Consider the following 63,404-nt stretch of genomic DNA (forward strand, 5'->3'; position numbering starts at 1 on the left):
GAGACTGGATGGAATAATGCTTACATCGGATGGCAGCTGCGCATTTGGCAGTCCCGTGATCAACGTTATGAGGGATTAGTAAACATCCTGTTTGCAGGTTGGTCTGCGAAACGCATCACATTCTCATGGAACCTAGTAAACAGTGTGTGTCATATAGGCGTATAGGTTAAAGTGGCAATGACATCGATTCGAGACCATCTTGAATAGCACCGCGCTGCGCGCTGCAGCCAAGTGGATTGACGCGTAACAGGGATCAAGGAACGACCCATGTGCCCGTCTAAAAGGTGTTTTGTAATTTGAGATGTCCTTAACATAATAATCAGCGCGACTGCTTAACAAGGCCTGCTATCCATGCTGGCAAAGTGCGTCATCGCATGTGAGTGTTGCAGGTAGGCAGCACGCTCTCCTCCTATTGTGGGAGGGGATGTTGATCGTCTTCTCTGAAGAATGTCACCGGTGAGTGTCTAAGCATTTACGGGGGATGGATTCGGGAGAGGACTCGGGTTCAGATCCACCACTGGGATCCACATTTTCATCGGTACCTAATAGTCTAGAGCTCAAAGCGAGCGCATGCAGGCCTATCTATGAGAACGGGGCAGATCATAACATTATGATAGAAAATGCAACCCTACGAGGAGCCAGCGATCCCAGCGCCGGACCCTTCGCCTCGGGTGATTACCAAGGGATGGTCCGGCGACGGTTTATCCGCCGAAGTTTGTGGTTTTCGGACGCGGATGACCAACCTATGGACAGCCCAGAGTGCGTCAACGATAATAACAGTAGCCCCACCGTGGTCAGCATTCACCTGCGCACGATCGTGGATCGAACCCGGTCCCGGGCTCTCGGGGATGTCTTTCGGGAGAACTCGAGCACGGACAGCGAAGCGGGGCTGAATCTGAAAGAGAAAGACAGCGCCACGGAGAGCGTGAGCGCGGATGAGGAGAAAGACAGGTGCACAGAAACAGAGCACAAGACGGATGGACCGTCGTCTGATGTCACCGGGAAGGCTGGAAGTGATGAGAACGAGGAGGAGGCAGGGATGAAGGCGGTGTCCACCTCCCCTGATGGTCGCTTTCTCAAGTTTGACATTGAGCTCGGAAGAGGGTCTTTTAAAACTGTCTATAAAGGTCTTGACACCGACACGTGGGTCGAAGTAGCATGGTGTGAACTGCAGGTGGGTTAAATGCAAATAAACTAATACAAAGTCCATCAGGATGCCGATATGTATGCATACAACCCTCATACATACACCCAGTGCCAGTAGCCTTGATGCACAAAGGCCTATAGCCTATACACACTATGAAGACAGAGGGGAGATGCTATATGTTGATAAGGACACTGTCCAGTTGTCACAGTCACAGAGTCACAGACTCTATAGCCTACATGTCTACTTTTTGTTGGCATGTCTTTCAGACTGTGCAGCCAAATAAAATAAGCCATATAATACACAACACAAGTACACAACTGAACTAGCGGCCCTAGCCTATATCTCTGAAGTTTCAGAGTAGGTCTATCTATGCTGGTCCACGTATTATCAGTACACTTGCCCTCTTTGCAGTGGGGGGTTAGTGTTACCACAACACTAAACAAAACAAAACACATTTTTCCTGTGGGAGAGTGAGAATACAGAAGGTTATGGAAACTGAAGGGAAGGAGTGAACTGTTAGTTTGTATCTATCCAAATCTTATAGCGTTCCCCCTCATAATCCACTGAATGTTATATCCACTGCATTTTACAAATTTGCTTGTTTGCTAAAATGCGTTTATAGACAGTATGGGGATGAAACAGTTTCCTATAACTTGTCTACTTGAATTGCTAGTTGAATTGCTTTAAAGGTAAATGCGTGCATTGCAAACATGCAAAGCCATCCTCCCTATAAATACTTAATGTATGTGTTATTGTCAGCTAAAACTCACATACTCATACAATAATCACCATTCTTTTTGGTTGCTAAATTCAAATTTACCAAATTGGTAAAAAGTTGGGGATTGTTGGTTTTAAGTGTAGCAGCATGTTCCGGAGAAATCACAAGAGCCATGCAGTTTATTATTTCACTATATAATCTGTGTGCTTGTGGTAATGCTTTAATGCTTAGTCTCACTGATATTCTACCCATGTGATACAGACTAGCATAACCCAGGAGTTAGCTTAGTAGTAGTTTTAGTAGTTGTTGTTGGTTGTTTAAATACTGGTATGTGTTTTTTTTCTTTTTTTCTACATTTTTTCCACAGCAGTAGTTCTATGTCATTAAAATAAAGCAGTATTTAACTAGTGAAAAGTAGGAGTTGTGTGTTAAGAGGGCCCTTAGCCCCTTACTGTAACCAAAATATGCCAGGGTCAGTCCCTGAAGCACATTGGTCATTTATTGCCAAAGCATCCTTCAGCAAAATTCTGAACCCAGGTCCTCTATACCCGTTCTGCTGCTGCAAATGGCTGACCCTGTGCTGTGAAAATGATTATATGGCATGGGATGGCACAATAGATAGGCCTATAGATAATATAGCCTAAACCACTATTTCATTGTGCTTACTTAACAACTTAAATTAACTACAGTGCACCTCAAAACTGCAACCACCTCAAGATTGTTGACTGTTGAGTCTGTCTGAGAATCTAGATGTCTACAATTTGGCGTCACCTTTGAATAGCATGGCATTGTGTTTGTTGGTGAAACCTCTCACACAGGGTTGGGTGGGGCCAGAGCCATAGAGTATAACAGAGTTACGCAAACTCCGTTCACTTCATGGGGCCAGTCCAATGGCAGCTCTTCTACATAGACTTCTATTGAGCATGGGGATAACCGGAAGTTTACGGAATGCATTGGAGTCTATGGGCTCGCGCGAGTACAAGAACCACGTGACCGGGCTGTTTTCTGCCCCTTCAATATCGCAACTCTTCTATTAGATGGCTCTGGGTGGGGCTAACACTAATCCTAACCCACAAATTTTAATACAGTACATCATTGTCACACACTGAGACAGATAAGAATGAAGAATGTTTCAGACCAGCCAAATGGTAGAATTAAAGATCGGCACATTTCCTGGTTCGTAGCGGTTTAGCACTGTGATGCAGTAGAACTTGAATTGTTGTGGGCTTGGTTCCTAGGAGATCCTTTAGTCCATCCCCTGAGGTGAGACCTTCCCCTCCATCGCCTCTGTGCCAAAGTCCCTCTACAATGAAAATACAGCCTTTATTTATTGTCTGCGTGCATTTATTTATCACTGTGTTTAGATAAGTGAGATGAGTGTAACGCCAGTAGAAAATGGACACAATAAATTCCTGTGTTCATTTATCCATAACTCAAATGTAGCTAACCAAATGGACCCTTATTATGGGACTATTTGGTTACATTTCAATACTCAGAGTTAATTTACCACTGAAGATTTTGCTGGACGTGGATGGGTTAATTAAGATTTACAAGAGAGAAGATGATGACTGATGTTGTGAGCAAACAGTCAATTTGACTACTCTTTGTGCACATTATGCTGCTCAAACATCTGCTCTGCTGTTTGTAGTGTTTGATATTAGTGAATGACACTGCAAAATTCAGTCGCTGCAGAGAATGCTTTGGATCAGTTTAATGTAGACCTTTTTATTTGACAGGTTTACATATTATTTGGACTGTCTTAGGCAGTATTGTTAGGAATACTAAATGGGAATATATCCCCCTGTGGTATTACCAAGCAGATGTGACTGGAGAGAGTGTATTGTGCTGATGCAAGCCTTCTGCAGCAGAGATAGTTGGAGAGGAAAAGGAGAGAATGAAGGAGGGGGGAAAGGGTAGGTTCAGCTGAGGATAAAAGAAATAGACCCAGTATCTGATACACTGCACACTACCAAGTTCCTGATAGTCCATGGACAGTCTAACCAATCCATTAGACCAATGCTGTACATTTCTTTTGTTGCCTCGTTTTTTTTAACTATTATTAATTTTGCGATCATGTTGAAGCCGATGCTATACCGTAAATGCCACACCCTGGTTGGATAAGGATTTCTGTCAGCTCACAATCTCCCTTGTGTTCTTACCTCACCTCTTAGCAAGTTAGCATAGGAGCATAGTGTTAGTCAAATAAAAGCCACCTAATAAAATAAAAGCCACCTTCCATGAAGAATAAGGATGGTCGTGGTAGTTAGATTGAGAGATGGTGTATGCTTAGCAATACTACCCGTAATCTAAGATGCAAGGCACTGAAGGCAGGGTATACTATACACTGCATAGGTCACTATGGGCTGTGATCGAAACATGACTCTGCAGCATTCTTCAATAATCAATGCTAGGGACTGCACATCAATGTACATATATACTCATTACTGACTAGAGAGGAAGGAAGACAAAATCAGGAGGTTAAGTGGCATTCCTTAGTGTCAGACCTATGGGCCGTATCTGACGAGCTGACCAAAGAGAAACAAAAATGTCAGCTGTTCTACTATTTATACAACAGTTCAGTGGGGGCAAAAATATTGATCCAGCATGTGCACATTCACCCAGACCGTACACCCAGAGAGTGAAGACTTACAGTCCCAATTCATGATTTAAGTCTATAGCAAATAAAATGAAATAGTATTGTTGATATAACATGACACAATATAACATACTAGATCATGGAAATATCCATTTTATGATGATCTTTCTGTAATTTTCACCACCTTGTTCCTTTTCCCTTTGTTGATAATGGTGTTTATTGTTCATTTTCTACAACCTACAACCATCACATTTATTCCCTTTCTTCCTGAAAATGTTATGTAACTTCACACAAATGTTTTACCAGGGATTGATTTTCCCAGGGGACCAGACCTATTTTTGATATTCACCCTTCTAGTCATGCCCGGTGGTGGGGATATGTTTGACCTTCTGGTCAGACTGAATTCAGAACATGTATTTCATTTTTAGGAAATGTAATCTGTCTGATACGTTTGATAACATCACAATCGAACAATTTGATATAAAACAACGTTTCGTTAACCCTGACATCCATATTTTCAGCAAAATTTCAAAATGTGTAAATTCTTTGTATAAAAAATTACAGACCTAGCTCACAAAGCGTCTATTTGTCATACAACGAAGTATATAGGTTAAGAAAATGTCCTCAGTTTTATCTTTTAAAAATGGAACCCTGGGTGTTACAGTGCTTTATGTTTAATACACAGCAGGTAGAAGATAAGTACAGAGGCCCCTATGCTTCACTCACTCAAAATACCACGTTTGTTTGTAGTCACTCCAAACATACAGTACAGTGACAGGCAGGTCTGACAGAGCTCTACCTCTGCAACACATGGGCCCAACGGGACAATGAAGAGCATGGTGGACTGTTAGTTGGAGGCCAGTGAAACTGACACAGATGTTCTTATCAAAATAGACTTACATCTCTCTCTCCGAAAATATACTGTATTTCTTTTCTACCATGGCATTCCCACAATAGGGATGCTAGGATTCATGTGGTTCGAGAAGAGAAACATTGTGAGAAAGTATGGATGGGTCAGAATAATCGATTATTCGTTTTTGATGATAAAGATTGATTATTAAAAAATATTATTTTCTTATTTAACTATGCATTTTTTTGTTTGTTGCAAGGCTAGGCTTAGTAGCATATACAAGAATAAATTCACTGTTGATTACAAAAAACAAAAAAAAAACAACAACAAAAAAGTATATTGTTATTAATAGCAGTAGAATAATCAACCTTGATTTTGGCAGTCACGCACATCCCTATGAGAAAGCATTAACGAATACTCCCACTACAAACCCTCTTGTTTAACTTAAACAGATTGCCCAAGCATATCTTCTGTAAAGCTCTGAGACAAGGCCAAATGAGTGTTTGTGCTAAATACATTTACCCCCCACTTCCACAGGAACGAAAATTGACTAAAGCAGAAAGACAAAGGTTCAAAGAAGAGGCGGATATGTTGAAGGCCCTCCAGCATCCCAACATTGTGCGCTTTTATGACTTCTGGGAATCACCAGTGAAAGGGAAGAAGTGTATTGTTCTGGTGACAGAGCTGATGACCTCAGGGACACTAAAGACGTGAGTCAACATTTGCATCTGTGTTACAGGACATCTTTAGTCAAAGCAAACATTCCACGTGAAACCATGGTGATTCTCAAGAGGTCGTGTTGGCCTTCTGTCTTCCTAACAGGTATCTGAAGCGCTTTAAGGTGATGAAGCCAAAGGTTCTTAGAAGCTGGTGCAGACAGATTCTAAAAGGCCTTCACTTCCTCCACACGAGGACGCCACCAATCATCCACAGAGACCTGAAGTGTGACAATATCTTCATCACAGGCCCAACAGGTTCTGTGAAAATAGGAGATCTGGGACTGGCCACGCTAAAGAGGACCTCCTTCGCTAAAAGTGTCATTGGTTAGTTTCTCGGTTGGTAATCTGATCTATTTGTGGTTAGAATGCAAACAATGTGATGCTTGTTTACACTGTATACATTTGTAAACTGAATAATGCTTCTGCACATTTAGTTCTGACCAAGCACTGACTCCAAAATCAATTACTGAAATTCCTGCCTCTGCTACTATCTGTGTTTGAATCTTCATAATCATTTATGACTATATAATGCAGTGGTAACTCTGGTCCATAGCCCTAATGCTTAATTCTGCTTTGCATTAAGGCTATGGGACCGATGGCTTCTAGCTTTCAAATGAAACGCAGACCAGGCTCTCCTCTGTAGTGAAAATCTAAAGAACGTTTTACCTACTCACCAATACAAAGACGGGTTGTGTCATTAGAAAGCTTACTTTCCGGGCCTGGGCCGCCATGGCTCAGTGGTCCAGGCACTTTGGCTGGTAATCCAGTCTGGCAGTGTGCTGAGGGTTAGACTCCCGATCCCGCCTTTACTTTTTTTTTTTTAAATGTTTTTTTTTTGTGGCTTTCACCTTTATTTTAATATATTTTATGGAGGGACAGACAGTAGGCTGACAGGAAATGGGGAGAGAGATGGGGGAAGACATGCAGTAAAGGCCGTCGGGATCGGGAGTCGAACCCGCGGCACACTGCCAGACTGGATTACCAGCCAAGGTGCCTGGACCACTGAGCCATGGCCCAGGCCCCGACAGCCTTTACTGCATGTCTTCCCCCCATCTCTCTCCCCATTTCCTGTCGGCCTACTGTCTGTCTCTCCATAAAAAATATAAAATAAAGGCGAAAGCCACCAAAAAAAAAAGAAAGCTTACTTTCCTTGGGTGGATGCACCCTGAGCCCACCACCACGTGTATAAAATGCACTTTTTGGCCAGAAAGGGATTTTTTCCACTGGACAGAAAAATCTTGTCTATGAGGTTTTCTCTAGAGTGCATTTTATACGCGTGGTGGGGGGCTCAGAGTGCGTCCTTCTAATGACACAATCCGTCTTTGTATTGGTGAGTAGGTAAAACGTTCTTTAGATTTTCACTACAGAGGAGAGGCTGGTCTGTGTTTCATTTGAGAGCTAGAAGCCATTAATGCAAGGCAGAATGAAGCATTAGGGCTATGGACCAGAGCTAATGCAGTGGTAAGATTCTCCAACTGGTCCAGGGCAGAGACCCTCAAGCCCAGGGTTCTTTGAGGGAGTTCCAAATGGACCCTTGGCTTAGAGGTCTGAAACTCTGAGAGTTATGGTGGTCTGTGTCAGTGAAATGAAAAAGTTTGACACCCACTGGCATAATGTGATCCTCTGTTGACTATTCCCCATGCAGGCACCCCAGAGTTCATGGCTCCAGAGATGTACGAGGAGCACTACGATGAGGCAGTGGATGTCTATGCCTTTGGGATGTGCATGCTTGAGATGGCGACCTCAGAGTATCCCTATTCGGAGTGTCAAAATGCTGCTCAGATCTACCGCAAAGTCACCAGCGTGAGTATATGTGCATTACAGTTACTGGCTTGGGGCCATGCTGGAGGAAAATCAAATGTCTCAAATGTCAAATGTTCTTCAGCATGCATTCGTCGTTTTGTATGATTACTTTTGTATAAATTATCACACTATACAAGCAAGTGCATTTTAACTATTGGTGTATAAGACTACGGTAGACAAGATCATTTATTTAAACCCAGCATTTATCATAGAGACTCCCTCGTAGCACAATATTGTCATTGTTCTGGAGATCTTTGCAAGTAATATAAACAGCACTGTATGGGAAGTCTGTCCTTATCAGTTTGTCTTACCACAAAACAATGCTGTTTCTTTAACAAGGAATGCAGGTCACAAGCTGAGGGTGGCTGTTTTGACACGTTTGCATTTGTAGCTTGTCTTTGTTTTTTGCCTTTCATCTCCAGGGAGTGAAACCTGCCAGTTTCTGTAAAGTTAGCGACCCAGAGATTAAGGAAACCATTGGCGAGTGTATATGTCACAAACGGGAGGAAAGGTGAGTGGATCAGGCCCTATAACTGGGTCTTGGAGACAGTCATATCCCCAGGCCAGATTTTTGCCTCGAATTCAAAGTGTCGTATGATGGAAATGTATATTTTCAAATGAAAAAAGTGTCACGACATCTTGTTGCCATAGCATAAATCAAGTTTTAAAGGTCAGGGGCCTCTTATTTACTCGTATTTAGACAGAGGTTGCCCCTGACAAGAGAGTTTCCATTGTTGTCTACACCAGGGGTTCTCAACCCGTGGGTCGCGACCCCTCGGGGAGTCGCCAAATTATTATTTTTTTTTTTCACGATTTTTCTAAAATAGCAGACCTACAAGCTCGTAGCGCGCCACTGCGCTATGAGCTTGTAGATCTGCTATTTTTAAATAGCTAAATTATAACAATGCTTAAAACACCAAAAGGGGTTCCCGCCCAAAATGGTTTAAGGTTATTGTAGCAGTCAATTTATATTGGGGGTCGGGAGGGGGCGGGGCGGGGGTCCCGAGACGTTGCCAAAGCATTTTCGGGGGTCCCCGGCCAAAAACGTTGAGAACCCCTGGTCTACACCAGGCCGAAGGCATGGGGAGAGAGTATGTTTTGCACTCCGTCCGTGTGTGTGTGTGTGTGTGTCCGTCCGTGTGTTATCAGCTAATATCCGGCACCGCTAACCTGGTCGATGCCAAATTTTGCACACACACTCCCTGGATGCCAACGATGAACCTCTGCCCAAAATTGTCCAGAATGGCCTGTTATAGCTAGCCTGGGTAAACCCCTCCCCCCTCGCCAGATTACCCTCCTGGCAGAATGAAATGTTGTCCAGCAGGGGGAGTGGGTTTACCCAGGCTATGTTATAGCGCCATCAGGAGGCCGACTTTTGAAAAACATTTATTTTGCTATTACTCAGATTCTGTCCAAAACTCGGATCTGTCCGATATTTCATATTCCATCCTAATTGGCTAACATTGGCTTTCAAAGTTTGCAGGATTGGCCCGTTTTGAACAAAACGCCTCAAATCATGAATGCAGCGTGCAATTTACGTGAAATCTTTCACACACTTTCCTACTAGGCTGAGGAATATATCCCACCCTTTTCACATTGGCCTGTTATAGCGCCACCAACCAAGTGGATTTTTGCAAAACACATTTTTGGAACAAAATTCCTCAAATCATCCAATTGCCATCCAAGGTGTAAGAAGAAATGGCACCCTTTTCACATTGGCCTATTATAGCGCCACCAGGAGGCCACAACCTGACCTGCCCTGTTGGAGACCGGTGCCCCGAGGGGCACTTTATCTAGTTGTTTATGTTTCTGTGTTACAGAAGTATGACGTTTGTGCCAGTATTTGGCTCTGCTACTGTTGATGGTTCTGTATGTTGGCATAATTATTTTACTGACACTGTACTCTTTGTACTGTTCAGCAGCGTATCCCCCATTGTGTGCTTGTGTATCTTCTGCAGGTACACCATCAAGGAGCTCCTGAACCATGCCTACTTTGCAGAGGACACAGGTGTGAGGGTGGAGCTGGCCGAAGAGGATGATGGGAATAAATCGTCCATAGCTCTGAAGCTATGGGTTGAAGATCCTAAAAAGCTGAAGGGAAAGTACAAGGATACCGGGGCCATTGAGTTCACCTTTGACATAGAGAAGGAGGTTCCAGAGATCGTAGCTCAAGAAATGGTACACAAGGAGAGACAGTAATTGTACAAATATTGTTGTTGTTGTTGTTTAAAAAATTGTTTTTATTATACATACACAGTCATATGTATTATATCAGTATCAGTCAAATGTAAAGCAAAGTGCACTGAAGTCCAACTGTTTTAATTTAAATTACAGTACCATTACAAACTATTAAACTATGGATGTGCCATTTCCTATTTGTAATTGGTGAATCTAAATGAGCTAGATTATGAATCATGGACTTTTCAGGTTTTGTTTGCGTCTCAACTCTCAATGAATAGATGCTCTGTTCTCCACACTGTTCTCTGGTGACCTTGACTTTTGCTGTGCTGGACAGACTGCTCTGCTGCACGCTATGTTCTACCATTTCCCTAGCAGCTGGCTATGATAATAAAAGTAATGTCTGATTTATACTTGTGCGGTGTGTTGCACACCAAAAATAGCTGATCTACAACCACTCAGCCTGTAGATAGGCTATATTTGGTATGAGTCACCGGCACACAACTAAGTATACATCAGGCTTAACTTGTCCTTCTCATGGTATAACAGCCATCTCTGTATGGTAAATGGTGCACTTATATAGTAGTGCCTTTATCCAAAGCACTTTATAATGTGCATGTAGGCTACATTCACCCTCCGATGGCTGAAGAAACAATGCAAGGCACCAACCCTACTCATCAGGAGCAGTTAGGGGTTCAGTGTCTTGCTCAAGGACATGACACTAACATGCAAGAGGCCGCTCTACCTCATGAGCCACTGCTGCCCCACACAGACTACCTTACAGCACTACAGTTGGCCCCTTTGATTAGATGTGATATAACGTAGGGCGTTGTGGGCAATTTTCACTACTTGTTCATGGCAATGTCATACCGCAGAAGCATAAAATTGGGCATGAATTACAGGTATTATTTTTTAGGGTATTTTTTAAACATGAAAAGATGAAATATGGAGGTTTCTGTGATTCTGTCTGACAGCAACAATATGTAACTTCGTGGATTATGAGCGTCACTGACCCAATTATCATCAGACCTCTAGGAAACGGTGTAATCTTTAGTGGTGTGTGCACTGGAATCAAGTAAACTCACTGATGTGCTGTATGATCTACTTGCTTTTCAGTTGTCTAGCGTAGTTCATGCTACTGAACATCTCCCACGTGTGTCCTGCAGGTGGACTCCGGCTTTTTCCTGGACAGTGATATGAAGATAGTTGGGAAGTCCATCCGAGACCGTGTGGCTCTCATTAAATGGAGGCGGGTGCGGACATTCCCGTCAGGAGACAGGGAGGTGCCTGTGAAGAGCACCCAGCAGAACCTTCTGCAGGTGCCCAGTGGCACAGGAATACCACAGGGAGTCACCCTGGCCATGGCAGACAGTGAGGAGATGGAGGCCGAGCAGTGTACCATGCTGAGCACCCTGTCAGTCACCACGATTACCACATGTGAGAGCCTGTTTGCGACCGAAGGTCGCACACTTACTATGCAAACGTGCAGTGACGCTGTAACGCTAACTCAAGCCTGTCACAGGCACACACACACACACACACACACACACACACACACACACACACACACACACACACACACACACACACATACAAGCCACCGCCCACTCCAGAAACTGACACACACACACACACACACACACACACACACGCACACACACACACATAAGCCACCGCCCACTCCAGAAAGTCTGAGCTGCTACGGAGAAACAGCGGAGTGCTGTAGTGCATTAAACAAGAAAATGTCGCCTCATGATTTTGCTTATTCCTTCTAAATCTCTGTATATAAAATATAGCTAACTCGTCGAATCTCTTAGTTAAATCAATATTGTTCTTAGAAAATAGTTGGTTTGTGCCTAAGTATTAAGATTATAAAGATCGCTTTGGTCACTTTTGAAACTGAAAGGGAAAGTTACGGTCCTGCTGTCAAAGTGCTAGTCGCTAAACGTCCTCCTGCTGCTTAACGACCACAAATACAGTGTCTGTGACTCTGAGTAGCTTAGCATCTTTGTATCTTTTGCATCTACCCGTGTGGGCAGCATAACATTGTGGCAGAGTAGAAAGGTCCGAATAGACCCCCCCCCCCCCCCCCCCCCCCCCCGCTGTGCGCACCAATTTACATGTCCAGGTGCTCCTTCGGTCGCCCGTCACCTATATTAAGGCATCTTACTGGTACATATTGTACAGTTAATGGAGTCATGGATCAGATTTGTGTGTGTTTCAAACACAGTCTTGTCTCAAAATCGCTATATGTATAGGTGCTCAAACCTTTTCATGTCAAGGACCCCCAAAATTATATGTATTTGGCCACAGACCCCCATCTCAAAATATGTCCCAGGGACCCCAGAAGCAAAGATCTGAGTTAAAAATGTTTATACATTTATATTCAAAGATTTGTCACAGATGTTGCCAAAGTATAACATGACACAGATGCTTTCCCAGTTTTACTTGGGTAAGATTGGGAATCACACCAATGAGTCAGCTGCAGTATGAGTCATGATCCAGTTTCTGAATTGCAGTGAGGTCATAATCCACATTCCTTAATCTCCCCTCTGCTCCTAATTGAAGGCATGTGGGTGAATTCACCCCGCTCTATTCCTTGTCATTCCAGCTGACGGTGGAGTGGGGTCTGCCCTGCAGACAGCTGATCTCAATGGTCAGCTGAGTGCCACCTACCAGTCACTTCCGGAGCCCATTTGCACAGCTCAGATTATGTACAGTCCTCCCGCTCAGCCCCAACCTCAGCTACCCCCAGGGTTGTACCAGCAGCCCACGGAACAGCTTTCACAAGAAAACTACTCAATAGCGTCCACACAACCGCACCAGGGAGCGTACCAGCAAACCAACAGTCAACTACAACAGGGATCCTATCAACAGCCTGCAGCACATCTGCTCCAGGGTCCGTACGTGTCTCAAACTGTGAGTGACTGCTCAGTAGCATGTTATTCTCTCATTGTCACATTTTCTCCATTAATCACCCGCATTGTTTGCCATATTTTCTGTCAGAAATGTTGTAAAATAACACAATGTTTATATTTTTTCCTTTCATCAAAATTGTACCCAAGCAGCGACACTCCAGTGAGCCCTTATATCTTGTATCTCAGGCAACCTCTCTCGTCACCGAGAGCTCGGGGTGTTTAAGGCATGAAAGCGCCTCCTTGGTTGAGATGCAGCGGTGTAGGACCCACTCTCTCACTACGAACATGAACCCTCAGTCTATTAGTTATTCCAAGCAGGACCTGTCTCCACCAGGGTGCACAGGTGGCTACGACAGCTCTGTGCGTCGAATTCACAATCTAGATTATAATTACCCCCAACGTCCTCTCTTGTCCTCTCACAATAATCAACATCATCATTCCTATCATGATTTAGCAAGTAATTCCAACGCAGGTCACCTTTCCCTGCCCTTAAAACGCCCGTCAGAGCTGCGTCTGAGCCCTCTACTTGGCACCCAGCCCCGCCACCATTGCAAGGCCTGTACATCTCTCCTGCTGAGGGACAGGACTAATGCTGGTGGTTCTCTGGGACACAAACACATGCCACCTCTTCCCCTGGCATCACAGCCTTCTCCAATCTATAAGTCCCTTAGGTCTCCACCCTCTCCCTTAGTGTTAACCAGTCCAGTGTCTTTGCCCCCAATGGTGACCTCACCGCCACATCCTGCCCCACTGTCTCCCCTCGCCTTGTCCCCAAGGGGTCTGTATTATGGCAGCGGGGACCTCGCTCTTCTTGACCAATGCCTCCACCACATTGTAAGCCGCAGGACGAGCCCGCTCAACTTCCCTGAAAGGGAAGCACATCACCCAACACACCTCAACTGGGAGGTCGACGAGTTCGCCCCCTCTGCGCTCGAGCGTACCGAGCAGAGTCGAAGTCTGCCGCTCTTGTTTAGCCCCCGCCTGGACAGCAAACCGCCGTTCTGCCTACATGGCATGGAGGACAGACCAGGTCCAATGGTAGGTTAGAGATGGGAGCCTTTGCCCGGGCAGCCTGTTGCACCTTCAGGGGCCTGGGGTGGTTTCCTCTTCTGGTTCTGCCAAATGCTTTGCTCCGCTTCTTCTACATCTTGAATGATGTCAACAAAATCAACGCAGCTGAACTCTGCCCTTGCTTAAACCACAATCAAGATGGTCCCATTTTTCTTTAGGAGTTTCTGGCTTTGATGGGTGTAAAACAGAGCATAGGTTACTTATGCTACTGTCTAATAGCACAAAATAGTAATGCTGTACATGATTTGTAGGTTGGGGGTTAATATTTCAACTTCGTTATATAACACTGCCAACTGCTATAAGTGAATCACTATCTGCCTTCTGTTTTCTGCTGATGATTGTCCATATAATACAAAACCTTGGTTGCATATTAATGTTATAGTATAATAAGACTTATTTTTTAAGCATTTGCAAAACAGGGATGCCAGGGTTACTGTGGTCAACATATACTGTACTGCAGGGGTGGGCAACTGGCGGCCCGGGGGCCACATGCGGCCCCCACCTTCACTTAATGCGGCCCTCAGGTTAATGTCAGAATTCTGATATAATATTGGTTTCAGCTGATTACAATTCCACAACATGCAAACATGACCCGCTTTAATTACTTCAGTCTAAATTAGTAGCTCAATGCTTCAACACAAGTATAATTAAAGGCATTTGAAATGACATAAAAATGTTAATTTTCAGGATTCTGATAAAAAAATAGCAAAAATTCAAGATTTCAATTCGAATATAGCAAAAATAGCCGATCTACAAGCTCAAAACGCGTCGCAGCGCGACGCGTTTTGAACTTGTAGATCGGCTATTTTTGCAACGACCGTAATATATGGCCCTAGGCCTAGGGAGTGAGTGTTGAAATATAGTGGCCCTCTCCATTGTCAAAGTTGCCCACCGCTGCTGTACTGCTTCTGAGGTCTCTTCTCTGTTGACAGACCATCTCGGCTCCAGCGACACCGGCCCCCTCTGTGCAGCAGAGCTTCCCAGCTCTGGTCCCCGCCGTACAGATGCAGCTTGCGGCCCAGCCTAGCCAGGAGCAGGTATGCATCCAACTATACGTCAGCCTCCGGTAGCAGATATATACTGTAGATACAAGCAGTGCAGCAGAATTATGCAACAGGATAATATGGGAGCCTGGCCGACACACTCTTGTGACCCGGCTTGCGGAAGCCTCGCAAAACTACACCAATGTAGTTGGACTATCTGTGCCTCTAAATCGAGTATACACTTTGTGTTTATTTGAATTTATCAGCATTTTTGGACTGGGCATAAGCACAGTCCTGCTTGGCTGTCAGTGCTCTATGCCAAAACCAAAATACTTTAATGGCTGTTAAGCAATCCAAAATGACTTGCTGCAGTTTTTATGGTAGGCATTCAGTCATCACCACCGAGCTGCTGAATGCAGTCAACACTGCAGAGATACTTATTAGCCAGCAATCCCCTTCGCTGAGAAGGCACGCACGCACGCACGCACGCACGCACGCACGCACGCACGCACGCACGCACGCACGCACGCACGCACGCACGCACGCACACACACACACACACACACACACACACACACACACACACACACAATTTGAAAGACTCAGATCCTCAGATATCCTATACACAGAACCTAAGTCAACAGGACCATAACTGTTAAAAACAGAATAAAACAAAAGTACATGACAGAACACTTTAGTATCAAGCAAAAATGAGTTTATTGTTTCTGTCATCAAGTATGTAGCATTATCTAAATCTAAATTATTCTGATATTCATGTACTATTTACAGTAGTTTAGAAGAATAAAACAATCTGAAGTGTTCCCTTACTGAGCTCCCTGCTTCATGCGCCGTATATCCATGTGTTTGTATGCGTGCTTACAGTTGGAGGCCATCGATATTGTCCTTTTCTTTTTGCTGAGGTTTGCGTGATCTGCGCAAAAGGACCCATTTTGGGCGGGAACCCCTTTTGGTGTTTTAAACATTATGTTATAATTTAGCTATTGAAAAATAGCAGATCTACAAGCTCATAGCGCGCCACCGAGTGGCGCGCTACGAGCTTGTAGGTCTGCTATTTTTGAAAAATCGTGAAAATATTTATTTCAGAAAACTGGAGGATTTAGAAGGATTTTTTTAATATCGGTGGCACCCAACTGTATATCCATGTGTGTGTATGCGTGCTTATGTGTGTGCATGCATGCATGATGCTTATGTGTGTGCATGCATGCATGCATGATCCGCTGGTGTGAATATTTCATTGGTAGCCTCTCTACTGTATGCATTTGTGTGCTTTGCCTGTTATCAGCTTTGATGTGGATTGTGTTTCATTTGTGGTTTTGGTTCCAAATATCTTCCTTGTCTGTTCCCGTAGACCTCTTATCAGATAATGTGGGGCCTGTGGGCTATTATGGAGTGTAACTGTTAACCACTTAAGCCATATTTTATACCACAGCTATTCCAAAAATAACCAATCTACAAGCTCACAACATAGTTTAACATAAGAGCAAGGCAGATGCTGTGAAAATGTTCAAATATATATTCTTTCAGCTTGATCTCTCTTCTTCTTTTCTTTTGAGCTCTCCGTCTCATTTTTCCTCCTTCCCTCTTGCAGCCGATATCTAGTGTCCAGCCTGCTGCGACTCCTCCTGACATGCATGTAACCAGTGCCCCTCCCCCTCTCCAGCCCCTGCAGAACAGCACGCTGGTAGGTTGCACTCAGTGGTGTAAAAAGTACTCACGTTTCTTTTTACTAAAGTAAAAGTATCAATACCACAATGTAGAAATACTCACCAAGAAATACAGCCCAACTTCTGCACCCTCCACCCTATCCATAATACCGTGCCTCCTTCCCAGGTACAACGCAGTCCATACCCCGAGCAGGACTTCACAGAGCAGCCTGTCCAGGTGAGTATTTGACTCAGTTTTCACTGTAATGGTAACTTAGACATGGTAAATCTTTACTTTGATGGTGCTGTTTTGTCTTGGTTTCTGTCTTGTTTTCTGTATGACATACAATAGGAGTAAACCATATCATGCATAAGCTGATGAGAGATTGTAATATATGACATTGTTTTCCAGGTACAAACGACTCCAAAGGGGAATATGGGAGATGTTCAGGTCTTGGCTCCAGTTCATCCCGCCGTGCCTGCTGTCCCCACCCCAGTTTGGGGAAGCGAGGTGGATTCAGAAACAGCTGTATCTTGCCTAGACCTCACCATACCTGCAACGTCAGCTCCTACAACCCTGGCCCCTTCAAAACCACAAGCCCCACCCCCAGCCTACACCTCTACCTCTGTCCCAGCATCGGCCTTAGCCCTAGTATCAGCATCAGCTCCAACGTTCGTGTCAGTGGCAATTCAAGTTGACACCCAAGCCCCTATTCAGACCATAGCCTCAGCCCCAATACAAACTCATGTCCCAGTCTTAGCCCCAGCACAAGCTGCAACGCTTTCTCAAGTCCCAGGTCCAATTCAGGTTGAAGCTCCAACAGCAGCGATAGTCCCATCCTCAGACCCAGTCCAAACTCAAACCATCTCTCTGTCAAGTCCCCCTTTAGACCCATCTGCAGCATTATCTCTAAGCACAGACACATCTTCAGTCCCAGTTCAACCATTATGCCCAGTCCCAGGTCCAGTCTCATCACAAGTTCAAGCCACTCTGCCAGTTCAAGTTCAAGCTGTAGCCTCTGCCACTGCCCCTCCTGTCACAGCCCTGAGTTCAGCTCCTGTTCTGCAGTCTGCTGGCATCCAGACAGCAGTACCGGCGCCTGAGTGTGCCAGCCTCATCACAACGCAACAAAAGCTAGACACTGAAACTGCATCCAGCCCCCCTCAACCAGAGCCTCCTGTAGAGGTATGTGTAAACTGTAAAACCCCATGATGTATAGCAGGGGTGCCCAAAAGGTAGATTGCAATCTCCCAGATTGCAATACTCATTTAAAATATATATTGTATGGTAAATGGTGCATTTATATAACGCTTTTATCCAAAGCGCTTTACATACTGCAGATTGTGCATTACATTCACCCATTCACACACTGATGGCAGAGGAAACCATTTATTCACACATTTTCTGATATTACTCCTACAGATGTTATTCATACCTCATGCAAATCGGTACACATTATCTCTATAGTTTTGTTTTTTTTCAATAATATTTGTATTGATTTTTACATTTTATGACAAAGACAAAACAAAAAAGACACAGACAGCTCAGCTCAGATACGTTGCAGAACAAAGGAATTATCTCTATAGTTATGACGATTGTCATATTCCATCCTGATTGGCAAAGATTGGCTTCCAAAGTTTGCATGAGTGGGCCCGTTTTGAACAAAATGCCACAAATCATAAATGCAGCTTCCGAATTTGTGCGACATGCTACAAGCACCACTGAACCGATCGGCGGGAAACTTTGCATGCACAGTACACTACCAGCGGTACTGTAGGCCAAATCTCCTCATGATGGTGATAACAGCCCACTTCACGTTTTGGGCCTATAACTCTTGAACCGTAAGGTTGCTAAGACTCCCGATTTAGTCCAAAACTCACAAATCAGAGGAACATACTTTCTAGTTTGTAGTATTATTATTTGTACAGAAAAACTGTGAAAATCAATCATTCAATTATTTGTATTGACGCACAAAGAATATCACCAGGCATAGTGGTATGAAATACATGTAAGCAAGTAGTGATATTTTATATACACTGTTGTGGTCTCGAGGCTTTTCAGTTGTGTTTACAGTAAGTTGGCATGTGACAGTATGATAGCCACATATGTTTTTCTTTTTAAAATATCTCTTCTATATTTTGATTAATACAGAAATGTACCAGAAATGTTACTTAGGGTTATTTCCAGTGAAATATACTGTATCATATTCCCCATCTACACACAAACACCTTATTGACATACACAAATAGCACAAATAGTGTTTTAACAATCATTAAATTAACTTTAATGAGCTGTTTTCTTACTTTCTGTTATTTACTTATTTCACTCTTTAGGATGTGATTCAGGAGAAACCAACACTATTACCCAACTATGCCTATGACAGGTGCGTGAACAGTGATTGACAGTCATCCAAGTGTTGAATGCTGTACCTCTGCTCTCTACTTTTACCACACCTACATTAGAGCAAAAAAGACTAAAAGTTATGTGTGTTGTTATTTGTTAACATTCCATTATAGTCTCAATTCTGACGTGGCCTCTGGTAAGGATACAAGTGATGGTTACGACAGTTTCGCTAGTGCGGGGAAAGTGGATGGAAAACCCAGGAAACATCATCGCAAGTCAGCACGCACACGTTCACGACAAGAAAAGACCAGCAAACCCAAACTGAGTATCCTTAATGTGAGTTATGACCATTTATATTTTTGTGTAGTTTGACATTTGTTTGGACATGTTGGTCATGTTTAGCCAACAATCGAATTCCCTCCCCTTACAGGTTAGCAACACGGGCGATAAAATGGTGGAATGCCAGCTGGAAACCCACAACCACAAAATGGTGACATTCAAGTTTGATCTGGACTGTGATGCTCCAGAGGAAATCGCCACTTATATGGTAAGGTCATGACATAACGGTTGCTGTTGTTTTCTCACCTAAAGTATTTCTTGACATGTAGTGATTGTGGTGGTATTAATGCTGCTACATATGATACAATAATTGACTACAGGTAGAGAATGGATTTATTCTTCCCATTGAGAAGGAGATCTTCATTGACCAGTTGAAAGACATTATGGACAAAGCTGAAGACATGTTAAATGAGGACATGGAGGGTGAGATGGGCACTATTCTGGGGACCAGTCCCCAGAAAGGCCTTACTTCTGAAGGACTAGTGGGAGAGGTAATGCCTGCTTAACTCAAACATGAACGTAAATGCATACAGTATATGAACACATACGTATGCATACCCCAATATGCATTCAAATTCAGATAAATCTTTAAATATATATATACACAATATACATTGAAAAATAGAACACATATACCGGTACAATATACATGTGTATACAGATTCAGGTAGAGAATTTTGAGAAACTGCAAAAAAGTACCGGGTATGTGTGCACAGACGGAAATCACATTCTGCAGCCATCCTGAGTCCTGTCGGAGGAGTCTGTGAGGAAAAGTAGCATAAAGTTCAACTTCTGCTTTTGTAGAGCCCCTTAGTGCAGAAGAGATACATGTAATTAGAACCTTTTTATTTTTAATAGGACCTTCCCAAAAATGTTGAAAGCCAGTTATTGTCAAATGATCAAAAACACTTTTTCCCATGCACACTGAAACATTTAAATAACTATGTTAATGGGAACTGTCACACACACACACACACACACACACACACACACGTACACACACGTACACACACACACACACACACACACACACACACACACACACACACACACACACACACACACACACACACACACACACACACACACACACACACACACACACACACACACTGTTGCAGACAATTACTATACTGTGCTGTCTATAGACCTCACACATTTGTGACGTGTAGGTACAAATGCATTTAATGCAGATGCAGGTAATAGAGGAATAGATGTACTCAAGATTACCGTAAACAGACTCAAGAGATACAATTCAACAAAATGGGACAGCGACAGCGACATCTGTTCTTGTTCTCTCTGTGCAGAGTCAGCAGAATGGAGCACCACAACCTGTATATCAGCAGAATGGTAAATTACTTTCCCTTCTTCTGTGGGCCACACAGGTTTATTTTTAATGTCTTGTTTTAAGTATAAAAAGTAATATAAAAAAAGTACAGAAACCTGCGCACATTCTCACATGGTGCTGCAATTAAATGTCTTAAAATAGTAAACTTTTTGCTGTGTGTGCAGGCTTCTTTTTTCTTTTACCCGTGATGTTTCTCAACCCAGCACCTTTTTAAGATGTACAGTACGTGTGACTACAACGGTTCTTTTCATACCCTTTAAGTGACGCTCTCTTCTCTTCTCTTTTCTCTTTTCTCTCTTCTCTCTTCTCTCTTCTCTCTTCTGTCTTCTGTCTTCTGTCTTCTCTCTTCTCTTCTCTTCTCTTCTCTTCTCTTCTCTTCTCTTCTCTTCTCTTCTCTTCTCTTCTCTTCTCTTCTCTTCTCTTCTCTTCTCTTCTCTTCTCTTCTCTTCTCTTCTCTTCTCTTCTCTTCTCTTCTCTTCTCTTCTCTTCTCTTCTCTTCTCTTCTCTTCTCTTCTCTTCTCTTCTCTTCTCTTCTCTTGCAGTTCTTCATACTGGAAGGAGGTGGTTCATTATCTGTCCCGTGGAGGAGACTCCCACATCCAGCCAGGAGACTCCATCTGATGGCACAGCCACGCAGTCACCTGGGAGTGCGGCTACTGTCCAGCCTGCTGACAGTGGCACTGCAGGGCCAGCTACAGCCAGAGGTGACTTTACTTCTAATCTAGACCAGTGGTTCCCAAACCTTTTAGCTCCCGACCCAAAGGAGAAATTAGACCTTTGCTTTGGAACTAGTGAAATAGGGAAGACCCATACAAGTTCACCCAGCTAGGTCGGGAGGTAACAGGGGGTGCATGGCCAAAAAGGTTTGGGAACAGCTGTTCTAGACTACCATTTACAGTAAGCACAATAGTCCAATAGCGCCAGCTGGTGGCAGCTAAATGAACAAAGATCTGACATTTTAAAATGATGTTCTGAATGAAGTTGAAATTTTGCATTTTTATGTTACACTAAACTGTGGTTTTGTTTTGTTCCTTGAATCTGTGAATACATGAATCTATGGATCTATGAATCTATGAATCCATGAATTCATGAATGTATTGAGTATTATTCTGATCAAGTCTTTTGTTTGCCCTCCACTCAGAAGAGGAGTCATCCTCCACAATGTCTGGTGGAAGTGGGGGTTTCAACTATGAGGCCTATGGATTCTGTAGTCCTCCTGTCATGTCCAACACAGACCCTCTCCTCCTGGCCATTCTGTCTCCTCCTGCCTCTGCACCGCCCACGCTCGTGTCAATTGATCCTATCAGTAGCTTCATGCAGCCCAGCGTGCTGCCGGCCCAACCAGCCAGTGCTCCACCAATGGCCCCCTTAGCCCTGCGCAATACCATGTCTCTGGACGAGTCGCAGGTGGCTCATCCCGTCTCTGTCATGCATGCTGTTCAGCAGATGGCAGATATAGCGTGTGCTGCCTCCATGGTAGAGGAGGTGCCCTGCTGCCCATTGGTCATGCCCTTGTCCCTGGATGTGATCGGTGCCCAGGCTGCGGCTGCCCTTACTCCTCTTCCCCTCCAGGAGTCCGTAGCGGCCAGAGAGCCTCTGTCCGTCTCCTACCAGTCTGGTTCCCGTGGAGATCACTCACAGCAGCAAGTGGTTCTCCAGCAGCCTTTTTCGAGCGTGGGCAGCGCCAAAGTATGCTCTCTGCCCCAGAGCCCGGCACCGTCCCAGCATGCCATGGGGCCCAGTGAGTCCGATGGAGAGGGACGGTTGGCCAGAGCTGGCTTTGTAGACAGCACCATAAAGTCTCTGGACGAGAAGCTGAGGAATCTTCTGTACCAGGAATATGCGCCCATGTATCCATCAGGCACCGCTGCAGAAACACCCGGCTCGGGAACTGAATATATCCAGTCTCCCCCCGGTCCAGATAGCGCCTTGCTGGGGTCAGGAAACAGCACGCCAGGCCCTATTGGCGAGGGACGCTACAGGACAGGAGAGCAGCTGGTAAATATAGAACCATTAATTTAACTCCAAAGTCAGACATTTATGCAAACACTCAGCAACCTTTGGGACAGATTTCTGATGACAACGTACGTACCAGGAATGACCACACTGTTAACAGCCATTAACTGTCTTTGCTTCATGTTTTCCCATCTTCTTTACTTTCTTGTCTCATTTTGTCATTTTCTATAGCCTCAAATTCCAGAGAGAATGGATAGTTTGAGCACACTCAGTGACTCAGCTGTGTGTGGTATGTACAGCATGCACTAATCGCTCTAACAGCCCTCTAGAGTGAAGTTGATGTTTCCCTTAGCTTGTTATAAATCTGTTTTATTTGTTGGTTCAATACTGTGATGCTGCAGTGCTCAATCTTGTGGAAATCTCTTTGCAGCTTCCATGTCAAGGAGGCACTTCCCCCACTCGTCTTCCTGCTCAGGAACAAGAGGCCGATTTAAGGTATAGTGAGAATATTTTCCATCGCATGTTACGGAAATGGCATCTCACCTGTAGCCACATAAAGCGTTGCTCAGAGTAATACTAATAATGAATGCATTTTGACGTTCTGTCATGGGTAGCTCATCTCGGCTGCCCCTGACGTGACTGCCAGAAGAGATGTGAAGCAAAGAAGCTGGAGCAGCGCTGCCTCACCTGTGCATCCTGCAGTTTACATCAGGGACTATGGGCAGACAGAGGCCATGGCCGCCTCCAAGACCATTGGACGCTTCTCTGTGGTCAGCACCGAGGATGACATCACGCTGAGGACACAAGTCAGCCGCTACTCCGCCCCACCAGATTTCTACCTGGACACACCCCCCTCCCTGGCCAAGCGGGGTTCCCTGCCCTGCGCTGCGACCTCCCCGTCTATCCCTGCGGACGTCACTGTCCACAGCCGCTTCCTCTCGTCGGACTCGGGGGCTGACAGCAGCCCCGCAAAAATGCCTCCCGTGACACCGTCTCGACATGGCCGATCAGACCGCAGAGGAAGTGACCTCATGAAGAGGGCAGTGGCGTTCCTCCGTCGCTCAGGGAGAAGCAGCAGCGTGCAGAGCTCGGACTCACCGAGCCGGCACGGCGGCCTGCAAGGTTATGCCAGCAGTGACAACGATTCCGAGATGGAGGACTCTGATATGAAGAAGGAATTGCAGAGACTCAGAGAGAAGTATGCTTTGTCAGTGGCTGTGGTTTTCTTTGTTTCTTGTCTTGTGTCTGCATGCTAAATGTTTTGTTGTGTACTTTACCTCCCTCAGACATCTGAAAGAGATCTCTGAACTGCAGGCCCATCAGCGCGGGGAAGTGGAGCTGCTTTATCTTGAGCTGGGCAAAGCCCCGCCTCCTGGGCTGGGACTCTCGCACACAGCACCACCTACAGGCCGCAAGAGGAGGTCCAGCAAGCACAAACTTAAGGCTGGCAAACTCCTAAGTCCCCTTGTTCAGCAATTCAGAAATGTCACAACCAAAACCAGTGACTCCAGCAAAGCCAGTGAGTGTTGGTTAGCAGAATATTTACAGTCTGTATAGTACAGGTGTCAAATCTTTGTGTTTGTGTGCGGGACGGTGCACGTGCTTGCATGCGTGTGTGTGTGTGTGTGTGTGTGTGTGTGTGTGTGTGTGTGTGTGTGTGTGTGTGTGTGTGTGTGTGTGTGTGTGTGTGTGTGTGTGTGTGAGCGTGTTTATATATGCAAATGTGGTTTCCATGTGTCTATGTTTGTTTGTATAGATGTGTTCGAAACCACAGTGAGTTTAAACGGATCTCCCGCCAAAGCTGGTTGCCCTTTACAGCGCAACCGAGCTGGCACCAGTCATCTCCCCAGCTCCGCCACAGGTTCTGTTCAGACCCAGCAGCCATGCTCCCTCAAAGGATCCTTGTCATCGGACAATATCTACGGTGGACTGCACGGAGAAGGCACTGGCACACACACTCAGCCTGGGCAAGGTAACCTAACCGCACTTAACACAATCCAGGAGTCATCTATTTAGTCATATGACCACACTATATATCACTTAGTTATATTCGAGTGTATACATATTAGTGATTACTTTCTCTCTGGTATTTTGATATGAGCCTAGAGCCATAACCACTTAAGCCCTATAAATCTCTGAAAATGTCACTGCCCAAAATATGGATGCCAGGTTGAAAGTGTTTTATTTACTTCATTCATTACTTTTTTATTTCTTTCGATAGATGTCACTCGATAAAAATAATGTATTTTCAACTGAAAAAAGTGTTCACTTATTACTGATATTTTATAATTGAATAAATCGACTTGTCTGACTTACCACTGTACAACAGTTTTGGATTTCTTTACTAATTTGTGTGGTACACAAACTTTAATTGTATTAATGTGTAAGAAGGGGCACTAGGCTAAGTTTGATCTTAGTGTGCGGTGGTACATCTGGCTATACTGCTCACTACAGAGCAAACATACAGTATCAATATATTCACTTAATTAATGATAGTGGACTGCAGAAACCATAACCACAAATAAGCAGGTTATGCAGGTTCATATCAAATGATATTATTATTTTTTTTTTTTAATATATAGTTTTTTATTGGGGACAATAATAATTAATTAACCAGCACATCTGACAAACAAATATTTGCACATAGTCACCCATTTCTTTTCTTTTTTTAAATCAACAAACACCGTACACTCCCCCAACGAAACAAGGACAAAAAGGACAAAAGTAAATACAAATAAAAAATAAACGTAAAAACACAGGTCACAGGTCACATCATGGATCACAGTCAGAGTATTGTACACTTGTGAGAGAGGCACTGTCTGTTCATTCTGAAATCCACAGTCCGCTATATTTGGGTCACACCGAGCAGTCTAATCCAGGGAGATACGAATATTGAAGTATTCTATAAAGGGTCTCCATGCCTTAGTGAAGCCTTCGACGGTTCCTCTGAGAGAGAATTTTAAGTTTAAGAAGTACATCACATCATTGAGCCAGATTGAGTGAGAGGGTGGATTTGGCGACTTCCAAGATAGTAATATTCTTCTTCTAGCTAGCAGTGTTGCAAAAGCAATCAAATGATACATTAACACTTCTCCCAAACTAGGGAGGATCCATTCCTCCTACCACTAGTACGATAGTTTGAAAGGTTTGGTCATCATGAGTCAAAGAACAATTGACCCTAAATAACCATACATAATTATATGAATAATGTAATAAATCTCAAGCAAAATGGTTTTAACCACTCAAACTGGGATCCCTGTTTTGGGCATGTCATTAACTCCTTTGTAGCCAAGACCTGCACATTTAGCTGGCACCTAACCTATAGGTTTTTAAACTTTTTAAAATATTTTCAAAATAGCAAAAACAGCTAAAAGCTCACAACGCATTTGCAATGCAACACATTTTGAGCTTGTAGGTCAGCTATTATCACTATTCGTTGTATGACGAAGTATAGGGCTTAACGTGTTAAGACTAAATTAAGAGGAGTGTGCACCTCTTACCTCTTCTTTTTCTTCTTCTCCTTCTCCTCCTCCTCCTTCTTCTTCTTCTTCTTCTTACTCTACAGGCTGGCCTAATTGCCCTCAACCCTCTGAGAGAGTGACCTATAAATCAAGTAGCAAGCCCCGGGCTAGATTCCTCAGTGGGCCTGTTTCTCTGTCCATCTGTTTGTATTCTAGATTATCCTCCGTACCCTCACCTTTTTGATTTCTTCATTTGTCATCAATGTCATCACATCTGTCTTTGCCTCATCATTTCCTCAGTTCTTTCATGTTCATTTTGTGTCTGTCACGTGACCCCTTTGCGTCTTTTTGTCCTTGAATCGCCGTGATCGTAGAATAGAATCTTGTTTATTCAAACCCCTTACTAAACAGATCTTGGGAGAATTCAAACTTTTCAAACTCATACATTATGCCCGCTTTCTGAAGTCTAAGGTTTGAATAAGTAAGGTTTGGCTGAGCTACAAAGGTTGGCACCTTGGTATTACTATGTACATGTGTGTTTTTATCGTACCCTGCAGTGTTGGGGGTAACGCATTACATAAGTAATGCTTTATGTCATAATATTACTGTAATGAGCAATTAAGTAATATAATGTTGTACTTTTACATAACAAAATGGAATTTAACCATATCTTTAGTGAAGTTTTGTGAAGCACTGAAATGACAAGACAATTACTCTACCACTATGAGGAGTTTAATTACAGTTTTCAAAATAAATCATATACAGTATATTGCGGGCCTCCAATGATAGAGGGTGCTGCAGCGTGTGTGTACTTGTTGTTTATCATGAATAATCTAATGTGCTAAAATTGCATTTTAATATTATTAATAACATTTGTAGCCGTCTTTTCTATTCCATGTAGCAATCCCTCTTCCTTAGTCATTTTGTGTTTCCTTAGAGGGTGCTTTGTCAAAGTACCACACAATTAATATAACACATCACTTGCAATATTGTAACATACCTTATTACTTTTAATTAAAAGTAATTAGTAATGTGCAATCTATGACATGATTTAAGTTCCCAACACTGATGGAATGTATGATCTACCTGCATGAGGGAGACTGATGGAATGTATGATCTACCTGCATGAGGGAGATTGATGGAATGTATGATCTACCTGCATGAGGGAGACTGATGGAATGTATGATCTACCTGCATGAGGGAGATTGAATGTATGATCTACCTGCATGAGGGAGATTGACCTGAATGTATGATCTACCTGCATGAGGGAGATTGACCTGAATGTATGATCTACCTGCATGAGGGAGATTGACCTGAATGTATGATCTACCTGCATGAGGGAGATTGACCTGAATGTATGATCTACCTGCATGAGGGAGATTGCTTTGTTTTAGAAAACTGACCTCATCTTGCTTTCCCATAACGCTTTGGTCTTAATGCTTCCCGATGACGTTGCATCCAGCTAATTTAGCAGCTGCATTTGACATTGCATCTAGCTATTGAACAGTAACCTTTGGCCATGTAACATTTGTCCCATAATGCCCATATACTGTATGACATTGTAATTGTGTGTGTTTCGCAGGGTCGACATTGAAGCGACTGTGTCTCGGTAAAGAGCGTGGCAGCAGTACGTACAGTAGAGTCAACTGTATGAAAGCTTCACTGGAAATCATAGTTCATGTGGGAAACTGTTCCAACACAAAGTGTGTGTGTGTGTGTGTGTGTGTGTGTGTGTGTGTGTGTGTGTGTGTGTGTGTGTGTGTGTGTGTGTGTGTGTGTGTGTGTGTGTGTGTGTGTGTGTGCATGCGTGCGTGCGTGCGTGTGTGCTTGCGTGCGTGCGTATTCCCAGGGTCTGGGGCAGGACCTGGAGCTTCCAACCATCCACAGCAGCCACCAGCTGGCACCACACCCCCTCCGCCCCAGCCAGTGATGGGCCTGGCTCAAGCTCAGGCCAATAACAGCAATAACAAGAAGGCCAACTTCTCTGGTACAACGATAGGCCATAATGAAATTAGTCTGACCGAAGACCTCCAACGGCTGATGGACAATTGGGCACAAGAGGTCCTTGTTGTCGCACATATGCCACACTCTAACTCTCTTAGCCTCATTCGACAGCAACTATGGGACGACGGAGCATTTCAAACACATGAAAGACTGACTGGTGCTCCAGAGGTGAGTTTCATGAGGATTTGTCTATGTAATGTTTATAACGGAGAGAATTCATGTATACGGTGTGTACAGAGGGAAGCCAGTGCATAATGCCAAAGGACAAAACAATCAATGCCAAAATTATACATGCAAGCTCGCAGCGTGGCACTAAGTGACGTGTTTTGAGCTTGTTCTGTATATCTGTTATTTTTTAGAACTACTGAAACCACTGTTCTAAACCCTAAAGGTGGCAAAGAAAAATATTGTTTTGCCCCCCCCCCCCCCCCCCAAAAAGGCACGCAAATCATTTTTTTGGATCTTTCTCTTTTAAAAGATAAAATATTGGGTTCATCCCATCCTCGCGTTCCGCAAACAGGAAGGATCATTATATAAGAAGCAGCAACATTATATAGGATAAAACCGTAGCTGGTCCAAAAAAACGTTATACGGACGAACTATTCGGCGGCAGTGTGCAAACATGATTGACATAAAGTTGAACTTTTTGGTTAATATGCCACCACATTGTCCAACTCTCCAGGTCTCATCAAAGACGCTGCCTGACCACAAGGGCCCCCGTCTTTCCGTGTCATGGCCCATGAGTGAGAGCCATTCGTCGGTGACGAGGACCAGGGCCCCCGCAAGGCTCCATCCTCCTTATGAACTACCTTCTCCTCCTCCGTTCAGGGGCTCATCTTCGCCTGTCTGCGTGACGCAGTGTCCCGGGTTGCTGCCCGACCTCGCTTCAGGTGTCTTTACCTTCCCTGCTCTGTCCTCAGCGTGGGGTGTGCCTGCGCCTGCTCCAGGACCACCTTACGAGCCCCCTGACCCCAAAACCAGAACTCTCTAACCCCAGTAGCATCATGTCTTACCAAAAATGAATTCTCATTCATTATAGTGCTAGTCTACCTACAGTGCATATGCTGTATATATTTAACCAGCATGTATATTTATAGTAGCCCTCTGTATATAGCAGATTTGTTTCTGGAGTTTTATGTTATTTGATTCCTTTGCATTGACATGCCTCATATCCTGTAAAATGCAGTACATAACGTTTGTGTGCAGCATAATACCGGCATGGATGTGCTGCAGTAGTTCATATAAGAGATGCTTTATTAGCCCATTGTGCTTTGAAAGCGCATACCGTATGTACATTACAGCTCCTTGAACTTGAGTCATTGATACATTCTTCCTATACTCTCTAAGTGGTTGTATATAAATCTTTCATGTTTGTGTGACCCATATTGCCCATTATGTATGTATTCTCCCATGTGTATATATTGTATACACTCCTATTAGTCTGTACATAGCCCTTGTGTTTGTACAGTTAGCAAATTCCATACGAAGGTGCTGTGTTTCTCAATGTAACACCGAACCATTCACCATCACACCCTTACTGTGAAGCCTTGTCTCTGTGGGCATTAGGGCCAGCTGCTTTAAGCCTGATGTACTGTAAGCGCTGAATATAGCTGATCTAAAAGCTCACAATGTGTCACATCCACAACGCATTGTGAGCTTGTAGATTTGCTTTTTTCGGCACACGACATGACAAAGTACAAATCAGGCTTCGCTCTGCTCTCTCCTCCCAAAGATAGGTTTCCTTTCCTTTCCATTAGCAGTGACACGCACAAGCTCTTGAAATCTTCTTAAGGGAATCGAAAGAACTTGAACATTATCTTCAGGTAAAACAAAAAAAAAACATGTGAGAGTGCCTTGAATTGCAGTTTAGTTTTCTGAAGAGCAGTTACAATCAGACAGTTGCCCTTCTGTTTGATGGGTTTGCCCTCCAAGGTAGGCTAAATGAGAGGATTTGAACAATGAATGTGGATTCAGACATGTTTAATCTACTGTTAACATGTTTGACATACAGTAGTAACTAAAAAGAACCAGACTACTGAACTTGAACAATATACTGTACAGTATCAACTGATGCTATTGTTTTAGAATATCCATTATTGATTTGTGAACATTTCCAAAACCATGGTGATGTAATATGATTCATTACTGAGAGTTTTCCTCTGTTAACTTAAGCTGTAACATTCACCTCGTCAGCGCTTCTGCCCTTCTTGAGTCGCAACACAGCCTGCATGAACATTAATTTCTGATATATGTATTGTGCATAGGTTGATGTGGTGAGTTAAGGTTAATGTCGAGTGCCTGTGTCATACTACAAAAAGGTAGCTTGAATGTTTACCTGCGAATATTCTTTAGAGGTTGGTGTTTCGATAGGAGTCTTCTCCAAAACATGATAACCCCATACCTCTACTACAATCTTTAGCTTTACATACCGATGCCTTTGTGTTTTCTATAAGAGATTAAATTTGGGTTTATGAAGGTGATTGTTGGTGAGGGTCAACATCATGTGTAGACTGGTGCAGAATGGGTGCCCTGGCTGGGAGAATGTGACCATTAAATAACCACACAGGTTTGACTATGTTTATTTAACTTATTTGTGCAGTGTGGGTTGTAATAGGCTAAGGGCAGTAGACACGAGTCATCTGGCTCGTGATGCCATTAAAATGCAGTATGAGTGGTTGAATGCAGAGGATTTTTAACAAAGATTGTGTTGGTATATGATAGATATTTAGATTTTGAATGGCCTCCAGTAGATCACCATCAGTGATTTACTGTACCACACTACTGCTGCTTAATAGACTAGCCGCTGCTTTTTATGTCTTTTACTTTACTGCTTCTGAAAGCCATTGTAGTGTATTCATTAATGCCTTCCGGTAATCAGCAAAAGAATGGAGGTGACATTTCTTGAAGACTTGCGTTGTTTGACAGAGCCATATAGAGCAGCCAGTCAGTGAAGTTTGTGTTTACTGCAGAATTAACTTGATGACAGCTAGTGTCTATTTAAATCTCTGAATGGTTTCCAGTGCAAGTCACTGTGCTGTCATCTCTGACAGCCAAACGCCAACTTTCCAACTCATAGTCTTGAACTTCAGCAGTTAGCTTGTCACAATATGAATCCTTTCATATCAGTGTTTAACTAGTTTGGTTCATTAAACTGAACTTTTGTAGACCCAACACTGGGTATCTTCCGCGAAATACAGATGTTTTATGTAAACATGTCAGCTATGCAGCTCCATGTGCTTTAAACAGTAACGTCTAATTTACTACAGAGAACGATGGTGTTGGTTGCTTAAATTAACAGATCTTTTAGGAAAGCAACACTACATGGTACGATGGAATATAAATTAAGCTTAGCCTCATCATTGATCTGTTTATTGCTTGCAAGGAAAGCTTGTATGTTTGCTTTTGCCTCCCTGCACTTTCCTGACACGGTCAGTAGCACTCTTTCACACAAGCTGTACATACTTGATGACAGAAACAATAAACTCATTTTTGCTTGATACTAAATTGTTCTGTCATGTACTTTTGTTATAGTCTGTGCCTTTAACAAGAGAAAATACATGTTGTTTTAACAGTCCTGTTGGCTTCGGTTCTGTGTAAATACAGCCTATCTGAGGATCTGAGTTGAGAGTTTGTGTGTGTGTGTGTGTGTGTGTGTGTGTGTGTGTGTGTGAGTGTGTGTGTGCGTGCGTGCGTGCGTGCGTGCGTGCGTGCGTGCGTACTGTGTAGTGTGCGTGTGTATGTGTGACAGACAGTGAAAAAAGGAGGAATCACATGCTGTAACTAATGGGCTTTGTCCCTTTAAGAACTTCTGCACACTACTATTATTGTCTGTTCACAGCTGAGTTTAACAGCAGGTTGACCATCCCAGGCATCATTTGTGTGGAACCCATCATGGAGAGAGTGGTGCGACTCACCCTTCTTGGGTTGTTGCTGGCTTTCGGTACCGCAGCACCAATCAAGGTAGAGTAATATATTAATATGACATGCATGTATTGGGGTGTGCTTAAATTACAGAGAGTAGCACTTCAACTGTTAACATATTAGGAATATTTAGTATGTGACGTTTGACGTAACAGTGTAATGTAACAGATAAAAGTTAAACCTTCTGAAAATGTGCTTTTTTTATGCAGACAGGAGATTAGCTCAGTTGAAATTTATTTAAAGCTTTTAGTTCTGCGAAATTGTATTTTTTTAACAGTCAATCGTTACAACACAGTGAACTATGTCTCTTTGACAAATACCACAACAGAGGTGAAGGACCTGTGTGTGTGTGTGTGTGTGTGTGTGTGTGTGTGTGTGTGTGTGTGTGTGTGTGTGTGTGTGTGTGTGTGTGTGTGTGTGTGTGTGTGTGTGTGTGTGTGTGTGTGTGTGTGTGTGTTGAAAGTAGGAGTACTATGAATGTGCATTAATTCCCAATGTGCTATTGAAGTTACACCAGCTCAACTACTTGCTTCGTTCAACATAGTTTTTATTCTCTGGTCAAGTTCTACTTCTGGTCAGTGGTCAGTTGTGTTGTGTTTTGTGGTGTATATTTCTAGGAGGATTGGGACATCTACAGCTTCCACATCAACTCCACTGTGACCAGTCGCTATGCCACCACTGTCATCACCAGCCGTGTTGTCAACCGTGTGGACGCACCCAAAGAAATACATTTCCAAGTCAGGATCCCTAAGAATGCATTCATCAGCAAATTCAGAATGTGGGTCTCCTCTTGAGATATGAAATCTCTTTTAGGATAGGGACCTGGCCAAGGGAGCAGCACAATAAAAACAGACATACAGACAACAGCAAAGGAAAAAAACAACTAAAAGCAAACAAATTACAATGCAGGATTTGGCTGGCACTGAAAAACATATTCAACACTTTTCATGTGCTTTAAAGCTGAGATACATTTTTAGATAAAAGCATCATAAGTGACCAGACCAAACTTTTGTATTTGGAAAACAATATTTTCTGGTGTGCATTGATCCCAGTTCTCTGTCTATCAAGACTATAACACATTTCATATGTACGGTGAGATAGTCTCACTCAGAGAACAAGGGTTACGACATAACCAAACATTTCATGACAAAATACAACAAGGCTTCAGCTCTTTTACACTGTTGGTCTTTCTCAGGCGTATTGAAGGCGAGATGTATGATGGTGTTGTGAAAGCTAAGGAGCAAGCACAACAGCAGTACACTGAGGCTGTGTCCCGGGGTGAAAGTGCTGGTGTCGTCAGGTAAATGGTGGCGCATTTTCAGTGTGAAATAGTAACATTCATGTTTTAAAGGTATACAAATGAGATGCGTGTATCTTTCTGGTACAGTTCTGTGGGGAGAACACTTGAGGAGTTTAAGACCTCTGTGACTGTGGCTGCTCTCCAAAAGGTGACCTTTGAACTCACATACGAGGAGCTTCTGAAACGAACACTGGGCAAATATGAGCTGCAGATCCACGCCCGACCCATGCAGCCTGTCAAAGACTTCAAGGTAATTCATACAGTAGGACTAGGAGTAATACGAAATATTATGAAAATACTGTTCTTGGTTCTATCACTTAACATGTGTTGTGTTTGTTTTCAATGCCAGATGGATGTATACATCAATGAGAAGCCGGGCATTACCTTTGTCCAGGTTAAAGGAGGGCTAAGTACCAATGCTCTAGCCAATGCCATTACAAAAACACATGCTCAAAATCAGGTAGGCCTATCGTCGAGGTGCTGTCCAGTGCAGTACAAAATTATACTGGGGCCAAGGCATGAGTAAAAAAAGTACTTTTACAAATGTGGTAATATTACTACTACAGGTTATGTTAAGCAAAGAATTACTAATGACACATTTTGCGCTTCATTTGAGGGCGTTTTGGGAACGTAAACACAAACGTAATATATGTTACTTTAATATCACAGAAAGTAATATATCATCGCTGTCATTTTTCAACTTTTTAATTATTGTTTTTATAAAGCAGTGCTATTGAACACCCTTTATGTCTGCGTGAGTTTTACAAATATTGAACCAATAAAATGTAAACTGGGTTCGTCAATATCTGCTCCCGTTCATGTTACCAATGTCGACAGGGTGGAATTTTCTTTTTAATGTTTATATGAATGATTTATCATTATTTTTAAATGCATGTGGATTGATGACTTGTTAATTAATCACATGATGTATGCGGATTAATAGTCCATATAGTGCTGGTCTCCAACAGATTCTGAATGTATGCTCAGTATGTTCTTGATTTTAATATGAAATACAATGCTAAAAAGAGTAAGCTCATGATTGTCCAAAGTAGGGAAGACAGACAATCAACCTTTCCTGACTTCTATCTGGCTGTATACTGCCCACCTTTGGTGTCGCTTATAAGGCAGCATCAGACGACTCACAGTGGCCTAGGCCCTATACTGACGCCATGAGCCAGCTGTTTGTTAGTGTTGGGGTACCCACTCACCTGCTCTGCTGTGCTATGTAACCTTATGTACATGTTCATGTGTAGGGCATCTGAGTCAGTAAATTACATCATCACTGTCATAACGGACCCTACTACACCCTACTTCGGCCAGGTTCTCATCTAGACTGTGGAACCATTGGCTCACATGTAACAACTTTGATGAGGCAGTGTTCTAAAAACATATTTTTTCATTTTCTGAAAAGTTTATATTTTGGACATAGTTGGTTTCTGCCCGACAGCAGATATATAATACATTACATGTTGAAAGTAACTTCCCTAACACTGTACAGTACAAAACGAATTTGATACAAAACAAAGTAGAGGGTATACATAAGTGCATATGATTCTAAATTACCATTTGTGCAAGATTAATATACTGTATGTGAAGAATGTATTGCTACAGGAAAACCCTTGACTGATGTATCATGTTCCCAGGCTTGGGTGCATTTTTACCCTACAGAGCAACAACAGATCATGTGTGACAGCTGTGGAGAGCAGGGAATGAATGGAGATCTAGTTGTTGCTTATGATGTCAACAGGGACGCCTCACTGGGAGACATCAAGGTATGGTGAGACTTCAGTGCAGAACAACATACTATGGAGGTAGATATGTTGCAAAATTCGCGAGCAAATAATATGCGATCTGTGTGCAGGTGATCCTGTCTTAAACAGACTGCAAATTCTGTGTAAATTAAGGCCTATTCATACTCACTGATAAAGTGATCACCTTATGGTCACCTTATCACCTAAGACTGGAGTATGAATAGGCCTTAAGAAGTTAGAATAAGATTGGATGGTTGACTCAAGACGGATTGTACTGCTGAAGCTACATTATATTATTTAATGTCAACTTAAGTTGAGAATTATTAAGTGAGATTATAAGTGATATTTCTTCATCATCTGCAGTCTTTACAGTATTCCATTTTGACGGTAGTTTTCCCCATTCTTTTCTCACCTGCAAAGGTGTCTGGTGGGTATTTTCTTCATCACTTTGCCCCAAGTGGTCTCCCGGGCATACCAAAGAATGTTGTCTTCATCATTGATCGAAGTGGCTCCATGCATGGCAAGAAAATGCATCAGGTATGGTGTGTACTAGTGTTTTGCTCCATTTCAAAAGCATACTGTTGTTTACTTGTACTGAGATCAATGAAATGTTGCCATACACAAAATGAACAAAGTTATTCTAATTTACGAAATGATCAATTTGCTCAGACCCGTCTTGCTCTTCTACACATCTTGGGAGACCTGGCTGAAGAAGATTACTTTGGTTTGATTATTTTTGACAGCAGTGTTTCCACCTGGAAGAGAGAACTCTCCCAGGCCAATAGTGAAAACCTGGCAGCTGCCAAAGAGTTTGCACGGAACATCCGAGACGCAGGAGGTACGGTTCTGATCTATACATTCTGTAGCTGTCAGAGCTTGTGAAATGTTGCCAGAATCATAATGGCAAAGAGATGTGTTTTTCTTCCCATTTTAGCCACAGATATCAACGCTGCCGTGTTACAAGGTGCAGAAATGCTGACGCGAAACCCCAGAAATGGCTCTGCATCTCTTCTTATACTTCTCACTGATGGTGATCCAACCTCAGGTAATTTACCCCAACCCCCCACCGTGTAGAATAATAATAATGATTATATCAGTTCTGTATGGATAACAATAGCAGACTAAACAAAATGCATCTGAGGACGCAACGGTTTCTCGATTTCTAAGTAATTTGGTTATCATTACAGGAGTGACAAATCTTGAAAGAATACAGGACAATGTAAGAAAGGCCATAAATGAGAAATACCCACTCTACTGTCTTGGTTTTGGATTTGATGTCAATTTTGAATTCCTGGAGAAAATGGCATTGGAGAACAACGGAGTGGCACGACGGATTTATGAAGATTCAGATGCTGACTTGCAGCTTCGGGTTAAGAGATATTTCATTTAATAAGTTCTTTCGAGTTTGTGGGGTTTGATGTAGAGTTAATAGATATGATCACATTTCTTCCAATTCATGTTTGATGTAGAGTTAATAGATATGATCAAATTTCTTCCAATTCATGTTTGATGTAGAGTTAATAGATATGATCAAATTTCTTCCAATTCATGTTTGATGTAGAGTTAATAGATATGATCATATTTCTTCCAATTCATGTTTGATGTAGAGTTAATAGATATGATCAAATTTCTTCCAATTCATGTTTGGTGTAGAGTTAATAGATATGATCAAATTTCTTCCAATTCATGTTTGATGTAGAGTTAATAGATATGATCAAATTTCTTCCAATTCATGTTTGATGTAGAGTTAATAGATATGATAAAATTTCTTCCAATTCATGTTTGATGTAGAGTTAATAGATATGATCAAATTTCTTCCAATTCATGTTTGATGTAGAGTTAATAGATATGATCAAATTTCTTCCAATTCATGTTTGATGTAGACAATTACTATGATACTTCTAACTGTCTAAATTTGGAACATAGGGCTGAGGGAACTTGGGTACGGTCCCATCATTTATACATTACCAGTAGCAAAATATCAACACCAGGGTCAAGACTGAATGTTAAGGAAATTCCCAACTATAATCTTGTTGTATTTCACCAGGGTTTCTATGAAGAGGTTGCCAATCCCTTATTGACAGATGTGATAATGGTCTATGTTGGTGTGACTAATCTAACAAAGACCAACTTCAGCCAGTACTACAATGGCTCTGAAATTGTGGTGGCTGGTCTCATAGACAACAACACTGAAACGTTTACTCCACGGGTTGTTGCCCTTTCGGTAAGGAAAGCTGCATGTGTACACAGGGATAAAATGACAATTCACTTTTTGTGGGTTATATGCTGCATGATTCAGTCTTTCTTGACAGTAATTTTTCTGACACAAGGATACATTTTGATGATCATAGAAAAGCATAAAGATGGAGTTTGAGACTGAGAAAGATAGCAGGCTAGAGTCCACTGGAACTATTTCTGACCACCACCTCCAGAGGGTCTGGGCCTACCTCACAGTGAAGCAGCTCCTGGACAAAGAGTGAATATGCTGACTATCACCTATTCTAATCATTGGCACATTCTGAGTTTTACTGTGTGTGTTATATAATTTAAATATTTACGTCATGTGACTCATCAACAACTTTAGAACACATGTGTGACATCATGTGTCGATTAGGTTGCAGTTATCTGGTGCTGAGAAGGAGAACGTGAAGAAAGAGGCCCTGGAGCTGTCTCTGAAATACAGTTTTGTGACGTCACATACATCCATGGTGGTCACAAAGCCACCAGGGGAGAACACACAAGTTCTTCACAAACCCAAAGAAGGACCATCCAGACATGGTAGGCCAGGCCAAGCTGGTGTTGGTGGGTTAGGCGGAGGCGGAGGCGGAGGCGGAGGCGGAGGCCATGGCCATGGCCGTACTTCAAGTAGCATACAATCTCGTGGATTTGGAGGACATGCAGTACTCTTATCCCAACCTCATCCTGACCTAGGTATACATACTACACTATCGTGTCCAACCTAATCTGTTGACTGGAGACTGGTGTTCATATTCTAGATTTGATCAACATCACAATTGGCCATGTTTGCAGATGGGAAACCAACAGGAGGCGAAAGGATTTTTGGACCGTTTACAATACAAACATGCAAAAAAACTGTAAAATTGGTCAAGTTAATATGATTTAAGATACCCAACAGTAAAATAGCTACTGTACAAGCAAGCAGCCAAGCACATAACATGTCACAATGTGACATGTATTTTTGCAATATACATTTTTGACAATACGGGTCAATACATGGCATACCAGATTGAAAATGATTAAAAAGTTTGTTAAGCAATATTCTTTGTCTTCCAGTCACCCACGTGATAGAGTCTACACCAAAAGTCACCACCCGTGTGTTTGCGGCATCTTCACCAGTTCGTCGAAAGATGCAAAAAACCAAAAGCCATCATAGGCCATCGTCCGATTCCTTTCGGACATTCGGTAGTAGTTTACTTTTTCTATGCCATCAGCTCAATTCCAACCTGTCATTTATATAATGACAGGTGACAATGAAAGGACAATGAAAGCTTTGGCCCACCTTTACTCTGTCCTGCTTTTGTAATTTTGGTGTTCTTTTCTCTAATTCAATTTTAGCAAATTGTAAATAATTATGAGTTAATAAGTCACTGCATCAATGAGCATCCAGGTGACACAGGGATAATGTATGGGCGGAATTGGAATCGAAATGTTAGCCTGTCTGCCAGACATTTATCTACATTCCAATCTCTGGGTAAAAAAGACACCAGTAATCATCCAAGGAATGATTTTTAAAATGGGTTAACAGAAAGTCCCTACAAATGTTGTAATACAGTTTGTACTTTGGTTGCAGCAATGGACTATGCTGATTATGATGAATCTGCTGACGATCTAACAACGACAACAAAAGCACCAAGAACAAGCCAAGGTACACAAATGAATAATTAAAAAAAGCTTTCCTACACATTTAAAACACTTAAGTTAGTTTCATTATACTTTTATAAGTATCCGGAAAAGATGCTGGCCGACAGAGAAAACGTCCGTGGCTCTCTGGTAAGTGTGGCAACAGCTTAACAGTGCCTCCTCCATATTGGAGTGATGACGTAACTTCCGGTTGCTTTAAAAAACATTAAAAAGTCACGCTGTACAAAACAATAACTTTTTGTAATCCTATTCTACTCTCATATATTTATTTACCCATTTATTTATCATTACGGTACATAATGTGTAAATCTTTGCCCCTAAGATACAGTATGTTACAAGGAAAACTTGAGAGGATATCCTTTTCCATTTTGGACAGATTGAAAATTACTATACTTGACAATTAATCCCTATTCTGGGGGGAACATTCACCAAAATAGCAGATCTACAAGCTCACAACGTGCCAGGTTAAATTAATGAAAAAAAGTATAAATTACTGAAAAGTAATTTCATGTACATTTGTCAAAATTGTATGTATTAACTATTAACCTAACCTTTATATTTGCAATCTACCGGTACACCTTTTTCTCTCCTCTCTCTCTCGAGCCTTTCTTTCTCTCTATTTTTCTTTTTCTCTATGCTTTAGTTCCTCTGCACCACAAGTTTCTGTTAGGAGCTGAAAACCAGACCATCCCACTATGTTATGATGTCAGTGCCAAACATCTGAAATTACTGCAAGATCCCGACACAGGTGAGGTCACTGCAGTATATTATCCTGCACTTACATTCTGTTTGGCTGCTCAGGGTACCATGCTTACAGCAGTAACCCAGACATTGTTGTGAGTTGGTATCTCCTCTGCTGTCCCAGGGTTGTCTGTGTATGGCAAGCTCAGACGATCACTGCAGGGGGGCCTCCAGAAGATTGTTATTTACTACAAAACTGATCAGCGCATTGAGGTGAACACCAATTCCATCACTGTGCGAGACGGACAGCATGTGAAAGCTTTTCACTGGGGCCAGGACCACGTAACAGCAGGAAGGTACCAAAGCCTGCATTGCTTACTCCAAAATGACATACAGTGATTGTGTAGTAACAGGGTTAAAACAGTAATATCTTAAAAAGATGAATTTGTCATAATCTAGTTTTTAGATTGCCCATAAAAATAAATGTACGTTGGGATGTTTGTTTGTAGTGTCACACTGATTCTGCGGGACAATGAGATGGACGTTTCAATTGGAGATACACGTATTGTCATCCTGCTTCATCAGAGGAAGGGAGAGAAACTTCTCTGGCCTGTCTTGAGACAGTTTCCATCAGGAAACAACACTGTAGGAATTTTAGGTGAGTGGGATAATACAGTATATTATTTGCGTAAAACTTACAGATTTAATTTTGTGTTAGAAAACTTAGAATATAATGTGTGCTTGCTGTCGTGTGTGTGTGTGTGTGTGTGTGTGTGTGTGTGTGTGCGTGCGTGCGTGCGTGCGTGCGTGCGTGCGTGCGTGCGTGCGTGCGTGCGTGCGTGCGTGCGAGAGAGAGAGAGAGTGTTTTCTCAGGTGGGGTGCATGCATGTGTGCTTTATTTCTTTTAATATTGTTATTTATTTGGGCACAGCAGGTTATAAGTAACATACTTGCACTTGTATCAACAATGGATCACGGTGTCCCAGCCATTTGTTTTAAGACAAAGGAAACAAAAAGCAACTATCATATACAGCAAAAACAGACAAAGAAAAAAAAGAGCAAGAGAGTCAAAAACCAAAACAGACTGAGGACAATAACCACAAACTAGAAAAGCAGTTCCTAGAGAAACTGCGTGGGCTTGCTGAAAACCCACAATGTATATGATGTACTTGTACAGTATAACATGGGTCCCAAACTTTTTAGCGACCCCAAAATAATGCTGCCATTGACAACCCACAACCTTTTTCATTCATTCAAGTTTTGTTTATTCTTGAAATTACACTGAGTAATCAAACTCATTTTCAGTGTCGTCGACTAATACAATACAACAATACAATATCATATAGAAAAAAAACATAACGTTACCTGGCCTATAAAGTGATTTGAATGCCCAGCGTTTATAGGCCTAATATGCAGACATGGAGACATCTTCACCTGCCCTGGGCTGGAATTTGCCTTAACCGGAAGGGGTCCAAGGTTAAGGGAAGCAGGCTTGAAAGGATGATCTGAAAGCCATGTCATTCGACAGGAGTTTTGAATATAATTTGCCAAAAAAAAAAAAAAAAAAAACATTTGGAGCATATACACAGTCAACTGTAGGCCTATTATGCTCACTATATAACGTGCCAGTAATTAAAACATAGCACCCTTCTTTAGACATCTTTCAAGAATATATTAAGTATTTTTGTTTTATAAGTATTGCTACCCCTCTTTTACTTGAACAGAACTAAGGAAAAAAACGAAACAGTATTTTCAAAGGAATGATTTGTAACTGTCAGTCTTCTCTTTGTCCTCTGTCTTCCAGTGGCAAAGCCTGCAGTTTATTCCATACTGCAAGAAACCTCTGTTTCAGCAAGACTCAGCATCCATAACATCGAGGTTATTGCTCTCAGGTATGGTCGAGTATCTGTTTTGATCTTTTTAAGTCTCATTCCATGTCTTTACCAAGCCTTGTGAGCTTTCCACAGCTTGATACTTGCAACTTAATACTGGCTAATGTGTCTTATACAATGAGTATACTACACTATTGTACTATGTTGCTGTGATACTGCTAGTACCACTACCATACAAATAATGTTTGTCCTCTAGAACAGGGGTGGGCAACTTTGACAATGGAGAGGGCCACTATATTTCCACACTCACTCCAGAGGGCCACATTGCATACTGTTGTAGCAAAAAAATTGCCGGTCTACAAGCTTAAAACGTGTTTCACTGCTTGTAGATCTGCTATTTTTGCTATTATTTGAATTGAAATCATGTGGCCCCTGGGCCACCAGTTCCCCATGTATGCTAGAACATCAACTGTGGACTACAGTATAACCTCTGTATAATGATACTACTAGTACGATTCTTCCAATAAGAATAATGTGTTTTTCCTCTAGAACATCCGCTGTGGACTACAGTATAACCTCTGCCCCGACCCTGGATTGTTGGTCTGTGTCTCCTGAGCTCGCTCTTCAAAGAGAACTGTCTGACTTCCTTGTGACGCAATCATAACTGAGTGCACCATTACACCAAATAAATCTCAAACACTCTGATCACGTGTGTGTGTGTGTGTGTGTGTGTGTGTGTGTGTGTGTGTGTGTGTGTGTGTGTGTGTGTGTGTGTGTGTGTGTGTGTGTACAGCTCCATCGATGACAACGTGAAACTGTGCACACACTCACTCTGTGGATGGCAGAGCCCTCAATTTTTTCACATGGACCTGTTATAGCCCCACCCAGAGCCATAGAGTAAGACAGAGTGACAGGGTTTCCAGACCTGAGCCGACAGCCGCGGCCGCTTTCTCTGTCGGCCAGCGTCTTTTCCAGGTTTTTAGACAGCTGGTGGATGGAAAAGAAGCTCCACCCACGTGGCTGAATGCCGCGACGGCCAGATTCTCGGAAACGCATTCAAATTGTATGTTTCAAGTGTTCATGACTCAAGTTAATCTCATTATCTCATCAAGTTAGTCTTGATATGTGCTAGCCCTCGCAACGGAAGCCAGTTTTACGCGATCGCTACATTTACAGAGAGAACGTGTACAACATAAACATTCAGATTTAAAATATAAAGTACTCACCACGTGTGCCACGGCTGTTAGAAATTTGCTGGTAGCCTGGTACAGACACTCGTGAAGTAGGATACGAGCTTGTGGAGTCTCGCTGGGGAACCACCAGCCAGGTAAGCACTGGTAGAACGGTCCCCCCAAGACACAGAAAACACCCGAGCACCAGGGCATGTCTTGACCAAATTGTCACCCACCGATGACGTACACGCGTACCTAGAACTCTTTGAGTGCACCGCCGCCAGGGAAAAATGGCCAGTAGCAGACTGGGGGTCGATAATTGAGCCTTTCCTCACGGCAGAGGCCCAGCGAGTCTGTGGTGATCTAACGTTAGCCGATGCGCGTGATTACGCCAAGCTGAAAGAGGCCATCCTAGCAATAGAGGGCCACAACCTGCCGGCCCGCGCGCAACGCTTTCACAACTGGTCATATCAGTCCAATCAGCCACCCCGTCCCCAAGTAGCTAACCTTATGCGCCTCACCAACCGCTGGCTAACCACAGCGGGGGGTCCGCCAGTGGTTGACCGAGTCGTAATAGATCGATGTATCCGTGCACTGCCGTCAGAAGCCCGAAAACACGCACCACTAAAATGGATGTCGACCACTAAAGATGAGAATTCCCGGGTGACCAGGTGGTTTCTCGACCTCCAGAGCTATAAATTCAAAGTGGAGCACAGGCCGGGGCAGGAGATGGCTCACGCGGACGCGCTCTCGCGCATGTATGAGGAGGAATTGGATGAAGTCTCCCGCCCGAGCGTGGAACAAAGGGGGGGGGGGGGGGGGTGGAGTCTCGCTGGGGGACCGCCAGCCAGGTAAGCACCACCGCCCCAGAGAGAGGCAGACAGAGGGAGGCAGAGAGCGAAGACCGCATCTGGGCGCGGTCATTGAGGATCGTTACGTCCACAATCATGTCCTCCAACAACCGGGCCTGGCTCAGCTGAGCGGCCTGCCCCAAAGCTACAAATATCCCCGCCGCTCTCTCACTCCGACTAGGCGTTTCCACACCTGAGCGGAAAACGGCCGACAGCCGCGGACAGAAGAAGCTGTCCGCAGCTTCTTTTCCGAGTTTTTAGACAGCTGGTGGATGGAAAAGAAGCTCCACCTCCGCGGCTGACTGCCGCGACGGACAGATTCCCGGAAACGCTCTCCTCCACGGCAGTCAGCCGCGGGGGTGGAGCTTAATTCCCATCCACCAGCTGTCTAAAAACCCGGAAAAGAAGCTGCGGACAGCCGAGAACGTCCGCGGCTCTTTAGTAAGGGTGGCAGCACCTACTCTGGCCTCTCATCACGGCGGTTGGGCTATAGCTGGCGGTAAGGCAGACTCTCTCACATTTCCTTCTCATTTCCAAAACCTAAACAGCGCATGTAATTAACCCCTGTCTCTCTCTCACTCACACAGGCAGATGCACGGGGCATCATATAAAAAAGGACGCGCTTTCCAAAAGCGCAATGAATGAAGCACAAAAAGGAGCTGACAGGCGCGTCTAGGAAGGACGAAAAGGACTCAATTTCAATTAAATTCAATTCAAAGGGCTTTATTGGCATGAGAAAACATACGTTTACATTGCCAAAGCAGAAAGCACAATACAACAATACATCAATACAATCAAAACAAAAAATATGTACATTTGAACGTCAGAATCTTTAATAGATCAATTTCTATACTCACTAGACTCACTGCTAGCCCCCGCCGGGGCGACAGCGGACGGAGTCCCTTATTAGTTTTGTATTCCCCAGTACCCCTCGACTGGGAAGAGAACCGTGGTTACAGTTATCCCCCCCGCCAGGATTAGAAAGACAATTTTGAGTTCATCTTGTGTTGTTTTCCACCATATTACCTCCCGTTGCTGAACCCCTATATTGGTCAAATAAATAACCGGGGCTGTTGAGCCCACTGAATAACTGTCTCCTGTGTCTTGGTCTGGGTCAGATGCTACAGAGCGTCATGTGATCATGGCTAGATATGTGCCTGTTAATTGAAATTCTTGCATACCCACAGGGTTTTGCTTAACACCCTGATTTTGCTTGCTAGCACGCTGCTTAGAAAATAAAATGCAGAGAACATTTTTGCCTTTAATTTGTTGCAATAAATGGTTAATCTATTCTGACATGAGTGTTTCCTGTCTGAAATATACTATATTATAGTCACCTTGTACTTTGCAAATGCTATTTTTTTAACCAGTTACCACAGTTACCGTTTCATTTCTATGTATGCTTTGTTTCTCTGTAAACAAACAGCCTATAGAGAGTCTAAGTCTTTAATGGTCTGATATATATTAACCTACTTAAATCCTCCACTTTTGTCCTTCCACACCACATTTCTTCTTGTTTTTGGCTAATGTTCCCCCAGAATATGGATGCTGGGGTTCAAGTGTTCAAACCATGGTTGAACCAAGTAAATATCTTCTACAGGTGAGGAAAATAATGTGTGCATGTTAATGTATGGATGGGTTTATATGGGTGTGAGTCTGTGAGAGCGTTTGTTTGCATGTTTGTGTCAGTCCTGTCTGTTTGTTTGTATATTTGCCAGGTGACTTGACAATAGGCCTATCTCACAGCTGCTTTCCACGCCCACTTCCGGTAAATAGTGGTGTCATTTAACATTAGCATTTACACGTTTTTTTCTGGAGAATCTAAGTACATTTTCTAATGTAAAAATGTGACAGACCAATATTATTATGAAGCAAACAAGATGGTAAATCAGCTCGAACAGATAGAACAAACCTTACCTTGAGAAAACAAAAGTTGTAGACTTCTTAAATGACCTCTGTTAACATGTAGCGTCTATGGAGTGACGTCACGCTATCACCACTAACGCGGAAAGGGGGCGTATTAAGGGGGAAATTCTGTGAGATAGGCTTATCTAGAGACCCACAGATGCAATTTGTTTAGTTTACTATTGTTTCTCTTTCCCCTAGATAACTGATATCATATATCAACATTACCAAGAGGGTGGATTTTGGACTGATGACAGGAAGAAAGGTATCTGACACATAGGCTGTCTCCTGTGGATTGGGCTGAATTAATACCTAGTATTACATGTGTGTCATAAGGGCATTCACTTCTAGTCATTTTTACTAGTTGACTAGTTGCCTAGTTTACTAGTCGACTAGTCGACTAGTTGTTTAACTACCTATTATGTAAAAAATAAAATAAATTAAAAGAATAAACTTTTTTTTAATATCAGAACATGCTCTGAAGAAAATGCTAAATAGCAGATCTAGTTATTCAGAAATGGCCATGGGGAATTGCATCATCATCAAATAATCCAGGGAAAATAACATTTTGATTGTATGGTTCAAGAGTTATATCCCTTGAACAATTTGGGGTGGATAAATTTGGTGCTGATCAATCCACTAGTTTCCAAGATGAACTCCGATATCATGCACAAACATATACAGACAGACAGGAAGAATATCATTTGTTCATTTTACAATTGTTATCCACAGAGAATAACTGATATCAGATATAACCATTACAAGAGCTTGGATTTTGGACTGATGACAGAAGAGTATATATTCAATAGTGACCTTTGTGGAATGGACTGAATCTTGCCTCTAATCTAATAAGAGGGTTTGTCACTTTAAGAACTTCTGCACACTGCATTTGTCTCACAGCTGAGTTTAACAGCAGGTTGACCATCCCAGGCATCATTCGTGTGGAACCCATCATGGAGAGAGTGGTGCGACTCACCCTTCTTGGGTTGTTGCTGGCTTTTGGTACCGCAGCACCAATCAAGGTAGGGTAATATACAGTATGAATATGACATGCATGTTTTGGGGTGTGCTTAATCCATTGATACCTGGAACGCATCCATGTCACGTTAGCGTTAGCGTTTTAAACATTATGTTATAATTTAGCTATTGAAAAATAGCAGATCTACAAGCTCATAGCGCGCCACCGAGTGGCGCACTATGAACTTGTAGGTCTGCTATTTTTGAAAAACCGTTAAAATGTGCCTCAAATCTTTCCGAAAATTGTCATGATTTAGAAAACTTTTTTTTTTTAAATTTCGACGTCAGGCCTGAATGGGTTAAATTAGAGAGTAGAACTTCAACTGTTAACATATTAGGAATATTTAATATGTGACATCACGTGACAGTCTAACGTAACAGATAAAAGTTAAACATTCAGAAAATGTGTTTTTTGAATGCAGACTGGAGATGCTCAGTTGAAAGTGATTTAAAGCTTTTTTTGGAACATTATAATTATTTAATCTTTCCAAGTAATATTAGACGTAGTAGTAATACTAAATGAGCACATATCGTCATTCCAACCCCAACCCTACTCCCCCATTACTGGTAGAACGAAACATTCTTAAACCGTAAATTGTTTCAACACAGTGAAGTGAACTATGTCTCTTCGACAAACACCACAAAAAGAGGTGAAGGACCTGCTGACTGTTGTTTAATACTTTCAGTGTGTGTGTGTGTGTGTGTGTGTGTGTGTGTGTGTGTGTGTGTGTGTGTGTGTGTGTGTGTGTGTGTGTGTGTGTGTGTGTGTGTGTGTGTGTGTGTGTGTGTGTGTGTGTGTGTGCGTGTGTGCCTGTGTTTGTGTGTGTGTGTGTGTGTGTGTGTGCGTGTGTGCCTGTGTTTGTGTTTTTGCAGAAAGTAGTAGTACCTCTGGATGTACAAAGGCCTCTCTTGTGAAATGCAAATGGTAGTTGAAAAATGAGTTGTTGGGTAGTTGATATAAGGGGTGTTTCTGCCATAGGACCAATGAGATTCCCAATGTGCTATTCCTGCCCAACTACTTGTTGTCAGCATTGTTTTTATTCTCTGGTCAAGTTCTGGTCAGTGGTCTGGTCACTAAGTTGGGTTGTGTTTTGTGGTGTATATTTCTAGGAGGATTGGGACATCTACAGCTTCCACATCAACTCCACTGTGACCAGTCGCTATGCCACCACTGTCATCACCAGCCGTGTTGTCAACCGTGTGGACGCACAAAAAGAAATACATTTCCAAGTCAGGATCCCTAAGAATGCATTCATCAGCAAATTCAGAATGTGGGTCTCTATAGAAATTAATAGAAAAAACTTTCACTTAACCCAAATCATGAAGTGTTTCGGAAACTGGTCTTACCCCGGAAACTGCATGACAACTTATTAATTATGTATTAATAATGAATTGCATACAATGTTGTATGACAGTGCCAATCATTGGAAATAACTGAAATTGTCTAAACTGGAAATTTGATGCTGTTGTACAGTACAGTAACCTCTTAACCACAATTGATCCCAGTTTCATGACAAAGTACAAATTCTGCAGGCTTCAGCTCTTTTACACTGTTGGTCTTTCTCAGGCGTATTGAAGGCGAGATGTATGATGGTGTTGTGAAAGCTAAGGAGCAAGCACAACAGCAGTACACTGAGGCTGTGTCCCGGGGTGAAAGTGCTGGTGTCATCAGGTAAATGAAATGAAATGAAATGAAATGATTACTATATTTACCCAGGGTATCTGGGCTAAGCTCAAGAACTTGTTTCCAGCCAGGCCCTGCTCATAGAACATTTCATCGTAGTGGTTCAATGCCTTGTTCACTTCAGCGGTGGTAATTTTAACGTGTCGGACCGCTGATTCGAACTGGCGACCTTCCGGTATCAAGACCGCTCCACAATCCGTTCGGCCACCGCTGCCACAATAAATGGGTGCTGATGTTCATTTTCAGTGTGAAATAGTAACATTCATGTTTTAAAAACATTTCTTTCTTTTTGGTACAGTTCTGTGGGGAGAACACTTGAGGAGTTTAAGACCTCTGTGACTGTGGCTGCTCTCCAAAAGGTGACCTTTGAACTCACATACGAGGAGCTTCTGAAACGAACACTGGGCAAATATGAGCTGCAGATCCACGCCCGACCCATGCAGCCTGTCAAAGACTTCAAGGTGAAATACAGTAGGAGTCAGTAATACGAAATGCTATCAATTGTAGTCGCCATTGTGAAAATAATGTTACAACTGAACTAATACAGTTAGTCCTTGGTTCTATCACTTAACATGTATGTTTTTTTTTTTAAATGCCAGATGGATGTATACATCAATGAGAAGCCGGGCATTACGTTTGTCCAGGTTAAAGGAGGATTAAGTACCAATGCTCTAGCCAATGCTGTTACAAAAACACACGCTCACAACCAGGTAACGTTACTGTCCAGTGCAGTACATTATTTTACAGGAAAGTTACAGTACCAGTGCTTGTTAACACTAACACATCATGAGTACTTTTGCTTTTACAAATATGGGAATTCATTACTTTTTGTGAACGGAACGCATACTGTAAGTAATATACAAGTAATATACATTACTTATCACAGAAAGTAGTAAAGTAGTAGTAAAATCAAAGTAATTCACATTACATTTTGAAAATAACTTGAACTGATACACTGCCCAGTACAAATTTAATTTGATACTAAAAATGTAAAGGGTATATCTATTGTCAGTCTAAACTATTTGTTTGTGCATGATAAATATACTGTATGTGAACTGAAGAATGTATTGCTACAGGAAAACCATAATGAGTGATGTATTCTGTTCCTAGGCTTGGGTGCATTTTTACCCTACAGAGCAACAACAGGTCAATTGCTGTGGAGAACAGGGAATGAATGGAGATCTGGTTGTTGCTTATGATGTCAACAGGGACGTCTCACTGGGAGACATCATGGTATGTAATCTTAAACCTGCACTATGTAACTTTCCTCGATTTGATCCCAGTTTCCTGTGAAAATGTGTACCATTTAACTAATAGAGCCTGCCTGCTAGCTTGCTCAGGGGATTCATTGAATCTTGACCATCAGGTCAGATCCTGTGTGACTGTGTCCCCAATTGTATAAACTAAATTGTAGACCACCATACAGACAAAATTACATTGTATTAGTGCAGCTTTACAACACTTTAAGTGCTATAGAGTGATGTCTGTTCTTCGCATACATAAACTAGAAAAAGTGCCCTTCCGGGCACAGGTCTCCACCAGGAGGATAGGAGTGTGTGTGATGTTTGGCAAAATGTTTAGGAGGATTTTTTTTCCTTCATTTTGTTGAGGAAATGCAGAGCCAGATCACTCATAGCATCTCTGAGGATAGAATTCTGGATGAGCAGGACATGTGCAGCATTTTGTACAAAACGGGCCACTCCTGAAAACTTTGGAAGGCAATCTTAGCCAATCAGTGTACAATCTGAGAAATCCAACAGACTCGTCTTGATCACATGACTACAGAGATCATGTGTACCGATTTGAGGCATTTTGTTCCAAAAATGTGTTTTGCAAAAATCAACCTGTTGGTGGCGCTATAACAGGCCAATGTGAAAAGGGTGGGATATATTCCTCAGCCTAGTAAGAAAATGTGTGAAAGATTTCACGTAAATTGCATGCTGCGTTCATGATTTGAGGCTATTGTTCAAAACGGGGCAATCTTGCAAACTGTGAAAGCCAATTATAGCCAATTAGGATGGAATATGAAATATCAGACAGATCCGACTTGAGCACATGACCATAGAGATACTGTGTAACGATTTGTGAGATTTTTGGACAGAATCTGGAGGAGTAATATCAAAAAATGTGTTTTACAAAAGTCGGCCTCCTGGTGGCGCTATAAAAGGCAGATGCGGAAAATGCAGGTAAAAGGTTTGTCCTTGGCCTCTAGGGAGTGTGCATGCAACATTTCATGCAGATCGGTGCAGTTTTAGGTACAGAATGTGAAAAGCTGCCTCATGGTGGCGCTATAACAGGCCGTTCTGGAAAATGTGGGGCAGAGGTTCATCGTTGGCATCCAGGGAGAGTGTGTGCAAAGTTTGGCATCGACCGGGTTAACGGTGCCGGAGATTAGCTGTTCACAGACGGACGGAAGGACGGAAGGACGGAAGGACGGACACACGGACGGAGTGCAAAACATACTCTCTCCCCATGCCTCGGCCTGGTGGAGACAAAAACAAAGAAGCAAAGTGTAGGAAAACAATATATGCAGTTCAATCAAGAAATATAAACAGGTGCGATAAAACAAATTTAAGAATGAAAGCAAAGTTCCTCTATTTTATTTTGTCTGTTCACTTTCACTGTCACTGTTCACTTTCACTGTCACTTCAAATTTCACTTTAGTTGTCACATGCTTGCACACACCTGGATAAAGGAGGTATCCCAAATTGAAAATGTATTTTGTTTGCACTAAAGAGCTGAGTTCTAATCTTTTCAGTAGGCTATACTGTAGGCCTACTGACTGTACTCTTTTTCTGACATCTAAATTCCCATAAAGGTGTCTGGCGGGTATTTTGTGCATCACTTTGCCCCAAGTGGTCTCCCGCCCATACCAAAGAATGTTGTCTTCATCATTGATCGGAGTGGCTCCATGCATGGCAATAAAATGCGTCAGGTATTGTTGTACAATGTTTGTAGTGTTTTTTCCATTTCAAGAGCATACTGTTGTTTACTCGCACTGACATCATTGAAATGTTGCCATAGTGCCATACACAACATTTACGAAGTTCCTCTAATTTACGAAATTATTAATTTGCTCAGACCCGTCGTGCTCTTCTACACATCTTGGGAGACCTGGCGGAAGAAGATTACTTTGGTTTGATCATTTTTGACAACAGCGTTTCCTCCTGGAAGAGAGAACTCTCCCAGGCCAATAGTGAAAACCTGGCAGCTGCCAAAGAGTTTGCACGGAACATCCGAGACGCAGGATGTATGGTTCTGATCTATATAATCTATTGCTATCAGAGCTTGTGACACCAGAATGGCAATTAGAGATGTGTTTTTCTTCCCATTTTAGCCACAGATATCAACGCTGCCGTGTTACAAGGTGCAGAAATGCTGAAGCGAAACCCCAGAGATGGCTCTGCATCTCTTCTTATACTTCTCACTGATGGTGATCCAACCTCAGGTAATTTACCCCAACCCCCCACCGTGTAGAATAATAATAATGATTATATCAGTTCTGTATGGATAACAATAGCAGACTAAACAAAATGCATCTGAGGACGCAACGGTTTCTCGATTTCTAAGTAATTTGGTTATCATTACAGGAGTGACAAATAAAGAAAGAATACAGGACAATGTAAGAAAGGCCATAAATAAGAAATACCCACTCTACTGTCTTGGATTTGGATATGATGTCAATTTTGAGTTCCTCGAGACGATGGCATTGGAGAACAACGGAGTGGCACGACGGATTTACGAGGATTCAGATGCTGACTTGCAGCTGCAGGTTAAGAGACATTTCATTTCATTTCAGTTTGTTGTGTAACTTGTGTTTGATGTAGAGTTATTTACTATGAAAACGTGCAATTCCCAGTCAGTTTGTTAGTTAGTTAGTTAGTTCGTCACGAGGGCTGTCACGAGGCATGACCATAATGGTCATGTCATCACGTGACATCATCAGGGATGGAGATCCCTGATGTCATCAATATTAAGCCCATATGTGGATTGTGGAGATCCCTGATGTCATCAATATTGGCCAGCAACTCTACATCTTACCTCAAACCTCAAACCCTTAGATCTCCATATATGGAGCTGACCTGGGCCCTCATCAAACCCTGTACACTCAATACACTGCCCCCGCTGCCACCCTTAGATCTCCATATGGAGCTGACCTGTTCTGACATTCCATATGTTGATCTGACCTCATCAAACCCTGTACACTCAAGACACGCTCCATATATGGCCAGTACAGAATTAATTCCATATGTTGATCTGAACCCCATGCCAAAGCGCCAGCGCTCGCCCAGCAGTCTGCTGTCACCCAGGCGGATATGTTGATTTGACCCCCCATAGGTATACAGTACAATAATAAAAACAGACCAATCACAAAAAGTATATGAAATCAGTAATCAGTTAGAGCTTTTAGTTATGTTGGCAAATTTGATTTGCCTTAACTGATGATTTAATTTGAGATTTAAAAGCTTGCAAATCAACGTTATTATTATTATTTCACCAGGGTTTCTATGAAGAGGTCGCCAATCCCTTATTGACAGATGTGATAATGATCTATGTTGGTGGGATTGACCTAACCAAGACCAACTTCAGCCAGTACTACAATGGCTCTGAAATTGTGGTGGCTGGTCTCATAGACAACAACACTGAAACGTTTACTCCACGGGTTGTTGCCCTTTCGGTAAGGAAAGCTGCATGTGTACACAGGGAGAAAATGACAATGAACTTTTTGTAACATGCTGCATGAACAACATACAAGTCTTTCTTGACAGTCATTTGTCTGACACAAGGATATATTTTGATGATCATAGAAAAGCATAAAGATGGAGTTTGAGTCTGAGAAAGATAGCAGGCTAGAGTCCACTGGAACCATTTCTGACCACCACCTCCAGAGGGTCTGGGCCTACCTCACGGTGAAACAGCTCCTGGACAAAGAGTGAATATTCCGTTATATAATATATTCTAATCATTGGCATATTCTGAGTTTTACTGTGTCTGTTATATAATTTACATATTTACGTCATGTGACTCATCAACAACTTTACAACACATGACATCATGTGTCGATGACTCGATTAGGTTGCAGTTATCTGGTGCTGGGAAGGAGAACGTGAAGAAAGAGGCCCTGGAGCTGTCTCTGAAATACAGTTTTGTGACGCAACATACATCCATGGTGGTCACAAAGCCACCAGGGGAGAACACACAAGTTCTCCATAAACCCAAAGAAGGAGAGAAACCATCCAGACATGGACATGGCCAAGCTGGTGTTGGTCATGGAGTACGCTTCGGCTTTGGTAAAACTTAATTTATATTCAATGTAGAACACAGGTCAAAACTTTTAGGGCAATCTTCCAAGCGGGAATCATTTTAGAGCAATAATTCGGGTTAGATAACATTTGTAAGTATGCCATGATAAGGATTATGATTATGATTTTGTCTATTTAGTGTTGGAGTCAGAGGTAGATTAACTACTTAGTCCTATTTTATACTTCATGTCATAATAACAATGTGTTGTGAGCTGGTAGATGCTATTGCTTCTTTTGTTTTAAGATTTTATAAAGATTAGCCTAAAATGACATGCCCAAAAACAGGGACACCAGGTTGGTAGTTAACGAAAAGTACATTTTGTAATACAGATTTTTTATTTGGTTTTCAGCACCTCCCCCTCCCCCAGCCCGTATGCAGCCCCCTGATTATGATGACCAAAGCGTCATGCTCTTTGCTGGTTATAATCCTGTGATGGCTGAATCACAGGACGACTTGCAATATGACTCATTGGACTTTCACAGTATGAATGTTCCACCAACTGATATCTCGGCCACCGAAGTACCACCGACAACACAAGGTATTGTGCATGTAACTGTAAAGTTACTATTTGCGTAAAGTCACAAATTTCAAATAAAAACGGGCTTTAGTTAGTTAGTTAGTTACTGATTGATGAGAAAAGGATGACAGTTTTCTAATACTTATTATCCCTTACCCACCAAATAATAATAATATTGCTCTCAATAATACCAATAATATTAATATTAATGCCAATATCAATAATAAATATAGCTGCAAGCAGCGATAAAGCGGGACCAAGATAGAAGAAGAACAATGCGCAATAAGAACAACACGCACAAATGAGACTGACGAGCTGAGTTGTCGGTACCGGGATTTGAACTCGCAACCTTGTGGACCGAAGGCGGGAGCTCTACTGACTGACCTACACAGAGACAATCAGTGAATACATTGTAAACTGTAAAACCATTTACTGATTTGGTAACAAGAAGGTGTGTCCTCATTTTGGGCATGTCTTTATCCATTACTACAGTGTGTTTTCACGCACAGTTAAAGTGTGTGTGTGTGTGTGTGTGTGTGTGTGTGTGTGCGTGCCTGCCTGCCTGCCTGCCTGCCTGCCTGCCTGCCTGCCTGCGTGCGTGCGTGCGTGCGTGCGTGCGTGCGTACAAACTTCTCTTTGTGTGTGTGTGCGCGTGCGTGCGTGCGTGCGTGCGTGCGTGCGTGCGTGCGTGCGTGCGTGCGTGCAAACTTCTCTTTGTGTGTGTGTGTGTGTGTGTGTGTGTGTGTGTGTGTGTGCGTGCGTGCGTGCGTGCGTGCGTGCGTGCGTGCGTGCGTGGCTGCATGCGTGTGTGTGTTAGGCAGACATTCGTTCATAACCATGGATTTGGATTGAAGATCATCTCTTTAGTTTTTGTGGTGTTTAACATAAGGTGGCAATTATCACACCAGTCTTTAAAGTTATTGATCTCACTGATATAGCCCACAGGGCGTTCAACAATATGTACAAATAAGACTGACAAGCTGAGTTGTCAGTAGCTGGATTTGAACACACAACCTTGCGGTCCAAGGGCAAGAGCTCGACTGACTGAGCTACATGGAGACAATCAGTTACTCCATTGTTAACAGGAAAATCATTCAGTGTTTGTTCAGCATAAGTACTCAAACTTTAGTGTGTGTGTGTGTGTGTGTGTGTGCGTGCGCGCGCAATTTTCATTGGCTCATAAAAACTTCATTTTTTCACTTAGAAAAAATGTGCTACGATTATTTGTCCGTATCGGTCCAAAGTTCACGTGTAGAAGTTTTCGTGCATTTTGAGCAAAGATTCTGGGAGGAGTTACATTTGAACTGTTTTTCATATAATTCAAAATGGCGGGTGATCTAAAGGTCAGAGGTCAAAAGTCAGAACACGAAAGTTGTTGGGCATGAGGAGACACATATGTGTATCAAAGTGTCATTGCCAACGGTCAAACGGTTCATGAGATATGCACGTTCAAAGTTTGCAAGTTTGCAAGTTTTGCATCAATTGAGTGCTATAGCGCCACCATTTGGCCAATCGTGATGGGCTTCGCATAGTAAAGTGACATAAGCATGTGTGTGTATTAGAGGCAGAAGAATAATTTTCACAAAACAGCAATTTTCATTGGCTCATAAAAACTTCATTTTTTCACTTAACAAAAATGTGCTACGATTATTTGTCCGTATAGGTCCAAAGTTCACGTGTAGAAGTTTTCGTGCATTTTGAGCAAAGATTCTGGGAGGAGTTACATTTGAACTGTTTTTCAAATAATTCAAAATGGCGGGTGATCTAAAGGTCAGAGGTCAAAAGTCAGAACTCGGAAGTTGTTCGGCATGAGGAGACACATATGTGTATCAAAGTGTCATTGCCAACGGTCAAACGGTTCATGAGATATGCACGTTCAAAGTTTGCAAGTTTTGCAAGTTTTGCATCAATTGAGTGCTATAGCGCCACCATTTGGCCAATCATGATGGGCTTCACATAGTCACCGTTTGGCATGGTCCTCTATCATGTTGACAAGTTTTGCGCAAACCGACTGCACGGTTCAGTCAGAACAGCTATTTTTGGCAGAAGGAGAATAAAATAAAGTACTGATCATATAATTCAAAATGGCGGGTGATCTAAAGGTCAGAGGTCAAAAGTCAGAACACGAAAGTTGTTCAGCACGAGGAGACGCATATGGGTATCAAAGTGTCATTGCCAACGGTCAAACGGTTCATGAGCTATGCACGTTCAAAGTTAGCATTTTTAATTGAGCGCTATAGCGCCACCATTTGGCCAATCGTCTTGGGCGTCGCATATTCACCGTTTGGCATGACCCTCTACCAGATTACCGCGTTTCGCGAAAACCGACTGCACCATTCAGTCAGAACAGCAATTTTTGGCGGAAGAAGGAGAAGGAGAAGAAGAAGGAGAAGAAGAAAAATAAACACAAAAACAAAGAGTGACCAAAGTCACTGCGTGACTTCTTGGTCCCTAATAACAATTCATAATAATTATAATAATGATAATACTTAGTAATCATAATAATAATGATGATAATAAGAATATAATAAGAATAATAAGAATAATAGCCGTAATAATAATAGTAACAATAATTACAATAATATTATAGGATTGCTTTTTTATGTGAACACACATACACACACCCATGTATATGAATGCACACGCACGCACGCACGCACGCACGCACGCACGCACGCACGCACTCACACACACACACAAACACATATACATATACATGTACACAAAGTGGTTGCCTCGTACACATGAATATACAAGACAAAGATTTACCAACATATTTGAAAAACACATTTCTATACACATTCATAAAAAAAAGTCCACGTGACTGTAACAAGGCTTTATTCAGCTTTATTTCCATCAGGTAATCATTCATTGGGTTGTAGCCTAATGGTTAGATAGGTTGTCAGAGTAAAAGTAGCCTGCCCTATTTTATCGTACTTTCTTTTTCATCTCTGTAGTCTGTAATAGAGGGTATGCGCATGCATAAAGTGAGTGGCAAATTGAGTGGCAAAGTGAGTTTAAACGCTGTTTAACGTAATTGTATTATTAAATCGTTTTTATTGTTTTTTCTACACACAACAAGACATACCTACATATACATATATACACCACTAGACTACACATAAGCATACAATACATTAAGAACACCTTGAGAAAAATAAATAAATAAAATGACTGAAATACAGGACCAAAACAGACACACAATAAAATAAAGTAAAATAAAAGTATAAAGGTAATAAGGTCATATCATATTGCATCACATTACATTGTTCTCAAACAGATTGTCACTTGCTATACAGGAATAATTCAACTATTAGACAACCGTCCTACACCTGAACATCCTCAGTCGGGAATTTTTGTTTAAAATAGTCCAAAGATGGCTTCCAAACCTTATAGAACTGCATTGGACCCTCAGGAACTATTTCAAATACCCCTGGGGGTCCCTGGACCTCATGTTGAGAACCAAAGGTATTGATGCATTACCTGAAAACATAACAAAATATAAAACTGAGATGAAATCAGTGAGACTCATCAAGTACACAAGTTATTTTTATTTATTTTTATTCATGACAATACATCAACGAAGTAACACTATATTAGCCTATCGTCTTTTATCTGTTTTTGGCTATTTTACTTACCAATTGTTTTTTTTGTCCCAAACTGAGTGCAGCATTAGCAGGATACTCTCATCCTGAGCAAAAGGTTTAAGGTCTGAGTAAAGTCTTATTCATTAATTCAAATTCATGCTTTGTTGCATGACCGTGTCACTTGATGATGATGACTTATCAAATCTATTGTTTTCATTATGCGCTGCTGACTTATATATAAATATATTAAAATATAAATGATTGAAATGTATCATTTGTCAAACACAACAACAACAGTGACCAAGGAATGAGGACACATTCTAATAGGACACATAAGCAATACTGTATATCCAGAATATTTTTATATAGTATTATATTAGTTAGTGTTGTTTATATTTTACTGTTCTACATACAGTTTGATTTCAGGCAAGTTGTTTAATTTTTAAATAAAAAAATGCATGCATGTACATCTACTAGTAGTATGTACAGTATGTGTTTGTGTTTGTCTAATTTGTCATCTCATTTCTCTTTCTATATCTATTTATTTCTCTCTATCTTTCACTATATGCTACTAGTTCCTTGGCACCACAAGTTTCTGTTAGGAGCTGAAAACCAGACCATCCCACTATGTTATGACGTCAGTGCCAAACATCTGAAATTACTGCAAGATCCCGACACAGGTGAGTTTCACTGCAGTATATTATCCTGCACTTACATTATGTTTGGCTATAACCTTTATAGTGTGTTTAAATCTTGTATTAATTTCCCTAAATGCCAGTTGATCTGATTATTTCTACACATCTTACTCATTACTATTGTGTAGGCTATCGATCAAATTACTTCAGGTCTTTAGTCACTGCTCAGGGTACCATGCTTACAGCAGTAACCCAGACATTGTTGTGAGTTGGTATCTCCTCTGCTGTCCCAGGATTGTCTGTGAATGGGGAGCTCAGACAATCACTGCAGGGGGGCCTCCAGGAGATCGTTATTCACTACAAAAATGATCAGCGCATTGAGGTGAACACCAATTCCATCACTGTGCGAGACGGACAGCATGTGAAAGCTTTTCACTGGGGCCAGGACCACGCAACAGCAGGAAGGTATCAAAGCCTGCGTTTCTTACCTTATACTGTATATTCAAAAGTGATCAAACCCATGGTGTACTGTACATAGTAAAGTCCTCAGTGTTAATTTAACTCTGACAGTGGAACCCAATTGATGAATCAAGATTTTATTCAGTAGCAACAGGCTGGTAGGGGACAGATTTCATATGTGGATCAGTAAAACAGCAATATCTTAAAAAGATGAATTTGTCATAATCTAGTTTTTAGATTGTATACTTTGTTAGGCCCATAAAAATAAAAGTATGTTGGGATGCTTGCTTGTATGTAGTGCCACACTGATTCTGCGGGACAATGAGATGGACGTTTCAATTGGAGATACACGTATTGTCATCCTGCTTCATCAGAGGAAGGGAGAGAAACTTCTCTGGCCTGTCTTGAGACAGTTTCCATCAGGAAACAATGCTGAAGGAATTTTAGGTGAGTGAAATAATATATCACGTGTGTAAAATAACAGATTGGATTTGTGTGTGTGCGTGCATGCGTTATCACTATCAGAAATACTTAAAATAATTATTTGTCTAATGATCGTCTGTCTTCCAGTGGCAAAGCCTGCAGTTTTTTCCATACTGCAAGGAACATCTCTTTCAGCAAGACTCAGATTCCATAACAGGGAGGTTACTGCTCTCAGGTATAGTACAATAAATATTATTATTATTACTATGAAAACCTGCAAAACCTGTCAGTCAGTCCATCCGTCACGTCTCGTGACACACTCCATATATGGCCAATACAGAATTCATTCCATATGTTGATCTGACCTCGTCTGACCTCATCAAACCCTGTACACTCAAGACACTCTTAGTGGTGTAGATTAGGTGAGTGGCGTCATTGAGGGGGCAGAAAACAGCGCTCGAGCGCTGTTCATGCAGCCCGGAGAGTGACAATGTGAGGGTGGCGCAAATATCAGCAATTTTAGGCATGCAACATGCAAGTATTGTACAGTAACAACTTTTTCACAGCTTGACACTTGCATGGTTGTCTGGCTAACGTGACTCTGTGGCTAAACATTTTGGTCATCTTTACAGTTACTATTGTTACTGCATTACTTCATAATAGTAACATCTTCCAATAAGAATGTGTTTTTCCCCTAGAACATCCGCTGTGGACTACAGTAAACCCTTTGCCCCGACACTGGAATGTTGGTCTGTGTCTCCTGAGCTTGCTCTTCAGAAGGAACTGTCTGACTTCCTTGTGACACAATTATAACTGTGTGCAGGCTTGTAGCATTACACCAAATAAATCTCCAACTGCTTAAAACGAAACACTTACTTATTTAATATGAAACATAGATAAATTGTTGAATAAAGTGTTGAGTCTAATTTAGACTTTGTCATACAGTTACAATGAAGTATAAACTAAGCTTCACAGTGTCAGTTAGTTAGTTGTCACTCACTTGTCTGTTACTGAATAAATATTTATGTCTCGTTGTTGTTTAAACTTAAAGGGTAAAGTCAAACAGAACTGCCTTACTTTTTTGTTTTGAAAAAAGAAAAGAAAAGAAAAAATAATCTTTTGTAGAGTCCAGGATTTACAGTCATGTTCTCTCAATTTCTTGGAAGCTTTTAACAGTTGAGCTATTAAAACAATATCAATCTGATTTTGTGTTTGTTTTGTTTGCACTGAATCTCTGCTCATTACATTAATCATTTTACTAGTGTATTTCATTGTTTGCTGACTTTGCTCCTCTTCACACTGACCTGACTTCACTGACTCGCCTCATTAGTCATTAGTCAGATTAAGTTGAAGTCGCACACACCAGCCGCACACACCAGTTATAAAGGATAGAGTGCGGCCAGCCCCACCCCCTGCTATTCATTTCAATGTTAGTTGCTCAGTGGCGTTTTGAAGCACCCGGAAGAATGCTCTACTTCCGCATTTGACCACCAACGGAAGTGCAAACAAGCGCTCAATGTTAAACCCCATGCAGCGGCGCAGGGTTTCCTTGTGCTAAATGCATGGGCCCACCTGCAGTTCCAGCTCTGACCACTACGTCTTGCGGCTTCAAATAAAATAACATATAGTAAAAATAACATTAAGCAGATAAGCATCCTGAATCATAGCCACATTGATAACATTTGTAATAAACCAGCCTGGCTCAGCCGCCGTGATTTCTGGGGCGGGATCACGGAATTGGATCATATTGGTTCACCGACTTCCGCCTTGTCTGTGATTCCATGTGATACAGGTCGCTCCAATGAATTGCAGCAGCCAATGAGGTATCTAGCTCTTTATGATCTATGTACCACACAAGTATGAGACAAGAGGATGCAACAATACAAAGTATTGTAATGTTGGGAACTGCAAAAACAGCAGCAACAGCAAATAAAAACGGGACAGGAACGCACAAAAAGGAAACGGAGAGAAGAGCAGACACACGAGTATCTCCGAGGAGCGTGTATGGACACTCTGTTGCCAACCTTTGTTTATATCGAACTAACGTGCTTGGCGTGATCCCTTTAGTTCAATGCAGTCAGCTGACATAAAAACCCAGTGAAATACGTTTTTCACACTTTTAGACCACATCCGTGGTCATCATATGGGCATAGGCTACCTAACTATATAAAAAGTCCATAAAATCAAATTTTAATTACTTCCTGAAAACGAAAACGTGTCGAGGCCCACATCAAAGCCAATAAAAATGAAGCTCACCCATTTGATTCCCATTGCTGCATCGTCCTCCAAACACAGGTGCTTTTGATTACAAACTACTAGTATACTTACTATACTAAAATATGTATCTGAAAACATTATAGGGTAGAATAATCCATGAGCTTTGCTGCCTGTCTTTTGTGACATTGTTTACAAACAGATCTGCATGCACGTGTCACGGACATACATAGCCTGGAGGGATGCGACATTCTGATTGGTTCAAAATCAGTGCGCTTGCCGTTTCAGGGTGAAACTTCAAAAGAAAATGCCCAAATTAACCATTTCACCCCGTCTTTAAGAACAACAGTTTAATGAAACTAACAACTAGGAATTTTCACCGAAAACCCAGACTTTTGACGACTTTGCACTGGTTCCCACTGGTTTCAACTGACTGTTTAGTCCTATTTCAAAATGGCGCAGACCACCACGTCCTTAATGAAACGTCATGCATGTGTATATAGGCAGAAGAATACCCATCATAGATATACCAGAAAGGGTGCATCCACACAGTAGATTCACGATGATTAGTCTCTTCCTGGTTTTTAGACAGCTGGTGGATGGAAACGAAGCTCCACCCATGTAGCAACTTGCAGTGATCGGCCTCGGAGCTTAATTTCCATCCACCAGCTGTCTAAAAAACAGGAAGAGACTCCTGCCTCTCGCGACAACTGGCATACTCGACTGTCTGGATGCAGTCTAAGCTAGGCCCTGAGGGTTTAGGGCGTCGAGGGCGAGGTCACGTGCACGCATCCGCCTGGGTGACGGCAGATTGCTGGGCGAGCGCTGGCGCTTTAGCATGGGGAGTCAGATCAACATATGGAATTCATTCTGTACTGTACATTCCAGTGATCGAAACGTTGAATCAATAAACCAGTGGAGCTGAGTTTTTTCTACCAGTGTTGCGGACTCTATTTCTTCCTCTTGTACTGCATTTGTCCAGCACCTGGATAGAGTGAAGGTGCATGCTCTATTACCTTTATGAATTCTGTACTGGCCATATATGGAGCGTGTCTTGAGTGTACAGGGTTTGATCGATGAGGTAAGATCAACATAATTATGGAATGTCAGAACAGGAAAGAGAACAGGTCAGCTCCATATATGGAGATCTAAGGGTTCAGATGTAGAGTTGCTGGCCGGCTCTATATATGCAGATCTAGGTGATGATCCAGTCTTCTCCATGTATGGTTATCCAGGGTTAGATGAGGTCAGTGTCGTGATCTTCATATATGGAGATGGCCATAATGGTGGTGACGTCACGAGGCGTGACCATATATGGTGTGACCAAAATATAACTTGCTGAAATCTGGACGGATTTGCAAACGGTTTGGTTACAAACGTTATAAAGGTGGCTATATGATTCAGGATCAGGAGGTTTATCTGCTTACCCATACCCGCAATGCTATTTTTATATGAAAGTCCATTACAAGCTCGCTGACGTCACTAATTATTATAACAAACCAAACTGTTTGAAAATAGGTTGAAAATGTAGCAAGTATTGTTATGGTTAATTCAAAACTACAGTACTACACCATAGACACAAGTTATGAGTGAGCGAGCGTACTGTAGCAAGATGGCCGCCATGTGGCGACGTTTCTCCATTTCCGAGTCCACGGCTCTAGCTTTCTTGGTCCACGGGACTGCAGCGTTCGGCCGTACCCTGAGTACCCAGGGCATTGAGGGGGCAAAAAATAGCCTGGTCACGTGGTTCGCGCGAGCCCATACTCCAATGCATTCCGTAGCTCTGTTCCATAGCTCTAATGCGTATTGCGTTTCATTTAGACTTAGAGCTATGTTACTGAGTCTCAACTTCCGCCGCTCGCATGAATGCAGACCATGCAGCCTCTCCTCTTTAGCGTAAATAAAAATAACGTTTTTGCTACTCACCAAAACAAAGGCGGGTTGTGTCATTAGAAAGTCTACTTTCCTTAGTACGTATAAACTGTACTTTTTGGCCAGAAAGGGATTTTTTTTCACCAGAGGAAAAATATTCTCTATGAGGCAATTCTCTGGGCAATATCGGTGGAAGGCGCAGCGGAGTAACTAAAAGTTTTTTTTCCCGGTGGAAACAAAATCCCCTTTTGGCCAAAAAGTACAGTTTATATACGTGTGGTGGGGGGCTCAGAGTGCG

The 63,404-nt window shown here is 42.3% G+C and overlaps 3 protein-coding genes across 3 annotated transcripts; all 3 read left to right on the plus strand.

The window, feature by feature from the left end:
- Positions 1 to 481: 481 nt before the first annotated feature.
- Positions 482 to 28,877, plus strand: wnk2 (WNK lysine deficient protein kinase 2; the record flags this gene model as incomplete). Its single annotated transcript, XM_079510727.1, has 28 exons — positions 482 to 1,174; positions 5,849 to 6,021; positions 6,134 to 6,354; positions 7,676 to 7,833; positions 8,256 to 8,344; positions 9,792 to 10,011; positions 11,178 to 11,448; positions 12,623 to 12,930; positions 14,933 to 15,037; positions 16,593 to 16,685; positions 16,835 to 16,885; positions 17,060 to 17,833; positions 18,982 to 19,031; positions 19,165 to 19,327; positions 19,422 to 19,538; positions 19,651 to 19,821; positions 20,638 to 20,680; positions 21,221 to 21,382; positions 21,820 to 22,676; positions 22,866 to 22,923; positions 23,065 to 23,129; positions 23,249 to 23,832; positions 23,921 to 24,153; positions 24,391 to 24,606; positions 26,200 to 26,298; positions 27,678 to 27,722; positions 27,945 to 28,267; positions 28,782 to 28,877. Coding segments are annotated over 28 exons (6,438 nt in total), but the record flags the coding sequence as incomplete, so codon positions are not given.
- A 3,113-nt stretch (positions 28,878 to 31,990) lies between these two features.
- itih3b.1 (inter-alpha-trypsin inhibitor heavy chain 3b, tandem duplicate 1) lies at positions 31,991 to 42,130 on the plus strand (the record flags this gene model as incomplete). The annotated part of the gene is made up of 20 exons (XM_079510728.1): positions 31,991 to 32,059; positions 32,638 to 32,798; positions 33,216 to 33,320; positions 33,408 to 33,570; positions 33,670 to 33,780; positions 34,964 to 35,092; positions 35,492 to 35,608; positions 35,741 to 35,909; positions 36,006 to 36,116; positions 36,259 to 36,440; positions 37,119 to 37,295; positions 37,423 to 37,547; positions 37,686 to 37,849; positions 38,366 to 38,494; positions 38,883 to 38,957; positions 39,597 to 39,701; positions 39,819 to 39,990; positions 40,144 to 40,292; positions 41,439 to 41,526; positions 42,016 to 42,130. 20 exons carry the CDS (start codon positions 31,991 to 31,993, stop codon positions 42,128 to 42,130), a joined length of 2,616 nt encoding a protein of 871 aa, XP_079366854.1.
- A 4,217-nt stretch (positions 42,131 to 46,347) lies between these two features.
- Positions 46,348 to 59,853, plus strand: LOC306929992 (inter-alpha-trypsin inhibitor heavy chain H3-like; the record flags this gene model as incomplete). The annotated part of the gene is made up of 19 exons (XM_079510729.1): positions 46,348 to 46,416; positions 47,522 to 47,682; positions 47,979 to 48,083; positions 48,394 to 48,556; positions 48,695 to 48,805; positions 49,206 to 49,328; positions 50,914 to 51,030; positions 51,177 to 51,345; positions 51,433 to 51,543; positions 51,686 to 51,867; positions 52,597 to 52,773; positions 52,904 to 53,028; positions 53,172 to 53,386; positions 53,749 to 53,937; positions 58,079 to 58,183; positions 58,432 to 58,603; positions 58,896 to 59,044; positions 59,168 to 59,255; positions 59,719 to 59,853. The coding sequence occupies 19 exons, from the start codon at positions 46,348 to 46,350 to the stop codon at positions 59,831 to 59,833; spliced, it is 2,646 nt and encodes an 881-aa protein (XP_079366855.1). The 3' UTR covers positions 59,834 to 59,853.
- Between the last annotated feature and the right edge of the window lie 3,551 nt (positions 59,854 to 63,404).

Source organism: Electrona antarctica (assembly GCF_951216825.1).
Source record: "Electrona antarctica genome assembly, chromosome: 9".
Lineage (NCBI taxonomy): Eukaryota > Metazoa > Chordata > Actinopteri > Myctophiformes > Myctophidae > Electrona > Electrona antarctica.